Genomic DNA, 72,089 nt, shown 5'->3' with positions numbered 1-72,089 from the left:
TTTCCTCGACTTAACAAATATATATATTTTTCTTTCTTCCCAATACCTTCTTATCTGTCAGATACAACTTTGTTAACTTACCCCTTATAAAAGAAAAAGAGAGCGCTGTGGTCTCAAGATATATATCTTACCTGCATTATTGCAGATGCTTGGGCAAAAGAAAATGGCCAGGAATATTAGATTTTAGGACCAATTAATGTGGACGCAGAAGCTACCAGCGTGTTGAGTGACCTCGGGAAGCCTCGAAGTGAGGCAAGTGCACCAAGCGAAAGAGCTCGACGATTCTGTTATAATATGAGGTCGACGTAAGTTATGCTACATAATTTTGATGGAAGCTGGTCTGATGAAATAACTAGCCAGACAATTTGTCCAGCACGATGCCGGACGCGCAGGAGTGGGGAGAAGAAATAAGTTAACTGGTGCGCGGGTCAATACACAGTGTGTACCAGCTACCGTTATGCAAGCTGTTCAAAGAAAAATTATTTAAAAAAAAGCACGGTGCAAGATGTAATTATAAGACCTACGGTTATTGGTTGGCTAACTTTAGCTGGGACACATATACAATATTCCGTTGCTTCGGATGTCATCTGCGCTGCGTTCCTTTTTCTTTTTGATACGAAAGCGTCAAATGGCTCATTGAGCGAGAAAGCCGGCGTCCGGCGTTGGTAGTAGCGAAACGGCACCTAGATTCCCATTGGCTACGACGCCTTGGCACGAGCCCGCCTCGACATATACCAGAGCGGGCGAAAGGGGCCACCTGCTGCCGCAGTAGCGCGCCAGGTGTTGCGTGAGAGGAGAGGGCATCACAACGTCGCCAAATCACCCTCGCCCTCGCTCTTGGAATTCTGCGTTATAGACCGTTTTTTCATGGGCGCCACCATATTGCGTACGCAGTGGCGCCATCTATGGGCCGTCGCCATGCTGGCTTGGGCGAGGGCTCCGTCTTGTATGTCAGGTATACGCTCGGCGCTGGTTTTTGGTGTTTGTTTTCGCGCTGGCGCGGTCTATTTAGTGCGATGTGGCGTCTTCTACGTGGAAAACAGTTCTGTGAGACGTACTCAAGTGGTTAAAGTCAGTATGGCCGGACTTTCTGCTGGCGTTGAGGCGGGCGGAGCACGCACCACGATATGTGGAGAAGTGTTTGAGCCTACAACTAGCCTCGGAAATCAATCGTGTATTTCTGAAAGTTGCATTCGCTAAGTTTACCTTATAGCAGTACTCTCCTTTAGTTCTAAGCTGCAGTTTAGGAGCAATGAAACATATGCGACGATCGTAACAGCGTGGGTACCGTTCTGCTACGGTAGAAGTTGTGCTATTATACTTTGACAAGCGTTGAAACTGTTAGCTGTAGATTACATTGCATGACTACTTGGTTCAGTCGACGTGGTCTCCCCCCATGAATGAAATAGTTTTGGTTAGTAATAACAGCATACCTTACAGTATGAATTACACTTGTCCAGCAAAGCGACCGTTTACGAACTGCGCGAGCGCCCGAAGCAGTGGTAGATGCTTGATTAGAGATATCGTTGCTCTATATAGCGCATGACCCAAGCATGCGACATCCATGTTCATAGATCTATAAAAGTTGTGCGGCATGACCATGCGAGGTCTTATTGCGGTGTTAGCCCGTTTTCTCTATATTTTTTTTTCGAGAAAAAGGATGAAAACCGATTTTTTTTCGGTTTTGTTCGTCAAGTTCTCTACGACGCACTCACCCGTATTACAGAAATTTTGTCCTCACAAATAGCGGTCGCATTCTTTTTATGCGATCCTTCTCGGATATTACGGCTTTACGGGGCAAAGAAGGCAATGTCGAAGCACATAGCTCATATATGTATCATGCTGGTTCCCCAACCGAAGTGATCGCTGTGTTGAACAGCCCCATCGGCCTCATAGAGGAGGCTAGCGTAGACATACCATAGTGATTTCAAATCTACTAGACTGCGTGAGAACGATGCCGGTGTATCTCAAATATTTGATAGCGCCTGGCGCTTAGATGTTTCGGGGTTGCCTTAGGTTGGCCGTACAAGAGCAAGCACTCATATGTTTTAGTTCCTATGCCAAGCGATCAGTTTGTGAGCAGGGGCCGTATTCTGTAGCGGTTCCTTTGGGAACCGGTTCCTTTGGGCTGTTGCCATTGGTCGGCGTTTCGTTGTCGTCATCCCTGGTGGGCGGGACGACAAATTTTGATGACGTCACACAGGTTGCCAATCTTCTGGAAAGGAACCGGTTCCCTGCTAGGAGAGGAACCGCGGAGAAGTGGTTCTCTCGAGGGTCGCGCGCGGGGGCGAGCATGATGTCGAGGGTTGCTAGGGCAACCGTGGCTGCCGGCTAACCTCGCGCCAGCTGACGAGCCGGCACCTAGACGAGACGAGACAGAGACTGCAATGGCGGCTCCTTTGGTTGTGTTGCTGGGGAGTGCCGAAAGACGACGACGCGACGAGAGGCAACGACGCGACGCGTTCGGCATGGCCGAAGAAGAGTTTCGAAGGCATTTTAGGCCCTCCAAAGACATAGTGTGACGTCTTTGCGACGAGCTGGAAGGACATCTCGGACCTCAAAGATTTCGTGGTGTCGACACTACGATGAAAGTGCTGTGCGCGCTGCGGTTTTTTGCCACCGGGAGCTTTCAACAGTGCGTCGGGAATGAAGAAGCGATTGCACTGTCGCAGCCTTCGGTCAGCCGGATCATTACAGCCGTCGCCAAGGCCATCACGGTTGTGGGCAAAGAAAAAGGATGGGTTAGATTCCCATCCACGGCGCAACAGAAAGCCGCCGTCAAGGAAGGCTCAAGGAAGGCTTTCTTAGCCGTGGAAAAATTCCAGGAGTTCTAGGATGTGTGGACGGGAGTCTGATAGCCATCGTTCGCCCTAAGAAGCTCGGCCCCGGCGAAACGGAATCGTACTGGAGCCGTAAAGGGTATTACGCCCTCAACTGCATGGTCGTGAGTATTGTTCATTGACAAATATTTTCGATATGTGATTGCGCGAGTGCACGTTGTAAAAAACTTCGTTTCGTTATTTTTCATCAATTGCCGGTAATACTTGCGTTCCTATTCGAGAAAGTAGCGTTTGTGTTGTATGTGTAATGACGACTTTGATCTTGGCAATAGAACCCGGCCGCACTTTTTCAGTGCTCTCTAATCACAGTTGAATAGCCTTTTCGATGCTACAATGTAAACACATTACGCGCGACTTAAACCGGAATAGACGCCGTAGCAGTGAAGGGAGTCTTCGTCTGCGAGCGACCCTAACAGAAGACGAGCCCTTGTGATTCTTATTCGACGTAAAACTAAAGCATTGTGGCCAACAGACTGTAAACGTGAAAAGGAGCATCCCATCAATGAAAATGGTGTGAGGGAGAATGAGAATGTGTGGACACCCATTTGCTCTAGCTGTTAATACGGCACATGCTGCCACTTCCGCGTTCTTTCGCTTGTAATAGGCACTTTGTCTGGAAAAACAAGAAAAAAACACAGGTGGCACTCTCTAGCAGAATCTTGTACAATATGGACGGAAGAAACCAAAGGAATTATTTTGCACATTGTGTTGTGACCGCACGCCATACATGAGCACATGTACACATGCCAACATTGCATTTGTAGGTTAAGATGACATTGTTATCATGCTGATGATTAGTTCAACTGCCTACTGCGTATGTTGATATCTCCTTTTCTGTAATTGTGTTGGCTGACTGAACAGTAACTGATTGGCAAGTAGTGTTGTAAGCAAAAGTTTGTGCTAGATATTTGTTGCAGTGGCATTGACACCTTCTCTTTGCTTTCTCTTACGAGGTGTGTGATGCAAAGCTGAATATCCTGGCAATTGACCCACGGTTTCCGGGATCGTGCCACGATTATTTCGTTTGGAGGCATTCTGCATTTCGCCGCCGCCTCACTCGTGGCCTGTTACTTCATGGAGAAGTCTTGCTTGGTAAGTGCACCTAAAGTAGCAGTGCTTCTTCCACATGTAAAACATACACAGTCAAATAGTTTTGCATCCTAGCAAGCTTTAGAAAGCGTGATTTGCTAGAAATGTGTTGTGAATGCAGCAGTACCTAATGAACCTGCAGCGACTATCGAGAGAAACATGTCTCTTAGAAGGCAGATATTTTTACCAGCATGTATACAACAGCTGACATGTTATTCTGTTTATTTACTTATTAATTTCAATACACTGAATGCCACGTGGAGCGTTACAGGCAGGGGTGTAATTCTACAGAACACGTCGAAATGGCAGTTTTCAAGTATGATGGAAAAGGGTTGGTGACAATGGACTCGGGTAGCTGGTTCCTGGTCACTGTCCTTGGAACGAAGGAATAAGCGTGTGCGTGAAACTTTGGGCATCGACGTTAGTGATCGGTGTAGTATATATTGTAGAATAGTGCAAGTTGCGCTATTTTTCTTTGTGTCACAATGTCTGCAATTTTTTTTTGTTGCAGCGACATGTGGTGCTGGAGTGATTAGAAAGGATCAAACGGGTAGCTCGAGTTCGGGTACCTTCACGAGAAGAGGTACGAAAAGTAGAGTAAGGATCCCAGATACTGGCAGCATATTCGAGAGTAGGCCTTAGAAGTGTTTTATAAAATAACACTTCTGAAGAGAGAAGAGCTAATTAGTTTTAGTGGAGGATGTACATTTAGGGAGAAGCAAATGGGATGAGCGGAGCAGAAAACCACGAGTATGAAATAAATATTACATGTCCAACTTAACCCGAGAATGAGGTTTGCAGCCGAGACAACAGGTGAAATTGGGCTTTTCTTTAAAATGAGTCGAACTTTCTTTACAACTTTCTGTGAAGGTCAATGTTCGATAGATATTGCAAAAATAAATCCAAGACCCGCTGCTGTTGTAAAAGGGCCCTGGCGTAGACTGTGTTCTTGCATTGTGCCTTAATGTATCCACGTTCGTTCACTGACGTGCAACACTTTACAGGGGACTCTGGGTACCCGCTAGAGCCATGGATCATGACTCCTGTGCCTGGTCACCCAAATCGCCTCACGGCAGAGGGGCGCTATAATGAGGCACACGCATCAATGCGAAATGCCGTTGAGCGGTGCATAGGAGTCGTCAAGAGCCGCTTCCGATGCCTGCAGAGGTATCGGGTGCTCCACTACTCGCCTCAGAAAGCAGCCACTATTGTTGCAGCTTGTGCAGCGCTGCATAACCTCTGCCTTGCAGCAGGCGTGCCTCTGCCAGACGACCCAGGTGACGACGGTGCACATGACGAGAGCGCACAGGAGCCAGCCCAGGCACAAGTGCCGCTTCAAGTACAGGTGCCACCGCAGGCGCACCCTGTACAGCCTTCTCGAGCTTTGTTTCAAAGAGGCCGTGCGGTGCGTGAATCCATAGTTGGTGTGTTTCGGCTGCCCAGAAATTTGCGCATTGCCTACCTGCAAAGTGTGCGCCGGCGCATTCGCTGGCAAATGAGGTGGAGACATGTGCTGGTGTAACATGTTTTATTTTTATTTTCATAAAAGTAAATAGGCCGTGCACTTCAACATAACACATTGCGTGTGCTCACATGTGGCTAATCATAGTATGCTGCATACTGCAGTAGTGAAAAGCACATGATTTGTCTATGTTGAGCATGACAGATACACATGCAGTGACAAATAACCATGTGCCATTATGTTACTCCTTTGCTTTGTTCACTGTGCTTTTGAATATTGTCTCGCCAGGGAATTTTCTTTAAATAAAGGTTATTTCCAAGGTGAATGGCAACCAATCTTGCATTGTTGAATATTGCTTTGCAATGCCTATTTTACTGTGCAGTATGCATTGTTCCAAAGCTGAAGATGTCTGTTCATGTGTGACACGCAAGAGCAGCACGAGTTACACAGCAACTAAGATGTCGTCAGCAATCTGTATAGTACATATTGAAACGTATAGCAACAAACGAGACATGTCAAGCACTTATTGGAGCAGGATTTCTTTAAATAGCAGACACTCATGCTTACTACTGCTTTGTTTAAACTCACGAGTTGCTTCAACATTGCATTTCTTGCACACATGATTTCACATAATGCTCGTAATTGCTGCTTAACAAGGTGCAACAATGTAAACAAAATCATGACAATGAAACATTTATTTATTTATTCATTTTATTCATTGGGTACCTGCTTCGCCATTCAGGCATTACAGCAGGGAGGGTACAACTCATATAAATGAACACTCAGAATTACACTCATAAAGCATGGAAGAAATCATCATTTGAACAAATACAGACAGTGTCAGGGGGTAGAGTATTCCAGTCTCTTATAGTACGAACATAGAAGGAGTAGCAGAAAGCGTCGCTTTTAACCCTCTATTGCATGGCGTCCCATATTTGGCACATATCGGTTACCATTCTTTTTCGCGTGTGGGAGATTCCCAGTTGAGAATGTGATACCGTCAGAGTAAATCTCGTAGTTATGCGCACTTATTATGGGCAAGTGCTGCCATCTCTTGAGTGATACGCAAAACAGAGGTGAAGTAGATTTTGGGATGCGACGTGAAACTCGGAGGGGGCAAACACGAGCAATTGGTTTTTTTTTTCTCTGAAAAGTTCGACCGCAGAAACGTAGAAAAATTATTTTGGCATATTTTTTGGCCTCGCCAATTCAAGGCAGTTACTAGTTTTCTCAATTTTGCCTGCAACTACAGCAGAGAAACCGAAATCGGTGTGTCCCATATTTGGCACAGTATGAACTTGAAATACAAAATATGGTAACGTGCTGCCATCTGTTCAATAGCCCGAAGCTGCAGGTCACTCTATCACAAGATGTAATTTTGACGATCGGTACGGTGAGGGCGAATTGTCTACCAAACAGCTGCCTGAAAAGTGAAAAGGAACTGAAATGTAAAGGAAGTGGTGCTTCAGAGGCACTCACAAGCGTGATAGATGACGTAGAGTTATCGTGTGTGCGTTGATACGACAACCGCGCCGTGACATTTCTGTCGAGCTTTGTTGGGAGAGATCCAGTCCAAAAGACTCAGCGCTGGTTTACCTCCGCCAAGGTGTTTCGCGAAATTGATTGCCCCAGCGTAGTAAATGTCCATAACAGGCACATGGGTGGTGTCGACCTGCTGGACTCTCTGTTTGGACTTTACTGCATACATATCAGATGTCGAAGAAATGGCACTTTCGAATTTTTACGCCTATGCTGGACTTATCGGTACTAACAGCATGGGTATTGTACAGGAGGGTGCAGGAGCAGCTTAGGAGGAGACAAGTACTACCGCTGGCTCAATTAAAAGCAGAAATTGCAGAATGCCTTACCTCGCATAACAAGTGCCTACCCAACTAGCGACCAGGAAGGACTTCTAGTCAGGACATCGAATTCCATGTTCAAGTCAAAAAAGCACAGGGACCAGCGGCCGCAATGCCACCCAAAGACGACCGATCTGACCAAGTCAGCCACTGGCCAGAATTTGACGAGAAGAAACAAAGATGTAAGCGGCCACCTTGCACAAACAAGTCGTTGGTAAGATAGAAGAAGTGAAACATTCATCTGTGCCTGAACGCAGCAAACAACTGTTTCATTTCATTCCCCACATCACATTAAAAGGCCACCGTCCGCGAAGCTTTGTTTTCCGCCCATGGCAGCAAGAGCGCTCAGCCATCTTCATGGTGTGCCATATTTGGCACAAAGCTTTATCTTTATTATTACAGTCATGTTTGTTCATTCAATCAATAATGAAAGCTGAAAAAATGACTTTCATAATTCATGCAATAGAGGGTCAAAAGAAATCTCACATATTTTTAATTTGTGATCTCGTCTTTTAGAAACATATGTGGGCGGCTGAAAATACAATTACCTGGCTATCCCCGTATTAGAGTGGTATATGTTATGAAGAAATTTTAATCTGAGATTTCGGCGACGGTGTTCAAGAAGATGCCAATTTAATGCTTTTTTGCTTTCTGTCATGCTAAGCATCCTGTCATAATTGCCAAGGACAAACCGAGCTGCCCTGTTCTGCACTTTTTCTAGCTTATCTACAGGTTCTGTAGCATATGGATCCCAGCAAACACACGCATACTGCAGTGTACTGCGCACATGTGTGAAATACAGTTGCTCCCTAAGTTTCTGTGGCAAGCTACTAAAGTTACGTTTCAAAAAATCTAATGCTCCGACAGCCTTGTTCCTAACAGGAGTAAAGTGTCTGTTCCACCTTAGATCAGCAGAAAAAAATACATCTAAGTATTTATATTCTGACACTTGTTCAAGAGTAGCATTATTTATAGTGTTACGATTGCTGTCGTATGAGCTCTTCCAGGTAAAGGTGACGTGGACACTCTTTTTCTCATTCAGTGACATTTTCCATTTTTCACACCATATGGCAATCAAATCCAAATCGTGTTGTAGTGCTTGTTGGTCAGATTCGCTGTTGATGACCCTATATACTATACAGTCATCTGCAAACATTGTAAATATTTATTTATTTATTTACATGTACCTTACAGGCCTTCGAGAAGGTATAGTGTAAATGGGGAAATACGGTAATATATTAGTATGGAATCGGGAAAGAAATTAACTGCAGCATAATGAAAGGAGTACGCACAGAACATGGAAAATTATTACATTAGCAAATACAATATGTAGAGCAATAACAATAAATGGTAAACAACAACATAATAGCATAATAACATTGTAAACATTTTTGCATGTTATACAGTAGTAAGTATTGTAAAGAAATTGGGACCACTGAAATTCTTTAACTTGTAGAAAAAATGCAAGAAAATTACAAAAGACATGATGTGTTTAGACGGTTGAAACGGCATATTGATCGTTTAGCAGATTGCGAAATGCAGTGTGTTTATATTGGCATGCAATGGTATCTGGTAGTGCGTTCCATAAACGGACCGCACGGGGCAAAGTTGAAAAATTAAAAGCGTGTGTGTTGCCATAAATCGCGACAGCGCGTCGACTTGGCGTTGACCTATTGAAACCCATGCGCTGATGTTCACCTCTTCGTCGGGCTCGAAGAACGGCGGGCAGACTCCGATGGCGCTCGCCCTTCCAACTAGGGAGAGGACGCGCCCTCGCGGTCCGGGCAGGCTGCCTCCTCCGGTTCCTCTGTGATTAACACGTTTGTTAGAATATGGTGCGCAAAAGCTCCGTCAACGAGTGTGCTTACCTGCTTTGGGCGTGCAAGGCGGCTGCATCACGGCGGGCGTTATACACATCTTTCTTCCACACGCCGCGCCATTGGGCTGCAGTTTTCACTGCCGGGCCCTCAGCATTCAGCAAGGCAGTCACTGGCTGCCAGAGCTCCTCCTTGCGCGCCGCCGTCAGCTGTTGACCCAGCACACACGACGCCTTCGCAAGGTAGGGGTGCTCTTCAACAAATGACACGAGTATATCGCGCGGCCTCGCTCAAACATGAGGACCCAGTTTCGGATTCGGCGCGCTAACTGGCAAGTCCAAAACGTAAACAAAGCGAGGCAACTTGTTTGCATAACGTATGGCACACCACCTAGCGACTAAATAAGAAAACAACACAAATAAAATTACAACTACCAGTAGCGGTCTGCGCCGCAAGCTAGCATTTATTACTGAAAATATATTTGCAAGTGTTCTATACAAACCAATGTTTTTTTATCAAACCAGCAACATCCTTCAATTGCTATACCGTCCCCTAAGTACAAACAAAAATGATGACGTGATCTTCCGGCAGACCGCCGCTCGTTGATTGGTTCCCCTCACGCCGCCCCGTTCCACTCTTTCTCCGAGTGACGTAATCCAGACGTAACAGCCAAAGGGAACCGGTTCCCAAAGGAACCGCTACAGAATACGGCCCCAGATTTGCGCTTCCTGGCAATACACGGATGCCAGTTCTCTTCGTTGAATTAAAACCGATACATTCAAAATATTTCACAACACATGCACACACCGCGGCTGATGATGCGCGTCACATGTTTGCGCTTCCAAGAGCTATTTCCACATACTGTAGTTACCGATGTAGCCTTTGTACACACTGGTTCCCTGATAACCTTGTATGAACGGACACTGCGTAAATTTCACAAAGTACGAGCTAAAACATCTCCAAATTGTTCCGCGGCACGCGACAGCAATAGTATAGAGCTTTAGATTAGGGGACGCAAGCTGCATGTATACGCAATAACTAGGCGCGACGGTACTGCGCATGCGCAGACCCGGGCTTAGGAGTCTGCGCATGCGCAGTACGATCGCCCCTAGTTCTTGCGTACACAGGCAGCTTGCGTCCCCTAACCTAAAACCCTTTTCGAGCAGCGCCACGCCGGATCGCACAAGCCAGAGAGGAGGAAAGGCTCGCCGCGCGTCCATTCCTCCTCGCCCGATGAAAAGGTCTGTACGCGTATTCCTTGGCCCCAAACTCTTGCCTGCGTTCGGCAAGGCCAAATCAAAACGCGCCAAGCGTCTCATTACGCTTGTTCGGCCGCGAGAGGTTCATAACTCGAAGGACCGCTCAGCGGCATTCAACTGGACATTAATGCTTTTGCATTCACGACTCATAAGAAGCGCTTAGATTTCCTCTGATATTTTTTTTTTTTGTCACACCTTCCCGTAACTATTACCTGTTTTATCTTTTTCTTGTGATTCTACATGAATTCTGTTGCTTTTTTTTTTCTCTTTATTATTTGCAAATTTCCACCTTTGTTCCGAATCAACAATTTTACCTAATTAATAAATGTTTTCTCATTTGATAGTGATTCAATTCTTTTCTTATGGTCATTATTTGCAAGTTTTGCCGTTTGTTCACAGTCTTAATTTCTCGCTGTGTGTCGAATCCGCCTCGTGAGTATGTTGTGTTTTAAAAGGACACTATCGAGGAATGCTAAATAGGTTTAGGTAGGTGAAGTATTCTATAGAGAGAAACTCAGCATTTATTTGACGGGAAAAATGTTCATAACGCTAGTGAAGAAAAAAGTGCCCCTTTTGGAAATCCGCGCCCAAACCGCAGAGCCGGTACGTCACCATCGGACGTCACGGATTTGGAGATATTTTCGCGTGTTTGGTCTGTTTTTCTTCTCTAGGCAAGTCTTTGGTTCCTTTAGAAGGCAGTGTGGTTCTTGCTCATCGAAAATCAATTAGTTAGCCCAAATATGTTAAAATCTGTGACGTCATGAGGTACTCGTGCGGGAACTTGAAGGCAGCGTCGCCACGGTTATTGCGTCTTCTGTGGCTGACCAAGACTGATCACAGCAGGACTGACTTTTTTTTTTTTGATATTTCAGAAATGTAATTCACCAACCTAGCTTAACTTGGTCTCCCTTTAAGGGCTCACTCGCAGCATCTAGAGAAAGCAACGTAAATAGCTAACAGTTGTCTACTTCACTTTCATCATCATCATCATCATCATCATCATCATCATCATCGTCATCATCATTCAGCAGGAGCTGCAGCTATCTTACGTCTACTGTAGTACGAAGGCCTCTCCTAGCGACCTCTAGCGGCCTTCTATCAGCTGACTCCGAGCAAGTTCCTCATCTCATCCCGCCACTTAATCCTCTGTGGCTCTTGACTGCACTTCCTTTCCCTTGGCACCCCATTCTGTTACCGCAGTAAACTTCCGGTTACCGGTGCATCCACAAGCACAGGGAAATTATTACTCGTCCGAGAAAGCCTTCGGCAGACGTGGTCAGTGGCAATATATTCTCACTGATTAAGATGACTGCCAGCGCTGACGCGAGTCTAGTGGCATACTCAACCATGCTTACAGCGCATGGCTTCGCGTGGACGAAATGAGAGACGAGGGCAGCGCTGTCCTAGTCTCTCTATCGTCCACGTAAAGCACTGCGCTGTAAGCATATTTAAGGATGACCCACCAACAAGCGCAAAAATTTACATCGTCTAGTGGCATATTTCGACGTGCAGAAACGCTTTCGGGTTATTCAACGCCAAATGCACCAAGCGTGAAGTCGCCCATCGGCAATTTCTTGAAAACAAGATTGTTATAACTGGCATTGAGGCATTCAGGCATTTCCATAACATGTCCATTCGAAGAAAACTTTTTTTCGCGGCGTGTAAGCGGCAGTTTAATTTCTGATCAAAAGATGACACAACCGGAGAATCTGTAAAAAACTGGGATCGAATTCACAAAATCTTTCTTTCGTCAGTGGCGCTCGCCGTTGGGCAGCCGCCTTGGCTCGTGATGTGTGTGACGTTACGGTTGATTGGCAACAGCTGTTGTGAACAGTTCTAGCGAAAGAACTTCTTTCTTTTTTTAATGCGAATACGGGCCTTGATTTGTTACTGCGCGTGCACAGGATTTTGGTTGAATTATTCAAAAGGACCGCGTTGAGATGATGAGTGCCTATTTCAGAAATTTATTTAATTCCATTTTTACTGTCAATTATAATCGAGACAACAATTTCATTACGGATCATATTAATAATTTTCGAAATCGAAATATGCGGCCTCTTCCTCAGCTCTTTATAAACTGACCAGCTTCTAACTTGTTTAATGAGGTAAAATTGCGATGACCCAAAACGAGTCCTAAACGCACGAAGTAAACGTTCACGAATACGAAGAAAAAAATAATCAAATTTTGGTCGCATGTTTAGCCGTTATACAGTGTAATTGCGCGTCAAGTCGGTCCACACGGAAATATCTAGAGAGATATTATTGTGCTAGTAGAAGGCATTGGAAATGTTTATGGAAAAAATTTCGATTGAAGCCAAAAAGCATTTTAGAAATTTGGAAACCGTTCGATCCCACAAGGTTGGCATTTTTCTTCAAGTTATGAGGTTGCAAGTTGACGCGTCTCCTGCGGGATTGGACCGATGGGTACTATAAGGCGCTGTGGACGAGACCGCAACATAACGCGCAGCATAAATATTACTATAGGGGTGTGCGAATATTACAAATTGTCCAATAACGAATCGAATAGTGTCCTATTCCATTCATTCTTTCAATTGAACAGAGACTACTCGTAAATGCGAATATTTTTCGAGCACTTTTTCACTATTTCTATACGTCAACTGCACCCAAATAAACGTAATATTGGAGCACCCATGCCGGCATAGTATACACATAAAACATGAGAGCTTTCGTAGTAGGCCAGGCTACGTCATATAAAAAAAAATTATGGGGTTTTACGTGCCAAAACCACTTTCTGATTATGAGGCACGCCGTAGTGGGGGTCTCCGGAAATTTCGACCACCTGGGGTTCTTTAACGTGCACCTAAATATAAGTACACGGGTGTCTTCGCATTTCGCCCCCATCGCAATGCGGCCGCCGTGGCCGGGATTCGATCCCTCGACCTCGTGCTCAGCAGCCCAACACCATAGCCACTGAGCAACCACGGCGGGTGCTACGTCATTTAGGTTGCCACACTTTACAAGCTGTACAGCGATCATTCGCACTCACTGAAGAGCTCCGTGTATGCGAGGAAACTGCTTGTTCGCTCCTAATGCTCCATCTGTGCTTTTAACAAGCAACGCTACATCAAGTACTATGTAATGACAGAAACTTACTAGCTTTAAGGATACTGGAATATCAACCTCGTTCTATGTTAATTGTGGGCTATTGATTGTTCGAAAACTATTCCAAAAGTATTCTATATTCGATCCGATTCGATTCTCTTCTGGCACTATTCGATTCGGTCTCAAAAATCACTATTCTCGCACCACTAAAAAATTATGGTACGCGAGCGTTTTCGCATTTTGCAACCATCTGTACGCGCCCACTGCCAGGCCGCGAGTCGAACCTGCGACCTCGTTCTCAACGGCAGAACGCCACAGCCACTGACAAACAGCGGTGGATATGCCGTTTTACTTTACCGTCTCGCTTAATTCCCATGGATAGGTAGACAGCTCGACCTGCCTGCGTTCCTTCTTGTGTCTTCACCTCAAACACTACTACTACTACTACTGCTACTACTACTACTACTGTTGCTGCTACTGCTACTTGTACCTTCCGTAGATTTAATTATTCCGTGTCTCGGCAATTGTTCATTTTTAGCGTTACTCAATTTACCCTGCTCAATTCAATTTCTGCGTCGCGATCTCGGAGATGGTTGTGCTTATTTTAAATTGGTTTGCTTGTTGCCAAGGAGCATTCCGTACGCTACAGTGTGTCCCAACTAACGTTAGCCAAGCTGTTCAACCGAAATAGTTATTCAAGTGACGCGGTGCAAGACCGATGGTGTTCGGTTATGAGAATGCTGACAACCGAAGTCCATAAGCTTTATAATTGTGTCTTGTGCTGTGTTTGTTAGAATTTATTTATTTATTTTGTTTTTTGTTGAACAGTTGGCTAACGTAAGCTGGGACATGGTATACTTGCACCCCGCTAAAAAAAAATAATTAGGCGTGATAAAACATTCGACAGTCTCTTCGGTATTGTATAAGTCAATCTCCCTTTTATTTATTATACTTGAATATTCATGACTGAGTTTGGCTCACAACAGGTCAACGGACAGGGAACAAAACAAGATTGACGACATGGATGACCCGTTTGTTGTTTTATTGTGCGCTACAAGAGCCCAAACTCCTGCGTTGCTAAGTGTATTCGTGTCCGATTCCAAGATATTACTATGCGAACAACCGTAATAATAACACAATTCGTCTTTGAAAAAAAAATAATCAATACAACTAGTAGCAGATAGAACGTGTGCTTAGAGACGAATCCTTACATGGTTTCGAGCCGACGTAAGGAATACTATGAACGGATTAAAAAAGGAATATTAAATTGAGAGAACGGGAAGGTCCATTTCATAAAGCGTTTCTTTCATAAGAACGCTTTGTCACTGACCCGCCTTTTGCAATAATCTTATTAATCCTGACGATAGGCCGGAGCCCCTTCTTAATTAAGAACGATTCTAGAATACGAATGACGATTTGTGATTACGGCCGTGACGCGTTAGCAAAGTTGACTATCGAGCTTTTTTTTTTCTTGCCTTTTACCTTATTACTGATTCCAAGGTACCATCTCGAGCCCCAGAGTTCAAGCTTGTTTCTTTGTTCTTGAATTTAACCTTCCGCCTGAGTCCAAAGTGGCGCCGTACGGTCAGACTTGCTATATTAGAATGAGGACGCGTACCTGCCTACATTGCGCATGTGCGTTTGACCGCGCATTGTTCATGTTCTTGAACTGTTGTTTTCGTCATATTTGCATGTGTATCGGCAGAAATGTTGGAGCGCGCAAAGCCCGCCGCCTGGTCATTACGGTTTCCGCGCTAGACGGTGGAAGGAAGAGGGGTGCAGGAGGGGTGCGTGTGTTTTGCCCTTCTTGCCGGCCGAGAATCGCTCGCCTGCACCTGGGGGCTGGAGTCAGCGAGGAAAGGGCGTTTGTTTTTCGCCTCCCTTCGGGCGTCGAAGAAAGAAAAAGCGAGCGAGACGGCGGAGGGAATGAAGGGGAGTTTTGATGGTGCGTCGGCGCGCGCGCCGCTTGCATAAGCCACAGACGACACAAAAGTGTGGGTCGCAGACTGTCGTTGGCACGCAGGCTGCGCACGCAGCCGTTCGTTGGTCGTCTTCGGGAGAAAAGAACGAGGTCGTGGCGCGGCCATGCGCGGCTGCGGCAGCAAAAAGCAGCAGCGGCACAGCCGGCGAGCAGCCTTCCGGACGGACGCGAGCAGCAGCGAAAGCGGGCCGGCGTCGCCATGGCGACGCGACAGGCCCCCCACTCCCCTTCCCCCTACCCCAGACACTCGGCTAGCCTCGACCCAGACGGCGGCGGGGAACACCTTCCCCCTCGCCGCCGTCTGCAGGCTCCGTCGCGGCGCCGCCCCAGCAGCTCGGACCTGCGTGTGTGACGAAAGGGCCGCAACGGCGGGCTGGCCGACACGTATGCGGCGGCGGCCAGCTGCGATCGCGCGCGCAGCTTAATTGGGCTCGTCCAGACAGGCCTTCCCCGATCACGGCAGGCCAGCCCTCCCCTCGCAACCTCCGAGCCGCCCTATTCTGTTGTCTCGGTCCTAAGTTATTGTCCTTCCGGTCGTGCTGTCCAAACGGCCGCTAGCGGCGCGTTCGTGCCGCGAGCAGCAGCCGGTACGCATGGCAGACCCACGAGTTATGACTGCGGAAGCGATGTGCGTGTGCCCAAGGTAGCATATTCGCTGCGGCTCTACCCGCAGGCGCGAACGAGGTAGCCTCGCTTGTTTTACCACCCTGGTTCGTAGGCGATCGGCCGCGAACTGTGTGGATCTATTTTATTCACTTGGCACCCCCTGTCAACCTTATTCTTTGTTTTACTTCCGTTGTCCTAACGGCGAAAATACGTTCCGCGCCTGCGTTTTGTGTTTTTCCTCAAGCAATTCGAACGGCAAAGTTCTTCCGCTAGTACAGCGCCAGAAAGAAGAAAGGAAAAACACTCCGCATGTTCCTTGTATTTTAGCGCTGCGCCAGCGGAAAAAGGCGTTGCGCAGCGACAGGGAAAAGAAATGCTATACATTTCACGGAAGTGACCCAGACGTATAGTTGTACTGGTTGCACGCGCAGCGCTCGGTCTAAACTGCTGTCGGCAGCCTTCGCCTTTACTCAGCGGCTTCCTTTTTTTTTTTTTTTGTGTGTGTGTGTGTGTGTATTTTATTTCCGCTGTCAGTACACGGTTTGGTGCTTGTAAACCGTGGACTGTCAGCGAATCTATTAATTATTCTGTGAGCACTGGTGGCCTGCTAACTGTAAACCGTACGAACAGGCATGTGTTGCCGTCGCTGACCTTGAGGCGGCGCGCATTGTTCATCCTTCACTGAAGTGCGCACTTGGCACATGCTCCGCCGTCTGTATCCGCTTCATTTTCTTTTTAACTATTCTAATGGCGACAAGAGAGCGCATGGTAACGGCGAGGGCTGGGTTGCGCAAAGCGGTGGATCTTGCTTTACTATTAGAGTACTTCAGTGCATAAATGTTTAATTGGCCGATGCCCAGTCTGCTGACAAGGCGCAGGCCGTCTCCAGCCGCAACGTGGATGATGGTATATGTACCTATCCCGGTATTCAAATAAACGCTGTGTGGAGCTCTGTAACATTGAGAAAATGTCACATCTGAGTTTTAATATAGCGCGCAGTCACGATGACAGACACGGTGTATGCTGCTAACCTTGCTGATTCCTTCACGGACCAGGCGTGTAACTGCAACAGCGATCATGCTAAAAAGGTAGTAACGTGTGCCATCGACTTTTACCGCAGGTTGCAAGCTCATTCGCGCGCTACGAAACCCCGTGAGGCACCTTCTGCAGTAATAATGTGCGGCAAAATCGCGCTACACGTTGACTCACGCTGCCGTGCTAAAATTCTACCCTTTCCTTCCTCCAGGCCTGGATAATCCTGTTGGAAATGAATTACCATGCAACGCTAACAGGAGCTCCCTAAAAGCTCAGTTGCCATCTATTTGCGGCGAGAAATGGCTCCACATGGCTCCACATGGCTCGCTTTTCCCTGTGTCCAATATATGTAACGTGGTTACGTGCTCCCGACACAATGAGACCAGGGTGAGATCAAGGAGGAAGAAAGGGTCCTCGCCGGTTGACCTAGGAAGAACATTAGAAGTTCGCAGTTACGCCATCGGGACAGCTCTATCTTATCTAACAAGAACCCGCGATAATTCCAGCGTACAAACGCCGATTGTATGCGCTATCGTGTGCAATGATTCGTACGGTTTCGTGACTCATTAAAAAAGTTATAAAGCTCGCTCCGAGGCAGTGGCCAGAGTGCCTTTGGTATAGAGTGCCCATAATGCACGTTTATGTGCGTCACAGATTGACAAACGAGCAGCGTCACCACTCCTGCAAAAGGGCCCTGATTACGCGAGCAAGCGCAGATTTAAGATATTGAGCTAACTTTCGGTTTCGGTGCTTGGACATACAAGGGGCTTAGCGTTCGCATCCAGCGCGCGCGTATTATCAGGACTTACACCAGGGAGTCTTGAGGAGCCTGCGAGAAGAAACTGTCGGCTTGAACGAAGTTTGGATGCGTTACTGCGCGTACGCCGTCCGTAATAGTAAGGCTGTGCAGTTCGCATGAAGTCCTTCTTATAGCCAACAATCTGGGTTTGAGTTGCACCAAACGCTTTGATCACACTTCCTCCATGCACACGTGAATGTGCAACGTGGTTTAGTATTCAAGAAAGCTCACTCAAGTTTGACGAGGTGCATATAATATTTTAATGCAGCACTGTAATTATAGGAGCTGGCTTAATAGTTCACCGAATAGATATGCTACTCAGTGGGGCCTATTAAACCCCTACACCTTATGAGTTCCCGTCATTGTTTGCTCGAAGAAACACGTAGCTTGCAGAGAAGCCGGCTACGATGGTTTGGTCTTAGGATTTGGAAATGTGTAACACAAACGAGGGCAAGATTTTAAGGCTACTTTCTCCGTGCCATCTGCCATTTGCCGTCTGGCCATGTTGCTGCCACATTTCAAATCATGAGCGTAACCGACTGACCCATGCAGCTCGCGACAGTATTTTCGTGCGCTGATTGATGCCATACGTTTCTCCCCTTTATTTTTCTGCAAGCAGTCTGCGGAAGAACGCAGCGTAGTGTTCTTGCTATCATAACCAGTTCGTGGCAATTCTAGACAGAAAAAGAAATTGATATTAAAGACCGTGTTTGCGGCAGCAAGCTGGTTCTGGATTAGCAGGGTTGCGATCACAACGGCGAGCAATGTCCACGAGGCTTTGGCAATCTCCATAGGAAGGGATATTGTGGCGGATTGCGGAGAACATCGTATCTGAGGCAACAGGGAACACACAAGGCTGTTCGACGGGGGCCATTCGCCAGGCAGCGTGGTAACATTGTTGCATTATTATGGTCAACTTTGTGACTCCGCCTATATAGTGGGCCGGGAGGGGGAGAACCGCAGAGGCGACGACGCTTCACTTGGTTTTTGCTGTTGATCGATCTTTTTTTTTTTTCTGCCTATGTGCCCGTGTGCTTGGGTAAATTGCGCCATCGCTCTCACTCTGATGGAGCGGTACCAATTGAAGCTAGTTATGCAGAAATGTATCTAAGCTTCAATTGCGTTCTTTTCCCTCGAATTAACGTTACGCATGCAGCGTTTGCAGCCACTGACTACGGGCTACCATGCACAATCTGCCAATTAACGCACAATAACATGGTCTATTAGACGAGAAGAAAGGGGGTTAACCGAGGGGCCCGATTTTTATTAATCATATCATAAGAAGCCAACAAACAATGACACCAAGGACAACATAGGGGAAATTACTTGTACTTACTAATTGAATTAAAGAAATGATAAATTAACGGAAATGAAAGTGGATGAAAAAACAACTTGCCGCAGGTGTGGAACGATCTCACGTCTTCGCATTACGCGTTTATTACATAACGAGGGTCTCGAATCCGGCAACATTGATGCCTTCAGGTAGCATGTATGGGTTTATTGACCAGCTGCCTTCACTCAAGAAGATCATGTACTCGTGACGCCTGCGGCAGAAAGGATGTTCCACATCCGCCGCCAAGGTTCGCGACTGGTGGCACTGGCTAACATTCCCTGGGTTAGTTCTTGTAGTAAAACACAAATACCCAAGAAAGTGGATGGGAGAACGGTGCCGCGGTAGCCCAATTGGTAGAGCATCGCACGCGTAATGCAAAGACGTGGGATCGTTCCCCACCTGCGGCAAGTTGTTTCTTCATCCACTTTCATTTAGATTAATTACTAATTTCTTTAATTCATTTAGTAAGCACAAGTAATTTCTCCTATGTTGTCCGTGGTGTCATTGTTTGTTGGCTTCTTATGATATGGTCTGCTAGAAGAATTTATGTGGGTAAGTTTGAAGTGAGAGATGCCTCTCCTGTGCGACTACTGTATCGCGGGGGCAACTGATGGCGTCAAGGAGTGGCTGCATGTATATGTCACACGTAACTGAAAGACGGTTGTGGTGCATGCAAATGAATAAAGTAAAAGCTTCTAAAATGTCTGCACGCGATGGCTTCGATGTAAAAATAATGTTCAGACCGCACAATAATGAGTTGTCGGCCTCGCGCTTGCGTCGTGCATCACACAACGTTGTCGTATATTGAACGCCTGGCTTTGAGCAGAGGGCTGTCGGCATGAAGTGACACATGTCAAAGGGTAAACAGCGCGACACAGAAGCGGACAAGAACTAAGGAAGTGACGGGACAGGCGTTACTAGGAAGATCGATTTCTTGTCCTTGCATGTGTTGAACTGTTTACCCAAGATGAAGCTAAACCAACTCGGTCCAAGTGCCAGTTTAGTTAGGCGCTTTTTCGAAGCCTGACGCGTGTTCGGTGAATTAAAAAAAAGGAAAAAAAAACGCTTCATTAGTAAAGACGTTATAAAGTTAAGGTTTGTTTAGGTATATGTCGTTGAAGTTCAGGTATGTTCACTTGTTAACGTGCGCCAGAGTTAATGTCCTCTTCTTTATTATTTATCTCAGTTGAGTCTGTAAGAAATGTGAACGAAAAAAGATGTCCGACGATTGCGATTACGGTTAATGCGAAATTTGAGCGCAGCTCGATACGTGTTTTCATTTCGCGATATATTGAGTTTGAGAATGAAATCACCGCACCGACTGGCAGTGGGCCAGTGCTGTCAGCGCCTTCGCAGTGGGAGTGGCACTATGGGAACGCTGGTATGATGAGCGGCATCGGAGCCAGCTGTGGAAGAAGACGACGACGAAGGCGCGAGCAGTGGCATGAGCGCGTTCGCGCGGTTACGACGAGGTACGCCGACGCTCAACCCATGAATGGGCGCATAAGAGCTGCGCTCTAAAACGCATCCCTTCATTGTCAGTTGAGCGACGTGGACTGGAAAAATAAAGCCATATTGGGTTATGCTTTATTACTCTAGTTCGTATTGTAAGATAAATGCATCAATGACCCTCTTTTTTCTCCAAATACTCTATAAGAAGCCGCCCAGTAAAAGAGAAGAGGCGGAAACAACCGTACTCTCAACTGATTGCGCATTATATATTGGCGCACGAAATGCGTGTGGAAGTTGAAGCCGATGGAAACTGTCAAAATGAGAAATGGATTACTTTCATTTTCATTGAGTATTCGTTGAAATGTCTCAAACTTCTTGTGAATGACGGTTTCTTTTCTGCAACAATCGGACCACTGCAGTCACGCTTATTAAAAGCCACATCCGAAAAGCGGCCTATACTGTAACGGGGGTGAGGCCGTGCTTGCCGGGCTGTCGTCCAAACGCTGCTGGATTCTACGAAACGCGGCACAGTACATCCATTTGCTTTTGTGCCTGTCTCGCTGTCGTCATCGGCGAGTTCATCGAGTTTTTTTCAAGAGACGAAGCAACTTCCGGCTCTTTGAGAGGAGTTTGAACAGTGTATACAATTTTTTGCTTTCTTCTTTGAGCTCATGAAGTTCGATCTAGCGGAAGGAGTTGATTGTGCTCTGCCAAAGCTGCGCATATGTGGAGTGTAGCTTCAGCCTGAATGTCGCCATAAAATCTCCAGAATATTTCACTCATCTCTCAACGAATTGTATGCGAAAAATATAAGGCTGGTTGCTATTTTCAGTATTTTGATAATATGCGAGCTCGCGGCAATCATATATCATCTGCAAGGTGTAGGTGCAGGCAGAAAAAACATAAATGACCAGGAAATGGGGTGATTTGAACATTCAAGGCAGTAATAAAAGGCGCTGTTGAGCATGACTTGCGTCCCAAGTCGCCAAGAACGACGAAATATAGGCGCAACCACACGTACAAAGGAGAGTCATCTCAAGCGCTCGATTGCGCATTTCTCTTGCATCCCTAAATCTGTACCCCACTTATGGCCGTCATATGGGCTTTCCAGCTGAATTTGCGGTGTTATCGTCGCTGCAGCAGTAGTAGCGTTCCCATAAGGATCATCATCACGTCAATGAAAAAATAACTCCCATGCATATGAAAGGTTAGGCTCTACAGCCGGATTCGAATCTTGTGCCTTCTCTGCGGAAAAATGATGCTCGAATCATTTCCGCCACAAGCACTGGGAGAAGCAGTGCAGAGCATCGCAAGCCAGCTGTTGCGGTGCACACTACGGTGTACAAGACGGACAAACCGGCGCCGAGGTTAAGGAAGTTGGGGTGAAGCCGCGGCTGCACGAAGTGAAACATAACATAGGGAAGAGGAAGGAGCAAATCCGGTGGTTCTCCAGGATTTGAAAAGATAAAGTGGTTGCGTGGGCTTACAGCTTCGGGGCGAGGGGAAGTGCTAGACAGTATGCATGACGCCACATGTAGTTTTAGATTCCTTGTATTCACACCTCTTCGCTGGCTCTGGCGGACACAGAAGCCCGTGCCCGACTTGGTCTGTAGTCTGCGGCCTGGGTAGAGGTCGTGCGACTGTGCTTTGTCTCGGGCTTTGGACGGCCCCGGAGCAAATTACAGTAGCATTCCACTGACGGGCAATGTAAAATGCCTACCTTCAGACGGACAAAATAGGTGCAGAGTCTACTCGCCAATGCAAATGTTTGCTGCAGTGATACTGCGCGAAACACGTAGTCTCACTGCAGGCACTATTGCGCTCGCTATCGTGGTTGCTGCATTGGCATCTAGCGAGGAACACGCCTTTGTTCGGCCTCGGCTCGAGCCGTCGGTATTAGTGTCGTCGTACACATGAACGTGCGCCAGTGCGCGAGTGGGCTGATTCAGAAGTCGGGTTCAGATATATAGCCCAAACCAATGTCGCTTCAACTAGCTTCCGTCCGGTAGAGATCGCAATGACAGCGCATCGAGGAGAGATAATAAAGCGCCTCCGGTTATTTTTTACTGGCTGCGAACCAGTGATTCAGCCCGTCTGCCTTTACGCATCTGCAGTGTCTGACAAGGTGCCGCTTGCTGTTACATGCGTGGTCTGACTGTTGCAGTTTTTGTTCGATGCTCTTTTGATTACTGTAATTATGGGGTTATTTTTATTTAATGTGCATGTTCGCCAGCGTTGTTCCGAGAAATATAACTGTACTCAATTACTCATCGTGCATGAGCCGGAAAAAGGCTTACAGTATGTCTAAAAAAAAAAAAAAAAACACTTGCACCTTGCAAGTGGGTCGAACTGATTCAACCTATCCCACGAAGCTCTCTAGCGTTTGCATGAGCGCGACAGGAACTCTCATCCCGACAAGCCAACTCGACCCGCTCTTGCCGGGTTCTCTTACACGCCCCGAGTGAGAGCCTATCGAGCGCCGAGTCTCGTCTGGCAATGCGTCGTCGCGAAGCCTGGCCGCTGGCGCTCGAGGCCAGCCGCGCACCGAGGCGGCGCCCTTCCCGCGCACCTGCGGGCGCGCCCGTGCGCTCGTCGCGCCAGCCGCAGCTCGGAGCGGAAATGCCCCCGGCTGCTTGGCTGACCCCGTTTTATTTAGTCGGGCTCGACATGACGCGACGCACGGGCAATGCGCTCTGCAAAGGGAGGGCTCGCCACCTCGCAGCCGGCGAACGTCAGCGCTGGGCGAACGTCACTTGTGCAGCTGCGATGCCCGCAGGGAAAAAATAAATAAATAAAGATAGTGCTACATGCGCGGAACAGCAGTTGCCGCATGTTATAGTGTTTTATGGTGTTTATATATCTTGTGCCTGTTGTGGTGCGACGTTGTCTTCTTTGTTATTTCGTTTTTTTTTTTTAAATTTCTTTTTGCCTCGCTGAATTCCACCAGCATTAGCGGAACCCTTTTCCTAGTCTGCCCGCAAAGCATCGACGTCGCAGCGCTAGAGACTACAGAAACGCGCAGCCTAGAGCAGTAAACATTTTTAGGCTGTTATACTGACGACGACCGTTGGATTGGCTACCGCAATTCGCAGTAAGGACAACGTTGATTCAAATAGGTCGCGAAGCTTTGGGTGAAAAGCGATTGATAACCAAGTGTCACCGACATCAGCAATGGTAATTATGGGAGCAGCGATTGAAGCGCGACTATGTGAGGAGAGAACAAACATAGAGAAAGAAAAAGCGTTTTTAATCAGAACAAGACACAGTTTGATTCATTCAACGAAAATAACATTCATAGTAATTTTATATACGTGTGACGAGGAAAGAAAATGAACTCTATTTTACTTTATCATTAACAATAAATACTTCTTTTTCAACGCCCACTATAAGAGCGACGTTGACGCCTCTATCACATTCGATGACGCAGGTAATGAACTGTGCATAAAGGCGCGCTCGTAAAGTTCACCTGTTACAATGCGCCCCCCTGACACGGTGTGTTGTTTTGTTTGTCAACGTTTGTCTGAACATTCCGTCAAAAGTAGTGAGTTACGACCGCCAGATAATTGTATACTTTAGCTGTTTTCGTGCCGCTGCGCTGGATGACGGGCTCGGCGTCCGACGAAGTGACCAGCACTCTACACTCAAAGCGTTCGTCGGCCTGCAAGAAACTATGTTGTGCGCAGAGGTGCAATTTCGACACCCGGTACGGCTGGGATTTTGCTGAATCGCTTTCCGCGCTTCAAGCTCGAAACGCCCATCTAGTCGAATTGCAGGGCATTTGAAGATACAGCTCTAATGACCGGCCACCAAAACAAGTTTCGTGCCTTTGAGAGCAAAAATGATGTCACTTATGTTTCTAACGGATATGGCGTCACATTATTTGTTCTTCCGCCAGAAGTGTTCCCTCGCACACAGATGGCGCTAAGCCTCATGAACCGCCAATGAACCGCCATGTTTTGAACGTATGGGCTTTTATGGTAGTTCATATATGAGTTCGATGAAATCGCAGCACCCGCCGTGGTTGCTCAGTGGCTATGGTGTTAGGCTGCTGAGCACGAGGTCGCGGGATCGAATCCCGGCCACGGCGGCCGCATTTCGATGGGGGCGAAAATGCGAAAACACCCGTGTACTTAGATTTAGGTGCACGTTAAAGAACCCCAGGTGGTCGAAATTTCCGGAGTCCCCCACTACGGCATGCCTCATAATCAGAAAGTGGTTTTGGCACGTAAAACCCCATAATTTAATTTAATGAAATCGCACCTAAGACGCGGACACAGAATGGAAGCTTAGACAGGACAGCGCTTGACTCTCAATTGAATTTTTGTTTGACAGAAAAAGACTTACAAAGATGTTACAGTATTTTTGCGCATGCGCAGTAAAAGCAAGATGAGACATTCACGACAAGAGCGCCAACACAAAATTCTATCGCAATTGTTGCCTAACCCGCCGTAGTTGCTCAGTGGCTATGGTGTTAGGCTGCTGAGCACGAGGTCGCGGGATCGAATCCCGGCCACGGCGGCCGCATTTTGATGGGGGCGAAATGCGAAAACACCCGTGTACTTAGATTTAGGTGCACGTTAAAGAACCCCAGGTGGTCAAAATTTCCGGAGTCCTCCACTACGGCGTGCCTCATAATCAGAATGTGGTTTTGGCACGTAAAAACCCATAATTAATTAATTGTTGCCTATCTAGATACGCATACCCTCTATCGTGCAGCGTAATGGTTGTCTGACTGGCGCAATCGCTACCCCCTTTTCTAATATGTTATGTCGTGACTATTTCGCAAGTTACTTGATCTTTCTGTCGAAAAATAATCTGCGTGTCACTAAACTGTGGCTTACATCCACCGTTTCCACAGTTTCTGTAGTGCATGGCTAGATGAGTATGCCCCGGGGATCGGCAACAATTGCGATAGAATTTTGAGGTATCCTGGGTCTTGGCACTCCTGTCGTGAATGTCTAATCTTGCTTTGCTGCGCATGCGCGAAAATACTGTAACATCTCCATAAACGTTTTTCTGTCAAACAAAAAATCGGTTGAGAGTCAATCGCTGTCCTCTCTACTTCCTTCCTGTGTCCGCGTCTTAGGTGCGCGTCAATCTAACTCAAATATGAACGCCAACCAACTAGCCCAATTCGCCATTTTATTGCTTCTATGGAAGCGTCGCTGCCAGGTGAGGATGCACCAATGCAAACGGTGCGATAAGCATGTGTAAGAACGGTGAAACGCTTCAACAATTATATTTGTACTTTTTTGCTCACAAACAACGCAGGCGCTTTGCTTAAATGCTGTTAGAACGAGCAGACATTAAATATATAGCGTGAACATTTGAGCTTGTGCGTTTAACGTATTATGATTTTAACGCTTTTCATCCTCTTTCTGCTTGGTGCTGTCCAAATCAGAATATATTAAATATGACCAGTTTCATTCATTCACTCAAATGAATGAATGAATTCTGGGGTTTCACATGCCAAAACCCCGATTTGATTATGAGGCACGCCGTAGTGGGGCACTACGGATTAATTTTGACCACCTGGGATTCTTTAACGCGCCCCCAGTGCATAGAACACGGGAGTTCTTGCATTTCACCCCCATCGACATGCGCCCGCCGCGGCCGGGATTCGATCTTGCGACTTCGTGTTTAGCAGTGCAACACCAAAGCAGCTAAGCCACCAAGGCGGGTCATTCATTCATTCATTCATTCATTCATTCATTCATTCATTCATTCATTCATTCATTCATTCATTCATTCATTCATTACCTCAAGAGGTTATGCACGACTTGTTGCACGCCTGGGCATACAAATACTGCAAAACGGTATCAAACAACATCACTACGGACGTCTTCGAAGCCGGCCACGGTCTTCTCTGCTGAGGTTGCGGTCAAACATCGAGTGTTCTGATATTTTTATTTTGCTTGTTACTCTTTTCATTGGTGTTATATCTGTCTAGTAAGAGTGTTTTGAAGTAACTAAACCAGACTGATGTCAGCTTCTTCCTCAGGACAAGGGTCTTCCCCTGGTCTGCTTCTACTCCTCTTCAGGATTTACATGTAGAGATGTTCATACGCAATGGTATCAACTCAGACCCTGTGACTCTCGTGCCGACTAATGAGGGCAATATTCAGGTGAAGAACCCCAAAGCGATACAAGTGGAACTTCGATCGGCTACGGCCCATTTCTAGAAGATCACAGAGGTCCGGCAGTTTGGCAGAGGAGGCAGTAGCTGCTTTTTTTTTTCCAGACCAGGCCCGTGTATAAGACCTTATTAAGTCTCTGTGTTTTCTGCAAATCCGGTGAGCTCATTTATCCACGTCGATTGGCTTGCATGAAAGGCCTTGTCCGTGGCATGCGTGAACGTTATTCCTACTGAAATATTCGATATGTTTTCAGTGGCAGGCGCAGTCTCGTTTTCTCGATGTGAACGCATTGTAGACAACAAGAAAAGTCCTGCCGAGTCGGTCATAGTTACCTTCGCTGGGCTCAGCCCAACCATTAGACATTAAGGCACGGCCCCTGATCTAAAAAATTGAGCATTTGTCGCCGCGACTTCTTCAGTGCCTAAAGTGCTGGCGTCATGGGTATACAATAAGATGTTGTAGATCTCCTCCCCGAAGCCGCACTTGTGGTGAGGATCATAATTATGGCAAGTACAAAACTCAGGACGAGAGATGCTGTCTTACAAGAACTGACCACCTTCCTGTAATGTCTTGCGTCTAATGTCTAAAGCAACGAACGCAGACGTTGCTCGCATATCTATTGCAGGCCTGCAGGCAAGAACTAATGCATACGTTAGTGTGACAGCCTGCCAATCTGCAGCAATATACGCGTCACTTGCTCTATTCATTGCTGATGCGAACGAAAGGGCCAATGAAAAGGCTACGAAGAGTCTTCCTTCAAACCTTAGTGAGTCCCTGGCGCAAGTAATTTCCAATCAGATGGTGCAGGTTCCTCGCACACCTTGTTCTAACAGTGTTTCCTCCCAGAATTCTGAGCGTCCGCATCCATCAAATGAAAAAGTAGTACCTTTTCTACCCGCCGCAGTGGCTTAGCGGCTATGGCGTTGCGCTGCTAAGCACGAGGTCGCGGGATCGAATCCCGGCCGCGGCGGCCGCATTTCGACGGGGCCAAATCCAAAAACGCCCGTGTCCCGTGCATTAGGGCCACGTTAAAGAGCCCCTGGTGGTCAAAATTAATCAGCAGTGCCTCACTACGCCGTGCCTCGTAATCAAATCGTAGTTTTGGCGCGTAAGATCCCAGAATTCATTCATTCAGAACCCTTTCTCACGCCCGATGATGTTCAAATTGCAGGACTATCCATCCAACCAAATATCATTGCTTTACTTGAAGCCTGGATCTCATTCTAACCATAGTTTCATTTAAATAGCTACCGATGTTTCCGCTTGGACCACCCAGCGGGAAGTGAAGGCGTAGCATGCTTTATTTCTATAAAAAATAGACATAAGGCAAATGTAGGGTGCCCTAGCTAACGTTAGCCAGTTGTTCAAAGAAACTTATTTTCGACAAACACGATGCAAGATACGATTTTCAGACTTAGTGTTCAGTCGTCTGGTATCTGACGACCGAAAACCGTTGGTCTTAAAATCCTATCTTGAGCCATGTATTTTAAATATCATTTTTTCGTTAAACAGCTTGGCTAAGGTTAGCTGGGACCCACGGTATATCATATCAGTGTTTGTCTTCTAACTTCGAAATTTCTACTATGTATATAAGCTTATCATATCCGTTACTTCTTACAGCGAAGCTGCATATGGTTAGGTTCAGGAAAAAATTGCATGCGTCTATCGAGCCGTGTAGATCGAGAATTTCTCCCCATACGTGGGCCGATTCTGAAGATAGTGCAATACCAGGCCGATCCGAGGCGGAGGTGAAGCAGGCTTTAAGCCCTACGGCAACTTGCAAAAATAAGTTTAATATCTTACGTCTAAATACAACCCGTATCAGATATTAAGCTGATAAGAACAGGTACTACACTTTGACTCGCGTCGGTCATGTCTACGTTCGCACAGCCCTCTCGTTGTCGGCGTTCCAAGCACTTGCGTATCTCTTTTCCTTTCCTTCCGCTTCCCGTGGTGGCGGTCCCGTAAGTGTGCTGCCCGCCAGGACTGCGAGGCGGAAAGAAATGCGAACCGTCCATGTGATCTCAATCCCGCAAACTTGGAACGGTTCACTGGAGCAACAGCCAGGTTTCAGAGGGAGTTTTGGGGGAACCAATTTGGTGTAGCCTATGTTGTGCGTGACCGCTTGTGGTTTTGGAGTGACCTCACAACCATTACTACACTGCGGAACGTCGACCAACGCACGATCACCTTGGCTACGATGAAGCAGTGTGTGTGCCCTCGGAATGCGGTGAGGTGCCCGCCTGTTCTACGCCCCAGGGTTCGTTAGTAAAAGGTGCGGTGTCGCGTTGTGCAACAATACATAGGTATGTGTAACCCCCGGTGCCTCATCATCTTCCGAGGCTCAACATCGTGGAGGAGCGACTAGTCGCGCCTCGCCTTCCATTTATGATCATACGGCGTTTGACGCACGACAATGGACAGTTAGCCATTAAGGCACTCGCATACACAGCTTCGCTGGTCAGACATAGTGAAATGACACTATGACACTGAATTTTTTTTTATTCAGTTAACGCATACTTCCCTGCGTGCGTACTGGATACTGGATATTTTGACTCAGCTATACCTTCGTGCAGGTAAGATAATATTCCTATTGGGGACTTTGGTTCGCATAATTCGTGCTGGGGCTTTAAGACTGACCCATGCGGGAAACGTTTGTGAGACTGGATAATGAATAATAATATTTCGTGCCTTAACTATAGGATTGCCACTTCTGTTGGTTATCAATATCGCTCAGTTTTAAACCTAACTTTTTAGAGCTCATCTCTTTCTATTTCATCCTGGTGTGCTTTGGACTGTGCTACTAACAACGACCACCTTTCTATAATGGTTGAGAGGAATCGCCCGATGATATCATTAGACTCTTGTGTCTGGGTTTTTGTGAACTATAATAAATTTGAACACGACTTACAATCAACTCTGCCTGCTCATTACGAAGAGCGAGACAATACAAAAGCGACGAGACTCTCTGCATTATGAAAATGTTCCTTAACAGGAGCTTAACTTTACGTAAAATTTGGCAAGACTGGTTCTTTCAGTCCACGGTGACGACGGAAGGTCACTTGGAAGCAACTTCTATATAACCAGTCCTTTCAAAATTCGTTGGACTATAAATTTCACTCTGCTCTATTCAAGCGCACCGTTGCTAAATCTATACTCAATACTTCAGCTTTCTTTCTAAACCTCTCCGAAAAGCCCTCCTTAGGTACATGTGATCTCCAAAAATTCTATCATCACCAGCAAATATAGATTGAGTAGTTCTGTCGCCAAGTGAGACTTCGGAATCACTAGAACACATCGCTAATGGCCTGGAGTGCCGATTCACATCGGATATGTCTTATATTGTACAAAAACCGGTTCGTGTGGGTGACTTTTTACAAATTTAACGATGTCAAAGCTGTCGCGTGTAGTTCTTTCTTTGCCTCCTTCATCACCTGATTCTGATGGAATTATGGATCCAATGATAAAAATTTTATACAAATTATTGACTTGCAACCTTCTAGACACCATCTACTCCCTAAACAATGCCTGCATTCCTTATGATTGGAAAATTGCTAAAATAATTCTCATACCTAAAAAGGAGGGATCAGGCTTCAATCTTGACAATATAAAACAAATTGTTCTTGTGTCTAATGTTGTCAAACTCGTAGAAGGGTCTTACATTACAGAATTACAATCTGAATGTCTGAACATTTTATACTAAGTCCAACCCAGATAGGCTTCAAACCAAGGTGATCAATTGGTGCGCTCATGCGGACCTTGAGAGCCGCATTCCCCTCGCTCGACAAAGGAGGCAGTATGGAGCTATAGTTACTCTAGACATAGCTAGAGCGTACGACAGTGTTGAACACTCTATATCACTGAGTAATCTGCAGAATCACAACTTTCCAAAATACATCATTCCATGGATAGCAGAATTTTTTTAGATGAAGGTAATTTTATTGCTTTCAAGATGCTTCGTTTAACTTACAAGCAGACTGGCGAGGTTCTCTAAAGAGCAGTGACCCTATCTCAACCCTAATTGATATAGTGAGCACGATTCAAATTTGTCAGGATATACAAGTTTATGTATACGCAAATGGCATTCCACTTTTTTGCACCTGCCAGTGGCATACACACACTCTACCAGACTTTGCAGACGTATGTACATGAGTATTGACACGTACACCTATTTTCTCTGGTGACCGCTTCTCACCGGGTAACAAATGTTAAACGTCGTCGTTCGGCAGAGGACGCGCCTGCAAGTATCAGGCGTTTCTTGCGTGTTATCGATGGTTCTATCCGTTGTCTGTCGTCACCGAACCTTGCGTAATCTGATTGTGTGCGCGACGCGAATTGTGTAGTACTTTCTGGAAGGCACGTGGCAAGGTGTCATCACACGGTCGCGAAAGCGGGGCTGAAATGCGGTTCTAAACCAATGAGCAGCGACATCAATTACGGTCGTGCGATTGAAGAGCGACTACATCTCGCAGGGCAAAACACTAGTTGATGAAAATTATGCATCCATCACCAATGAAAACATTTGAAAAATTACAGACAATGTAACTAGAATAAAAAAAATACGTGAAGTCACAGGCTATTTTCTTCCATTGACGAATAATTATGAGTACTAAACTGTGCAGGCTTGCTTAAGCTTGCTCGTGGCTAGAGGTGTGCGCCCTGTCGGCTTTGACCGGCGGCGGCGTGGTGGACGTTTCTAGACGGCATCATCGGCGCGGCGCCGGTTTATTCATCGGTGGCGGCACACGGCCATTTTTCCTTTAAATTATGGAGGTTTACGTGCCAAGACCACTTTCTGACTATGAAGCACACCGTAGTGGGGGGCTCCGGAAATTTCGATCACCTGGGGTTCTTTAACGTGCCCCTAAATCTAAGTACACGGGTGCTTTCGCATTTCGTCCCCAACGAAATGCGGCCGCCGTGGCCGGGATTCGATCCCGCAACCTCGTGTTTAGCAGCCCAACACCATAGCCGGCCATTTTTCGTTGACGGTGGCGGCGCCGGCGGCGGGCAAACCGAAATCACAAATTGAAAAAGCCGTTTGGCTACATCGTTCTTCGCTAAACTGGTTGAAATGCTGGCCTTTTCATACTAAGGGCTGAGAGGACCGAATACAGAGGTGTTTGAAGTGAGAGAAATACAAAACGTTTTGTAATTCTTCTGCGCTTCAGCCGATATATTTAAAGAAGAAATTGGGCACATACCTTAAAGCGTCTATGTTGAGCGTGTTTGTATATTCCTGTCACCACGAATATGCAGAGCCTTGCTGTTGCGTCGTAGTCGCAATTGTTTTCTTTTTTGCTATGCCTCGGTTATACGAGACATTCTTCAATTGAGCAAGGAGTCAGGGCATTCGTCTAGAATTCCCTGACTCCTTGCTCTAGAATGTGTCACGGGCGTCTAGAATGTGTCACGGGCGTCCAGCACCGACGCCCGTGACACATTCTAGACATGTTAAGCTTGCTTCCACTTGTTCTGAATGAGATTGTGTTTATGCAATTAACTTTGCGTTAAAAAAAACGAACAGATCTTTTCTATGAACAACTTTTGCTGGGTTCAGCCCTTAAGCTGTCAACCAATCAGCAGATGTTATAACGCACCTTCCCTACTGGACAATAAGTGAAATCACTTGTTCTGAATATTAATCACCATTTGCATATGTAACTTTTCTTATAACGTCCTTTTTCCCTGAAGATCACAGAATCAAAATACCTTTTGTTGCAGCAGGTGAAAACGTTTTTTTTTTCAGCTGAAACACGTCATGACGCAGTAGGAAACAAATTTACTCAATTTGTTAACTCGTCATCACCAGGTTGAATGAAAGAAGTGCGGATTAGTAGAAATGCACGCATTGCTTGGATGCACAATTATTTCCGGAAAAGAAACAGTTCTTTTTTAACCCGTAGTCGAAACATTTAAAATTCATTGCTTCTGTCAGCGTCAGTTGCGTTCAATTTGTTATATGAATGCTACAAAGAAACAGCACCATGCAGTAGACATGTTAAAATATTTTTTTTTTGCATGTAGAAATGTAGAAAAACTCCTTCGAATGTAACGGCCGGAATAATGCGAAAACTTCCAACCAGCATCTTAAACACATCGGTGCCAGAAATTTCTATCTTGCTACAAGTTGCATCTCTCGCGTTGATGCCGCTATCAGACATATCGCCGATCCTACCCGCAACTACAGTGCCTGCGACCCTTGTTGCGTACTCCAGGGTAGCGTATCGTACTGCTGCCGAGTTGTAGCGGCGCCTGCCTATCGAAGCTCGACCGACGTTACTTATTGGGTAGCGTGGCGTTGTCGGCGGGCTGCAGGAATCCGGTAGACCATGGCGACCAAGCAAGGGCGAGACGATTTCTAGTGCGAAACTTGCACGGGTTATTAAAAGGTTGATGAAAAATGAAGAGAAGAGAATGAAGTGATCAAAAGTACATTTCGGAGCCCCTTAAATAGGCTCTCTACAATCGTGGGAGGGATCGTGCTTCCGTCGACGTCACGTGACCGGCACAGAAACCCTGCTGCAAGGAGGAGGGCTCTTGCTTCCGTCGACGTCACGTGACCGGCACAGAAAGCCTGCTGCAAGAAAGAGGCCGTCCCGCCTCCTGGAATCGTAGACGCTTGTCCGACTCTTTTGCGCGTTGCTGGTTCGTGGAAGTTCTCCTGCAAACTTCGGCCGTTCGAGGAAAGGGTCCCTCTAAAGTCACGCACGCACGCACGCACGCACGCACGCACGCACACACACACACACACACACACACACACACACACACGCACGCACGCACACACGCACGCACGCACGCACGCACGCACGCACGCACGCACGCACGCACGCACGCACGCACGCACGCACGCACGCACGCATACACACACACAAAAGAGGCCTGCAAACACTGCGGGGCTGCCGTCAGACCGGCAGACACTCGAAATGGTCATGGCGAATTAGGAAGTCACGCTTCATTTCGACGAGGCAAGGTGTGTGAAGGTCGGGCGAGAGAAATTTCTTTCTGCACGTGGTGCGGGACGCCAACCATAGCAGGATCAGTCACGCCTCATTTCGACGAGGCATGGTGAGAGAAGGTCGGGTGAAATCCCTTTCTGCACGTGGTGCCAGACGCCAGCCCTAACACCCTCAAGCTGTGATTCCGAAGTTCCTAGGCCGCTGTTTCTTCTCGTTGCGCCATATTACGCTTTTGGAGGAGAAGTTTCGGAATCCCAAGTTTCGCTGACTTGTGACGACACGCATGCGCAGACGCGTGGAGAGCAGGCTTACTTTTGTTTGTATTGCGTTGCTTCATTGCTCCCCTGCTTGACATGATTCTATGCTTGAGGCAGACAATAGAATTAAACGAGAGAACACAAAATCTCAAATGAAGCTTCATTGACTTAATAAAGAAATCTTTATACCTATTTAAATGGCGCATCGATCTCGCCGACAAGAAACGAGGTGCGCGCCGACGTCTCGGCGCACAGCTCTATAGCTATGGCTCGTGGCGGTGCGTGCTGAGATGTGCCGATATTGTATTACCGTATTTAGCACTGCAACGTCGTCAAACCTCTCTTATGCGTAGCCGCAAAAGGTAATGGCAATATATATGGTAAAACCTTACAAGATTTGATCAGTAACTTCATTTTGTAACTGCCTTTTCACTATGAGGTTTTTGTATGCATTCAGTAATATAAAGAAGCTACAGGTGGCACCCGTGCTGTGTTAGTGAATATTAAAGTGTGGTTCTTGTGAGTTATTTCAATGTAATGTTCACTTTATCTCAACACCAAAACAACAGATGTGTGTTGGTACTACGGGCATATGCATGTGGTACTTGGTTATAGATCTGGGTGAACCCATTCCTAGGAATTAATAGAAAACTCTCAAGGCTCACCAGTGTAATGCGTGCCGTTATAGAATGACGTCTATATGTACAGATGGGGTGCATCCGGGTTACATTGTGACGCTATGTAGCGGCGAATATTCTCACTTACGCTTTATTTGTACTGTTGTGTGCTTTGTATATGCGATGTGATGTTAGTTGGCGCAATAGACGACTTGGCGCAACAAGTCTCGAACGGCAAATTGTTTTTTTTTTCTTTTCCTCCATTGGCCTCGCGAAATGTAGATGGCGCTGCCATGCCTCCACAAGTAGTGTTCCTGTATATGCTCCCACAGGGAGCAGAGTTGCGCATAGCTTTTCCGGCGCCGCTCGCACCGCTATTCGCCGAGCGCGATCACGTGGTGCAGAAATGACGTCAAATGATCAAATGCCCGCTCCGAAGCCAACTTTACGGAAACGGCGCCGACACGTTTCTGTCAGTGTCATCGAAATTGCTATCAGCGGGCCGTCGAGCATGCGTAGCAACGATCGGCTCCGGGTTGCAGGCAGGGTATTCGAGGATATTAAGTTAATGACTTTGGTGAAGTGCTACGAAGCACATCATTTTGACACTTGTATTGCAGCATGACGGGTTGCAGCGCACCAAACTGAGCAAATCGCAAGGAAGGTGTCAAAGCCTTTAACGCGGTGCCATGCGGACGGACGAGACCGGCCGGCTCCGAAAGGGACCTGGATATGCTATGTCCGTTAGCCTTGTTTACAGAGGTGAGTTCGGCTTGTTTACGCTAAAGCGGCATTTATCTCGAGTAACACTCCTGTACAGGCTGAAATGCGTACGCCTGGCATGAGAGGTTGTTCACTTGTGCAATTTTTGGTGTATATGGGCAGCGCGACACGGACGCGGTACAAAGAAAGGACGACACGTCTGTGTCGCGCTGCACAAACAAGCCAAGAATGTTAACTTACCAACTCGCTCAATTCGCTTTCTTGCTTGTACGATTGTTCTGACTATGCGGCTCTAGAAAAGTGTGTTCAAAACAGTAAATACTACTAGCAGGTGCAATTTGTCCGCTGCACCCTGCTTTTCTCTGCTCCGTTTTCTTATTTTTTGTTGGCGTTCTGATTTTTCACGTAAAGTCGATTGATGTGCTGCTGTTCGTTGTTTTGTAGTAAGCGAAAATACCGTGCGCTTCCACTTATGAGACAGCTGCGATAGCTTCAGCATTTACCGTGCTCAATATGTTGCTTGTTCGATCAGCCTTAGTCGACGTGAGGAATGTGAAATTATTTTTGTACGTTTAATAAGCGCTGTGTTATAGTAAATTAACCTGAGTAGTATGAAGAGATAAAGAAAAATGTGTTGTCATATTACAGTCTGCAATGTGTGAATAATTACTTTGCCAGTTTGTCATCTTATGTGATTAGTCGAATAAAGATAACCTGTTGTTAATCTTAATAACTTGTTGCCTTTCCAGTGGCTTTGAATTCTGCCCTCCAAGGCTCCAAGAACCAGTACTCATCCCCTTCTGCCACCAGCCATTGCCCATCCATTCCCTCGTACGAAATAAATTTGATCTAGAAGCTCGTGCACCTCGAACCTTTTTTCCACTTGCAGATTTGCTGCTACTAAGCAGCTGTTGAGTTTGTGGTATGAATCGCAAAGATAAGCTTTGCACAAGATGTGCGCATGTGAACATACGAAATGCGTTTAAATTTACGTGTCTCCACCGCGTATATCGAAAACGTGCAGCTGCTGTGAAAGACGTTAATGATGAATGATGGTCAACGGTCACTGACATAATTGCAGGCACGATAGTTCTGTTGGTGACATTCATTATTCGTCTCGTTTCGGCATACAAATGTGCTCACAAAATTGTCTACCACACGTGTGTGAAGTTTTCTTTAAACACCCTTTGAAACATTTTGTTTTCACTCTACCCATCGCCGATTCCACGTCTTCGTAGAAGCTTTCGACTTCCTGGTCATCATGACTGGATGTAGGGGCGTAGACCTGTACAACCTTCATTTTGTACCTCTTATTAAGTTTCACAACAAGACATGCCACCCTCTCGTTAATGCTATAGAATTCCTGTATGTTACCAGCTATATTCTTATTAATCAGGAATCCGACTCCTAGTTCTCGTCTCTCCGCTAAGCCCCGGTAGCACAGGACGTGCCCGCTCCTTAACACTGTATATGCTTCTTTTGGCCTCCTAACTTCACTGAGCCCTATTATATCCCATTTACTGCCCTCTAATTCTTCCAATAGCACTGCTAGACTCGCCTCACTAGATAATGTTCTTGCGTTAAACGTTGCCAGGTTCAGATTCCAATGGCGGCCTGTCCGGCTAAAGTAATGTTTAACAGTCTCGGAAGGGAACAGCAGTTTACGATAGGTAGCGAGGCGCTGGAAGTGGTAAGAGAATACATCTACTTAGGACAGGTAGTGACTGCTGATCCAGATCATGAGAGTGAAATAATCAGAAGAATAAGAATGGGCTGGGGTGCGTTTGGCAGGCATTCGCAGATCATGAACAGCAGGTTGCCATTATCCCTCAAGAGAAAAGTGTATAACAGCTGTGTCTTACCAGTACTCACGTACGGGGCAGAAACCTGGAGGCTTACGAAAAGGGTTCTACTTAAATTGAGGACGACGCAACGAGCTATGGAAAGAAAAATGATAGGTGTAACGTTAAGGGATAAGAAAAGAGCAGATTGGGTGAGGGAACAAACGCGCGTTAATGACATCTTAGTTGAAATCAAGAAAAAGAAATGGGCATGGGCAGGACATGTAATGAGGAGGGAAGATAACCGATGGTCATTAAGGGTTACGGACTGGATTCCGAGGGAAGGGAAGCGTAGCAGGGGGCGACAGAAAGTTAGGTGGGCAGATGAGATTAGGAAGTTTGGAGGGTCAACATGGCCACAATTAGTACATGACCGGGGTAGTTGGAGAAGTATGGGAGAGGCCTTTGCCCTGCAGTGGGCGTAATCAGGCTGATGATGATGATGATGAAACATTTCTTGCCTTCCGCCTCCGCGAGAAAACTTCATATGCATGCTGAACAACATTGCACCGCTTTTTGTTGCAAGGTAATGCGCGTTTACACGCGAACTTTTGAGCTGTTCTAGCCACGGGCCTAGTCAGGATTTTATTTCGAGGGATCGAGGGGGTCCTATCCTTTATATGTACATTCGTGCGTGTGTTTGTATATGTGCGTGTATATATGTACACATAAGCTAAAGATTTCGGGCGGTTGGCACGTCTTCGGCTACGCCAATCGTTTGAGCTTAGCCTGCATTAAAAAGTGTCATCTTGCTCAGCGCTTGCGTACAGTTGCCGCATGTAGCTCGCGAACAGCAGACGAAAAAGCAAATGGAACACCGCGCGGCATTTGCCTCCTGTGCGCGCGAGGAGTGGCTCCACTGCAGAGCTGGATCATAAACCGGACCTATGCGCAACTCTGCACCCTGCGGGCGCATATACAGGAACACTATCCACAAGTAAAACCCCCTAAATTTCGTAAAGTGACGACACTCTCCTCCTCCGCCTTCACTCCTCCTCGTTTCTCCTCTCTTTCACTCTCCCTCCTCTAGCGTGGCGCCGCCTACACTGCTCAAGCGTAGCAACGGCGCCAACATGCGCTCCTCGCCCCTCCGTAGACGCTTCTCGAGCAAAAATGGCGCTGATGCACGGGGCGAGGGCCCACGTGATGCTATTAGGCCAATAGCGACGCGGCTTCGGCCTCGACCAGAGCGCGCGAGGAGGAGGCGGCATTCTTCAAAGCAGACTGTGGCCGTATTCTGTAGCGGTTCGCTTTGGAACCGGTTCCTTTTGGCTGTTGCCATTGGTCGGCGCTTCGCTGTCGTCATCCCTGGTGGGCGGGACGACAAATTTTGTTGACGTCACACAAGTTGTCAATCATCTGGAAAGGAACCGGTTCCCTGCTACGAGAGGAACCGCGGAGAAGTGGTTCGCTCGAGGTTCGCACGCGGTGGCGAGCATGATGTCGAGGGTTGCTAGGGCAACCGTGGCTGCCGGCTAGACTCGCGCCAGCTGACGAGCCGGCACCTAGACGAGACGAGACAGAGACGGCAATGGCGGCTCCTTTGGTTGTGCTGCTGGCGAGCGCCGAAAGACAACGACGCGACGAGAGTCAACGACGCGACGCGTTCGGCATGGCCGAAGAAGAGTTTCGAAGGCATTTTAGGCTCTCCAAAGACATAGTGCGACGTCTTTGCGATGAGGTGGAAGAACATCTCGGACCTTAAAGATTTCGTGGTGTCGACACTACGATGAAAGTGCTGTGCGCGCTGCGGTTTTTTGCCACCGGGAGCTTTCAACAGTGCGTCGGGAATGAAGAAGCGATTGCACTGTAGCAGCCTTCGGTCAGCCGGATCATTACAGCCGTCGCCAAGGCCATTACGGTTGTGGGCAAAGAAAAAGGATGGGTTAGATTCCCATCCACGACGCAACAGAAAACCGCCGTCAGCTGCTGGCCCAACACATACGACGCCTTTGCTAGGTAGGGGTGCTCCTCGATAAATGAAACGAGTATTTCGCGCTGCCTCGCTCAAATGTGAGGACCCAGCCGCCTGTTTTTGCGCGACGACATCGTTTCGGTTTCGGCGCGCGAACAAGTCCAAAACGTAAACAAAGCGAGGCAAGTTGTTTGCATAACGTATGGCACACCACCTAGCGACTAAATAAGAAAACAATACAAATAAAATTACAACTCCCAGTAGCCGTCTGCGCCGCAAGCTCACATTTATTACTGAAAATATATTTCCAAGTGTTCTATACAAACCAATGTTTTTTTATCAAACCAGCAACATCCTTCAATTGCTATACCGTCCCCCAAGTACAAACAAAAATGATGACGTGATCTTCCGGCGGAATGCCGCTCGTTGATTGGTTCCCCTCACGCCGCCCCGTTCCACTCTTTCTCCGAGTGACGTAATCCAGACGTAACAGCCAAAAGGAACCGGTTCCAAAGCGAACCGCTACAGAATACGGCCCCAGGGCACTACTTTACGAAGTTTAAGGGGCTTTATCCACAAGCCGCCATAGCAGGACGTATGGGCTTCTATGGCACCTTCGTACTATGTGTACATATACCTTGACGTGGTCACCAGCGATTACTCTGGAACCGTCCACGAGTCGTGTATAAACGCCGACGGGCTTGACCCGCTCATCAGATTTCGGCGATCGCCGATTGAGCTCACCGCTATCGTTGTGCTTCGAGTGTTCTGTGGCCACAGGTTCACCCAACAAAAAAGCTAGTTTCGCGATTAGCACTTTTTGCTATACTGTGTTCTTCACCGTCACTACAACGTGACAGTGTGATTGAATTATGGCTTTAGAATATTTACGTGACATTAAATGTCAGTAAAAGTGCAATCCTGGTATGTACAGTGACACATCCGCCGTTTATTCCATTATCCTGCAATCAATTATCCATTCTCCAAGTTGTATCCCTTAAACATCTGCGTGTCACATAACATTGGAAGCTCAAGTGTAGTGCTCAAATGAAATTATGAAGCTTATTGCTAATATGAGCAGTAAACGTGCAATCCTTGCGTTTTCAGTAACACATCCGGCGTTTATTCCATTATCCTCCAATCAATGATCCGTTCCTCAAATTGTATCCCCTAAAATCATGGCATATATATATATATATATATATATATATATATATATTGTAGCGTAGATTGAAGATGAGTCTTACAAAATATACGCTTCTCTTTAATGGCGGGCCGGAAGAAGAGCGTGAAGCGTACGCGCTTCGTCGTCTTCCATGGCGCCGGCCGTTGCGCGCGCCATCCCGCGGTGCGGGAGCCCCACATCATTGTGTCAATTGCCCCTCATGCGAAAAGCGGCCGTCTCAGTCGCGTGAAAAGTTCTTTCAGCGACGACAACAAATGGAGCTCCTCAGATGCAGCTCGGCGTTCACGTACGCGCATAGTAGGGTTTCATGCGCACTACCTGAACAACTTCAGCGCGAGGACGACGACGGGGCGAACCGGGGTCAGAACTGCAGGGGACGACTTCGTAGGTAACGTCACTGAGGCGGCGTGTAACCTTGTAGGGACCAAAATACCGGCGGAGCAACTTTTCCGAGAGTCCACGGCGACGGATGGGCGTCCAGACCCACACGAAGGCGCCGGTATTGTAATGGACGTCGCGTCGACCCTGATTGTACCGAAGGGTGTCGGCATGCGGTTGGCTCCGGATACGATGCCGAGCAAGCTGGCGGGCTTCTTCAGCTCTTTGTACGAACTATTCTACGTGTTCACTGCTCGGGCTATTATCAGCCAGAGGTAGCATGGCGTCAAGTGTGGACGTGACGTGACGGCCGTATACAAGCTCGAACGGCGTATACTGCGTAGTCTCCTGTACAGCAGTGTTATACGCGAAGGTCACATAGGGTAAAACCTCGTCCCACGTCTTGTGCTCTACGTCGATATACATGGAGAGCATATCAGCCAGCGTTCTGTTCAGACGTTCAGTTAACCGATTGGTCTGAGGGTAATACGCAGTGCTCTTGCGGTGAGAGCAATGCGTCAGCTGGAGAACGTCCTGCATAAGTTCGGCTGTAAATGCTGTACCGCGGTCGGTGATGACAACAGACGGTGCACCATGTCGTAGGACGATGTGGCATACAAAGAACTTGGCCATTTCATACGAGTTTGCTTGCGGAATAGCTTCGGTTTCGGCGTACCGAGTTAAGTAGTCCGTAGCGACGACTATCCATTTGTTGTGCGAAGAGGTCACTGGGAATGGCCCAAGTAGATCCATTCCTATTTGTTGGAACGGCGCTTGAGGAGGGTCCACAGGGTGGAGAAAGCCAGCTGGTTTAACTGGTGGTTTCTTGCGGCGCTGACAATCGCGGCAGGTCTTGACGTACCGTTTCACAGAAGAATAAAGCCGGGGCCAGTAATACTTCTGTCGTATTCTTGCTAATGTTTTAGCGAATCCCAGGTGTCCCCCGCATGGCTCATCATGGCAGGCTTGCAAAATGTCTTGGCGCAGCGCCGACGGCACGACAAGGAGGTACGTATTGGGACCGCTTCCGCAGTTTTTCCTGTAAAGGACGCTGTTGTGTAAGCGGTACGATGATAAGCCGCGCACGAGCGAGCGGTGTAAAACACCTGCAACTCCTTGAAGGTGCTCGATCAACGGCAGCAGCTCAGGGTCAACGCACTGCTGTTCAGCCATTTTTATGGCGTCAATAACGCCGACAAATGACAAGTCATGGTCAGGATCCGATGACGTCGTAGGGAGTGGTGCAGGTGACAAACAGTCAGCGTCGCTGTGCTTCCTCCCAGATCGGTAGATAACTGTTATGTCGCACTCTTGTAAGCGCAGGCTCCAACGGGCTAGTCTGCCTGAAGGATCCTTGAGGTTGGCAAGCCAGCACAGGGCGTGGTGAACGCTGACAGCCTTAAAGGGTCTACCGTACATGTAGGGTCTGAATTTACCAATGGCCAACACAACCGCTAAGCATTCTTTTTCAGTGGTTGAGTAGTTCTTCTCAGCCTTGGTGAGACTGCGGCTTGCATAAGCAATGGGGCGTTCCGCACCAGCTTGCCACTGCACAAGAACTGCACCGAGACCCGTATTACTGGCGTCAGTATGGATTTCAGTGTCAGCGTCTTCGTCGAAATGAGCAAGTATCGGGGCCGCTTGCAAACGCTGGCGCAATTCATTGAACGACTGCTGCTGCTCGTCCGCCCAAATGAAAGGCACATCGTCGCGTGTAAGCCGTGTCAGAGGCTCAGCGATTCTCGAGAGTCCCTCGACAAAGCGCCTATAATATGCGCACAAACCAAGGGAGCGTTGGACAGCCTTCTTGCTGTGGGTGGCGAAAACTCGGCGACGGCAGCTAACTTGTTGGGGTCTGGTAGGACGCCTTTAGGACCAACGACATGGCCAAGAAATTTGAGCTCTTAGAACCCGAAGTAGCACTTTTCAGGCTTGATGGTGAGGCCGGCAGTACGGATCGCAGCGAGGACACTCTCGAGTCGTGCGAGATGTTCGTCAAACGTGCTCGAGAACACGACGACGTCGTCCAAGTATACGAGGCAGGTTTGCCATTTGAGTTCAGCAAGCACGGTATCCATCATCCGCTGAAAAGTGGCAGGTGCGGAACAGAGACCGAAGGGGAGAACTTCGAACTCATAAAGCCCGTCAGGTGTCACAAACGCTGTTTTTTCACGATCCTGTTCATCAACTTCGATTTGCCAGTACCCTGATTTAAGGTCCAACGAAGAAAAAAACTTGGCATGTTGTAGACGATCTAATGCGTCGTCGATGCGGGGCAATGGATAAACATCGCGCTTGGTGACACTGTTCAATTTCCTGTAATCTACACATAACCGTAGTGTGTTATCTTTCTTTCTGACTAACACTACAGGGGAGGCCCACGGGCTTGTGGATGGCTGGATCACGTCGTCTTGGAGCATCTCTTTCACCTGATGCTTGATCGCTTCCCTTTCCATTGGAGACACTCTGTAAGGATGCTGACGAACAGGATGTGCAGACTCGTCCGTAATAATGCAGTGCTTTGTGATGGACGTGCGCCGTACTTTGGACGACATTGAAAAACAGTCCGCAAATTCATTCACGAGATTCAGTAGATGGTCTTTCTGATGGTCTGGCAGAGCAGCGTTAACGTGAATCCGTTCTTTTAGGCTGGGTAACTCAGATTGCTGAGACGATTCGATTTCCAATGTCGGTCGCAATGTCAATGACATCAAGGATTTCGCGAAGAAATGTGATTGTCGTTCCTCGCGGTACATGCCGATACTCGTTGCTAAAGTTTGTTAGCAAAACGACTGAACATTTGTTTCGCACCTGAAGAAGCCCTCTGGCTATGCGAATGTGGCGCTCAAGAAGCAGGGGGATGTTGGTCAGCAATTCCTTCGGCGTCGTCTTCCATGTCGCATCGCACAAGGGTAAACACGCTGCTCTTGGGTGGCAACGTGACGTGATCGTCAGCTACGCGAAGCGCGATGTCACTGTCGTTGTCATTACTGTTCGCTATGGCTTGCGTAGTAGCGAAGCTAACTCTGGCCTCTTGCAGGTCGATGATGGCACCGTTCGCCTGAAGGAAATCCATGCCGAGTATAAGGTCCTTTGAACATTCAGGAAGAATGACGAAGTCGCCGATGTACGTGAAGCCCCGAATGTTGACTCGTGCTGTGCACCGGCCCATTGGAGTTATGAGGTGCCCTCCTGCAGTACGAATTTGAGTAGCGGTCCATTGCGTCGAAACTTTGTTCAGTGTGCGCGCGAGATTCTGGCTCATAACAGACGTGTCCGCACCCGTGTCGATTAGCGCCGTGACTTCGTGGTCATCTATGGTAACTGGTACGTCGCAAGATACTGACACCGAACTACACTGCTTTCTCTGCGTCTCAATTACGTCATTTCGCGGTCGTCGTAATGGAGGATCTTCAGCGTTCGCAACGTCAGCGACCTCACCTCCGCAGGTCGCTGGACTCAGTTTTCCCGGGAGGCAAGGCTGGGTGAGCGACGCCTTGTTGCGCTCGGCGTGAAGACGGGGCTGGAAGACCTGTATCGGGCAGGTGACGGTGGCCGGGGGTCACAGAATCGTGGGCCAAACGAGCTCCTGGTGTCGGCGAGGTAGGCTTCAATGTTGAGGGGGCGTTCGCCATTGCGTGGACAAGGCACATTCAGTGAAAATCCACGGAGCCCAGCTCGGCGGTAAGGACAGGCCCTGTAGAGGTGATCGGCTTCACCGCAATGAAAACACAAGGGTCTCCGGTCTGCAGTACGCCATACGTCGCTCTTGCAGGGTGGTCGTGTTTCAGCCATGAATGGCGTGCGGCGAGTCCTGAAGTCGGCAGTTGCTTTTTCAACGGCGCGCACACCATGAAAGTCCGGGACATCGCGCGCATCGTGAAAAGTCGGAGACAACGAACTTCGCGCAGCTTCCGCATACGACATGCGAGGCCGTGGCTGCCGTACCTCGTGCTGTGGTGCCTCGCTTCGCTGCGGGACTTGTACTGCCTGCCTGATTTCTTCCCGGACGACCTCAGCCAGAGCGAGTCGCAGTACCGATACCGGAGCCACCTGAAGCTTTTGGAGCTCCTCTCGGACAACAAGCCTAATGAGTCCATGAATACTTTGTTTAGCGCAAAACAACAGACACAAGAAAGACGACAGGACAAGGCGCTACTCTCAACTGACATCATTTTATTGCGTCACTCCTTTATAGACCGCTCAAACTAGAGGAACATGCGCAGTGAGCACCATGCGGTGGAGCCACCAACATCCGATCCCAAGAGCGCACTCATGCGACAGAATCTAAAAAACCAAATTCAGAGCTGTACAAGGTTAAGGAAGGCACACTAATGCACTGTGACCCCAATGGTTGAATGAAAAATGCTTCCGATAACTCTCGGGCGGTGGTGTCACGGCTCTTTTTCAAAATCGTGGTATCACGAAACATGGGTTTGCCCTTGCATGTTTTACAATGCTGAGCCAAATGGGAACCTGTGCCTGTTGGTATGGATCGCTCATGTTCTCTAAGGCGCTCGTTAACGCAGCGGCCTGACTGCCCTACATACACTTTGCCTAATGACAAGGGAATCTTATAAACCACACCGACGCTGCATTCTACAAACTTCACGTGGTTCTTTTCACAATCAGGTTTTTTACTTGTTTTAGAAATACGGCTGCACAACATTCACAGCTTCTGAGGAGCGGAAAACACTACCGGAATTTGGTATCTAGTGGCGACATTCTTTAGATTGTGAGCCACTCTGTGGCAATACGGCACAACTTCAGGCCTCTTCTTTTGTGTGATGCAGTTACTTTTGTGCCGCTTCCCGTTGCTTTGGCGTTTCTTAATCAGATCCTTCGTCACCTCCGATAGCTTACTGGTATCCTGTCTGACGAAGTTATCACCGAATTCTATTGCGCACTCGTTAATGATGCCCATAAGATTGTCGTTCACCATTGCTTCAACACTAAGGTCCTCTTCCTCAGTTAAAGCCGAATACCTGTTCTGTAGCTTGATCTGGAATTCCTCTATTTTCCCTCTTACCGCTAACTCATTGATCGGCTTCTTATGTACCAGTTTCTTCAGTCCTCTCCTCAAGTCTAGGATAATTCAAGATCTTACCATCCTATGACCACTGCAGCGCACCTTGCCGAGCACGTCCACATCGTGTATGATGCCAGGGTTAGCGTAGAGTATGATGTCTATTTCATTTCTAGTCTCGCCGTTCAGGCTCCTTCACGTCCACTTTCGGTTATCCCGCTTGTGGAAGAAGGTATTCATTATCCGCAAATTATTCCGTTCTGCAAACTCTACTAATAACTCTCCCCTGCTATTCCTATAACCTATGCCATATTCTCCCACTGACTTGTCTCCAGCCTGCTTCTTGCCTACCCTGGCATTGTAGTCGCCCATCAGTATAGTGTATTTTGTTTTGACGTTACCCATCGCCGATTCCACGTCTTCATAGAAGCTTTTGACTTGCTGGTCATCATGACTGGATGTACGCGCGTAGGCCTCTCTGACCTTCAATCTGTACCTCTTATTAAGTTTCACAACAAGACCTGCCACCCTCTCGTTAATGCTATAGAATTCCTGTATGTTTCACAATAAATTTACATTTTTACAGAAAATCTCAGATGTGTCTCACTGAAATATTTCAATATTTGGTTGCACGTTTATCTTGCTCATGTACAAACTAGTAACATAATAGGCACGGATGCTTCAATGTGTGAGGAGAAGGCTGGGGTGAGTATTTTCTTCTTTTCACTTGGATGGCCATTTCTTTACGAGTTCGAAATATCACTCCTGTTTTTGAAGTTGAGCTTCTGGCTATGGTTTTTGCGCTGCGCGAGCTCCATTTGAATGCAGCCACTGCGGTTATTAGAACGCGTTCGATTTCAGTTTGTTTTTCGCTTACTTCCTCATCAAATGCATCAGTATCAAAAGTGTTCCTGTCATTATTATCGTTGAAAACTTAAGACTTATCAGGTTACTATGGGTACCGGGTCATAGTGGGTTATGCTTAAAATGAGATGGCTGATTCGCTGGTGCAACCATCTCTGAATGGATTGATATGTTCTACTCTCCCAGTACTGGCTTACATTACGGCAGTAAGATACCGGAAGTTTTCAATACACGGAGACGCCACCAAAATATCAATCACATCCTCGCCAGCCTTTCATCATTTTCCTTGGAGAAATGAAGTGCTCATCACGACAATTAGAAGTGTTAATAACAAGATTATGTTGTACGTATCCACCCGCCCCATAAACTGATATTTACCCAGGTCTGGTCCGGTAATCTCTCCGATGTGCCATTTTGCAAGGAATTTGAATCTATATATAACTATTTTTATTCTACCGCCCAATCACACACACACACACACACACACGCACACGCACACGCACACGCACACGCACACGCACACGCACACGCACACGCACACGCACACACACGCACGCACGCACACACACGCACGCACGCACACACACGCACGCACGCACACACACGCACGCACGCACGCACGCACGCACGCACGCACACTTGTGGTTTTAGCCACAAGGATGTGTTTGATGCTCTTCATGATTACATTCGAGCTACAAAATCGTTACGACGTTGATAACAGTTTTCCTTAAATGCCTATTGTACTTCTACATTCCTGCAACGCTAGACCAACAAGACCTGTAACGTGCTGTAACGATGTAACGTGCTGCCAATGCACGGGACACGGGCGTTTTTACATTTCGCCCTCATCGAAATGCGGCCGCCGCGGCAGGGTTTTGATCCCGCGACCTCGTGCTTAGCAGCGCAACACTATAGTCTAATAAATAATCATTCCTTCCCCAAATTTTCACACTGCCTAGTTATCCATTCATTTCTATAAATATAAATGCGCTCGGATACCTCGATTCTTGGCCGTCCCCCTCTGTGGGCAAGTGCCAATCTGGAATCACCACTACCACCACCACCACCACCACCACCACCACCACCACCACCACCACCACCATCATCATCATCATCACAATTCTCTATAGGAAAATTCGCAGCATTTAGACAGCATCTATACTGTCTTCAACTGCACGCAGTCGTACTTGGAGACTCCAAGTCTAGGCTGGTTATCTAATCGCCCTTCCTTCCATGATTCGGCTAGACCAAGGCACACGTGCCATGAGTCAAAATAAGCGCAGAGCCTCGTTGACGTGCTTTCACATCCAAGCATGAGCTCACCAGAGCCTCGTAATAATGGAATTACAAAAGAGAACGAAGGGCCAGCTTGACCCGACAAACTTCGGCGCTCCACATGCCACGCATCGCCCTTTCAAACCACGTCCACAGGGAGCATTCGCGAACACATCTCTGGTCTATGTTGTGTTGCTGCGGGCTTACATTTGTACCGCTGTAAAGCTGTTCTTTCACGGAAAAAAATAAAAGCAGAGGAGGGGTTGATAGAACCGGAGTCGTTACAGGCATAGGTATATTGTGCAATATAGAGATACAGTATTTAATGAAGAAAGAAAAGCTCGCGGATACATAAACAAAATGCTAGAATGCTGTGTTGTACGTAATATCTGATTAGCTCAAGCAGGCTAGATGGCTCTATGTTGCCGCCCCGTTTGGAAGGAAATGCCAATAATAATAATAATAATAATAATAATAATAATAATAATATTTATTGCCACAAAATATACAAAATAACACAAGCAGGCCGGTCTAAGCCTCAGTTGGCTTGTAGGACCGTGCCTAACTCAAGCCTAACTCAATGCCTAACTCAATCAGTGCCTAATTCAATAATAATAATAATAATAATAATAATAATAATAATAAAAATAAAAATAATAATTCAAGACATTTCTAATCTCGCAATCGTTATCTGCGTGTGTAGGTGTGTGTGTGTGTGAGAGAGAGAAGAAGGTGACCGAGGTGCTCGACTTTTGATAGTCGCAACTGCTGAAGCCAACAGTAAACGAAGCCAATTAGGAAAACACAGCGCAAATTATTTGTCGTTTTTCATTGAAGTGTAGAAATGAATGCAAATTAGTTCGGTGGTTTCATATTGAAAATATAAATCTGAATAAGAAAATTGGAATTGCATTCAAGCACAAACTTCTTAAATGGACATTATGTTGCAAGACTAAATCAGCAAAAATGGTACAGTATTCTTTCTAAGCACTTTTTCCATTAATTTGCAGACAGAAGATTGGTTGCTGATCGAGAAAGCGAAGGCGAAGCTTTCCTCCTTCAATTTTGTGTTCTAACCTTCATGCCGGTGGCGTCAGTGTGATGTCACAAATTTCAGAGCATTTTTTCGTACTATTTGGGTTGTTTTCCTAATAGATGTTCGCGAATGGTCAACTTTTACCTTCTACTGATGCAATTTAATACGTCTTGATTTTTTTTTGTGCTGAAAAACATTTAACTAGCCCGAAGAAGACGCTGTCAAAATCGATGATGCCGTGGTGCGGGACAAAAAATGGTGTCGTGCTCCGTCCATGGTTATTACGTTCTTTTTTTGGCCTGCCGAGACCCACTTCAAAGTACCAGTGGCCTATCGGTATCTTAAAAGTGGAGAGCCTAATAATAATGGCTTAACTTAGTATTTATATTCAATACCTGATTAACACAGGCTTGGCGGTTAGCCCCAGTTCCGAACCGCCGTTAAGCGTACCATATCTTTTTTTCTCTCTCTTTGTTGCAGGAAAACGTGAGAGCAACAGAGTTTGTGGAAATTGGGCTTTCTCAGTGTGGCGACGTCATCTCGAAGACTACAGCGGACACTTTTTTTTATTTCGTGATTCATCATTAGTACAGAAGGAGGTCCCGGAGTTACAAGAACTGTCAGGGGGACCTCCTATTAGTAATTTAACATTGCATGAATTAATACATTTTGGCAACATAGCAGCGACAGACATCAGAAAACGCGAAGTTAATGAAAAAATAAACTATTACAAAAGGTTGCTTACAATAACTGAAGTTCAAAACAAGCAAATGAAAACGATACAGCGTATGAATAAATAAATATGTAGTATTTGACACGTTATGGAACATAGGAATGACACATGTCAAAGAACACGGGGTTAATGTAACAGATAATTAGAAATAAATATATGCTTACAATACGCAAAGTACAAATGTTATATAGACTATGCGACAAAAAATTTGAAATGACTAAGAAAGGAGAAAAAAGAAGACAAAGGAACATATAGAATAACCAATAAATAAAGGCTGTCGATACAATAGGTAAGTACAGAACCATTGAAAACTGGGAAATAGATTTGTACACAATATATACTTATAGTAATGAATCAGTAGCCAGTAGTGTCGTTAGTAAATATTTCTTCGTCTCTCTCCTGAATGTTAATGTTGTGCGGCAGGCTTTAATATGGGGTGGTAGATTGTTCCAGTATTTAATGGCCGTAAAAAGGGAAGTGAACATTCCATAATTAGTGTTTATTCGAGGAAGTAAAAAATTGTTGTTAGAGGAAAATCTCGTATTGTTAGTGTTGGTGAGAGCAGAGTTATTAAATGCATCTAAAATTATTTCATGATTTAGTGTGCGGTATATTAGTAAAACCAATTTGAGCTGGAGCATGTAACGTAATGGTAGTATATTTAAGGAACTGAAAATTGGTACAGCATGTGACATGTAACTAGAGAAATTAATGATCCTCAAGGCTTGATTTTGTAAATGTTGTAGATGTATTATGTGCGAGCAATATGTGTTTCCCCAAACTGAGATGCAGTATTGTAAGTGACAGTGAATAAATGCGTGATAAAGTGAAGTTCTGACGTTTTGTGGAAAATACGAGCGCGTTAGGATTAGTACTCTTATTCCAAAGGCAATTTTTTTTGAAACCATGTCAGCATGCAAGTTAAATTTAAGTTGGGGGTCAAGTTTGACGCCAAGGAAGACAACTTCATGTGCAGGTGAGAGAACGTGAGTTTGTAAGACGAGCGGTGGCGCGGGAGCGATGACGCGTTTATGTGTATGAAAAAGCATAAACTGAGTTTTCGAAGGGTTGATCTGAAGTTTGTTACTTGTGCACCACGCAGATAAGTTGCTTAGGTCAGAATTTAGTCGTTTTATTACAGTATTTATGCATTTGCTATTAGTAAATATAGTCGTGTCGTCAGCATATAGAATAGATGAAGTACTGGTTAAACAGTGAGGAAGATCATTAATGTACACTAGGAAGAGTAAAGGGCCTAAAAGTGAGCCTTGTGGGACACCCTTAGTGACTGGTTTAGTACGTGAAAGTGAACCTCCGAAATTCACAACTTGAGTTCTGTTAGTCAAATAACTGCGGATGAGCGTAAGAGCTGGGCCACGAATGCCCAGAGCTTCTAACTTGTAAGAAAGGATGTTATGACAGATGGTGTCAAATGCTTTACTGAAGTCAATGAAAATTGAACCAACAATATGGGAGTTGTCAAGGGCATGTTTTATTTTGTCAGTGAATGATGTTATAGCTGTTTCAGTCGAATAACCTTTACGAAACCCGTGTTGTTCAGGCGAGAGAAGATTAAATTTGTGAAAGTAGTTTGTTAAGCGGGTTACAAGTAGTTTCTCAATGACTTTGCTAAAAAAAGATAGCATGCAGATAGGACGGTAGTTTGAAATTAATTCTTTGTTACCTTTTTTTAATATAGGAGTTATTTTACCGTGTTTTAATTCATCGGGGAAAACGCCTGTTATGAACATGCAGTTAACAATGTGCGCGAGTACATCGGCGATATGAGATGATACTAATTTGATTTTAGAAGGTTGTAAATTATCAAGGCCAGGACCTGTAGTTCGTAAACTAGCGATTGAATCGGATACTTCTTTGGGTGATGTAGGGAACAAGTAAAATGAATAAGGGGTTTGCCTGAGCACTGGCTGTGGTATACTGTCTAGTGAATGATCATGTGTAGGACAGAAAAAAGTATTGAATTCATTTGCGATATCAGTGGCTTCCGTTACTACCCTTGTTCCTGTATTAAGTTGGCTCAGTGCGTGGTTTGGTGAAGACAGATGAAGAAAGGACCTAATGGTATCCCAGGTTTTGCGGGTGTTATTTGTGTGTTTAACAATCGTTTTCTCAAAGTAGGAACGCTTGGCTTCTTTCAAGAGTCTGGTAAGTGTGTTAGAATAAGTTATGTACCGCGACTTTAAAGTTACATTAAAAGGTTGGCGTTTTAATTTTTTATGGAGGTTATCACGTTTTTTAATACTTTTTAAGAGGGATCCTGTTATCCATGGGTTTCTAGGGGCGGAGAACCAGTGAGTATTTTGTGTTAGGCTAGTACATTGCGAGTACACGCTTTTAACTTTGTTGTTAAATTGTTCGAATGCCAGGATTGGGTCTGTTATAGAAAGAATCGGGTTCCAGTCGATTTCAGCAATTTGACTAATGAACTTAGTGGTGTGAAAGTTTGCCGTTTTTATGTTTCGTTGGTACGGTGTGTTAATAGACTTTAATAGAACGAATATGGGATAGTGATCTGTTATGGGAACAGTGACTACGCCAGCACAGTGCTCTAGGTGTAAGTTTGATAATACATGATCTATTAAAGAGTGAGATCCGGACGGAGGGCATCTTGTGGGTACGGTTATTAATGAATCTAGGCCATATCCCGCATAGCAGTTGGTATAATTAGAGCAGTGACTATCATTGGGGTTAGTAATATCTATGTTTATGTCACCGAGGATGACAACATTCTTGTTTTCGTCTGTAATGATGTTCAAGATAGCATCTAGTTGAGAACAAAAGTTTGCAGAGCAAGATGATGGGGAACGGTATACTGATCCAATTATTGTGTTTCTACTGTTAGCTGAAAGAAAAGTTTTATCGAATTCCAAAAATACAGATTCAACGTTAGGGCAAGAGAAAGATAGATCATGGCGACGGTGATATGGATGGTTATCTTGGACAAGAATTGCTGAACCACCATACCGAACATCCTTACGGACACATACTTCCATTGTGTATCCGGGTATACCAAATAGCTTGCTATCAGCGTTTGTCAACCATACTTCTGAGAGGCAAATGATAGTGAAAGGGTTATTTAGATTAGAAAAGAAATCTATCATGTTATCATAGTTCTTTGAGAGGCTACGTATGTTGAAGTGTATCAGGGATTTATGGGTGAGCCTGTTGTTATTTAGTGAACGTTTTAGTTCTTCTGAAGAAAAATACATTGTTTAGAATATTTATTTGATTAGATGTAAAAACGGAAGGCTTGGACAGCTACGAGGCGATTAGCGAAAGGTCGCGTGTGCTAGAAATAACGTACACGCGGCCTCCTTCTGTCTTTCGTGCTTTGATGCGGCAGTTGTCCGTCCATAGAAATTTCCAGTTGTGCTGCTTTTTTAGTTCGAGGGCTTGAGCAAACAGACGTTTGTTGTCTTGTGTTAAGTGGTCGTTAATAAAGACCTTCGCCTCTGCAGATGGAGGGAAGCCGAGAGTAGTAGTGTTTAGTCGTGCTTTTCGGGCCTTATTTATGAAATCAGTCTTCTTAGTGCGGGAACTGAAGCGTGCAATTATATGTTTATCTTTCTTCGCAGGGACGCGGTGAACAATGTCTATGTCAGATGGTGCCACAGGGCAGCCAATCTTGTCGCCGATTTTTTGGAGAACAGCGACACAACTCTCGCCCTGTGTGGACGGCACGCCCCGGATCTCGACATTTTTTGTACGAGAATACTGCTCGAGGTCCGCTACCCTTCTAGCCAGCTTTTCGTTTTCCTTTGCGAGTGTTTTGTTCTCTGCATTCACAGCGTCACATTTTCCCCTCGATTCTTCGTACAGGTGGTTCATCATGCGCAAACTTTCACGCATTTCTGCGATTTCTTTTCGAAGGGCGTCAATATCGCGAGCAAGTTCTGCATTACTGGGCATTGCTAAAAAACCGCGGGAGTAACCTTGGCAGCAGCAGGCGCGACAAAAGTTAAGAACAAAATTGTAAATGCCGTATAAAACAGAAGACTAACCTGCGTAACCAAAAAAGTACTGCTCAGTGGTGTGTCCTTGTTGCCACGGCTGCTGCTGCCAAGTGAAGCGCAGGACCAAACGGATCCCTTTTTTGTAGTGCTGGCGGCGCCACGGAGCGGTCCAGTTCAGTGGTAGCGTTGCGAGATGTCACCAGGTGGCCACGGTGATATCGACTGGCGGGGATGGTGGGCGTGAAGTCCACGTGCCAAGATAGCCGTATGCTTGTCAGCACAACGGCGGTGGAAATCAACGCTTGCCGATTACTGTGCTCCGATCTGCGTAACCAAAAAAGTACTGCTCAGTGGTGTGTCCTTGTTGCCACGGCTGCTGCTGCCAAGTGAAGCGCAGGACCAAACGGATCCCTTTTTTGTAGTGCTGGCGGCGCCACGGAGCGGTCCAGTTCAGTGGTAGCGTTGCGAGATGTCACCAGGTGGCCACGGTGATATCGACTGGCGGGGATGGTGGGCGTGAAGTCCACGTGCCAAGATAGCCGTATGCTTGTCAGCACAACGGCGGTGGAAATCAACGCTTGCCGATTACTGTGCTCCGATCTGCGTAACCAAAAAAGTACTGCTCAGTGGTGTGTCCTTGTTGCCACGGCTGCTGCTGCCAAGTGCCAAGGACGAGGGCGCAGCAGGGTGTAACCAACACAAGCGTCTTCCTTAATTCTTTACGTTGCTAGATCATCAGACCGCGTTCGGCCCACAAGAAGATAATTTTGTGAATTGGTACCTCATTGATTGCCCATTATGTGGTCATCTTGAAAAGACACAATCACCATGGAGCTAGCGTTTAGAACATATGTTCGGGTTTGAGTTCGAACGCTGCATTGTCGAGATTCGTTATTATTATTACCATTCATTAAAGTCTTTTTTTTTTCATATGGCACATTTCGTTACGACGCGAAAGTAGAAATTGAGTGAACGCGCACTCTGCTTATGTAGCGGCATATGACACAATACAAATGGTGCGTCTAATAGTGCGGAGGGGAACAAAAAAAGTGCCGTCGATATTTCGCAATACACATATTCGCGAGAGAGCGGAGCTTCGCTGTATAATAGAACGGGAAGGCATGGTTCACAGACCATCTAACCGACAATCAAGCTTCATCTGGGATCTTCCGTTTTCTCTAGCTATGACGAGATCAGATGTCCCCACTCAGCTTACGGTCAGTCAGCTTAACGCTTGTGATGCAGCGGTGGCTATTAAAGTCAAGCAGGTAAATGTTTAACAAGCTCAAACTCGACTGCGTACCTGCCCTGCTTTCGGGCGTTCGCTGCTGGGCTGTGGATTGGAGGCTAGAACAATCTAAACCTGACACAAATTTAAAATCCCGCCACCCCTGCGCTCTGCAAAGAGAGAAAGAGGTGCAAAAACCGAACCCACATGCCGGCAACGAGTTTCGTTTCGTACGCGAAGAAGACATGCAATCATGTCTCGCGTGACCCAGAAGCATGAGGCGTCGGCGGCATATTTATCTTCGGGCTATTATGGACATTTCGAGGGTGTTCGATCGTTAGTGTGTAACGACGAAGAGACGCACTTAACGAGTTGTGCAAGTGTGTCCCAAGCTATAATGGCGCCCGGCTTGTATACGCGCGTCCGGCGAATGCATTGTGTCTGCGGGTTCGCTTGAAAAATGACAGTGGGTGTTGCGACACGCCAAACTTGGGGAGATTCGCGGCCGATTCTGCAAAAAGCGAGAGTGGGCCCGCCGCCGCTGCACCGTACACGCGCGCGCCCCTGTACGTGGTCGGTCGCGCAACGTCTGGAAAGTCCCTGGGTTGTTGTCTCCCCCTTGCGGGCCATTAGTAATGCGTCGCGTCGCCAGACTGCGCCATGCAAAATGGAGCCCCTGCACTGCCACCGCCCGAACATCATTTCCGACCTCCAAAACGGCTGCGCGTGCGTGACTTCGCTGCATGTTTTATTCACAAAAAGAAGGGAAACAAACGAGAAAAAAAAAAAAAAACGGAATGCGCAAGCATGAACGAGGCGTCATATTAAGTAAAACAAAGCGAAACTATCTTCATTTAAAAGCAACTAAGTAAGCATACTATTTTGGTGGCAGGCAAACAGAGGCAGAGAAAGAGAAAGAGAGAGACAGAAAGAGAGAGACAGAAAGAGGGAATGAGAACTTCAGTTCATGCTCAGCCGTGAGGAAAAGAGGAAGGCAGTTATTTACCTTATACCGCAGGGGCGTCCAGACGCATTGCCTCGTTCAAAGACTCAGCCACTTTATAACGCCTGGTTGGCTAAACATGGAAAGCCGCAGTCATGGCCCCTTTTGATCATTCCGGTTCGGTTCTCTGTCGCTCTGCCCGCCATATTATAGCAACCCTTTTTCACGGCTCAAAGCTCCCGATGTGCCAGACGTGTGTGATGATGCAAGATAGAAAAAAAATAAAGAAAAGAAAAAGGTAAAAGTGAGTTGGTAGGCTGAGGTACCAAATGTTCGATGTTCGAAAGTATCAGCATAATAAAATAAACATGTATATACTATATTGAAATGTGCAGTTGCCAAAACTCAAACGAATATTCCGCATTTTCATTTCTGTGCAATAAACACTCATAAAGATTGCCTACAGAGCCACTGAGGCTGCAGAAGTGCAATACACTGAATTTCTCAAGGTCATCGTTTTGAAAGTGAACGCTGCTTCGAGAGTACTATACATTAAAAAATATGAATGATTTATGCCCAAATATGATTTGACAAATTAACACTTAGCCACGTTTTTCACAAGATTCTTGTGACATTCCCATAAATCAAAATCAAATGCTCGGCTAAGGCGCATATACAAAGGAGAAAAATTAACAAAGGATAAGAGGAAATAAATGATCAATTATTTGCATTTTTTGGTACAACAATCGTGGAGCGTAAAATGTGCCTGACTCATGTCTGTAGAAGCTCTATAATATTAAAATACAATAAAATTGGTGTGTATGGTAGACTAGGTATTCGTAAACATCTTGTGTGACAAGAGATTTATTGGCCACTAAAAAAATCTGAGATGAAAAGGCATTCTACACTTATAAACAAGGATTTCAAATGTACATAATTTTAAGTTTTGCAGTGCCGGACGTAGTATTACAATTTGTATTGCAGATAAAATCTCACTACACTGCTCGCATATTGACTGCGTTCTAATAAGATTTAGCCGTGGCTGAGCCTGCTGTGGCTAGTCATGGATTGACGGAGAATAATAGTCTCATGAAGTGTCACTGTGGTGATTATGACACGAAACGTACTTTCCCGCTGGTTTCACAGCTCCTGTCAGTGCTTTGAAGCTGCAATTTTTTGAGACCTCTTATAATATTGTTAGGGTAAGATTATAAGTTGAGGCACACACGCAAGCACGCACGCACGCACGCACACACGCACGCACGTACACACACACACACGACATAAATTGGGGCTTTCGCTATCCGTTTTCTTCTGACCTCATTTTTACGTGTCAGCGACCAAGACAAACACAAGTGAAATAACACGCTTAGCGACTGCAAGAAAGAGCGAAAGTTCAGGGCATAAACGATGAATTACCGTAATGTATATGGACGCGTTCCTGTGTGCTTGCACGGAATCGTGAAATTTGTTCACGAGAGCCGATGAACGGCCAGCGAAAATAAATATAGGCGAAAACTGACGAATATATAGAGCTTTTCGTGCTCCAGGTGACGGTCGTTTCTTTTTTTACATTACTTTTACGACAAAGGTGCTTTAAATGAAATTTGGCGTCTCTGTTCTCGCTGTATATTTTGTCCACGGTGCCTTTTTAATTTGAGCGTGAAATATATACCCCGAAAGTTGTCAGGCTTGGTATTTGCTTAATTTAGAACGCAATGTAATTGTTATTTATTCATAAGTTACACACCGAAGCCCGATGAGACGCTGTCAAAATTATGACGTCACGCGGAACTGGTGGGAAAAGTTCAAAGTGGCACCGCTACCTGTTATCCGTGTTTTGTCTTCGTTCTTGCGAGGTAAGCCCCTGCTCACAATAAGGAGGCCGCGTTTTTTCGCTACCAGAAAGTGGAACCTAAATCAATTTAACTTAAGTGTATCTCTTCAAGTCGCCTAAAGAAATAACTTATGTTTGAGAAGTCAGATTTTACGTCGGGCATCGTACCACAAGACTGCCGCGGCACTTCCGTCTTTAAAGGGTTGTGTCTGAAAAGGAGGACTGGAGGAGAGAGTGGCCTGGAAAGAAGCGCATCTGCGGCATTCCTTGCTATCGAACAGTCTTTGCATGTCCTGAACGTTTGTAACGTAACTGCCATTGGTTAAGCAGTCCCAGTGCCACTGCTCTTTTTGCAGAAATAACAGCTTCTACGTGGATTTGTTTCCTTCACTGGGACCGAAATCGCAGCGTTACAACACGCCCATTAGTGGAGTACGTTTGAAGCTCGAAATTAGACCTACAAAAATAAAAATGTTGTGTATTACGCCATCAAGAGACTGGCGTCTCTCGGTGGTGTAATTGTCCTGCACTTTGCCATTACTAAAGGTTATATATATATATATATATATATATATATATATATATATATATATATATATATATATATATATATATATATATATATATATATATATATATACATATTGTTTGGTGCACTGATACGTGCAATGATACATCCTTGATACCCTATACCGAGTGTTTCAGTGAATACTTTCAAAATTGTTTAAAGGTTGCCTGTGGCAGAGAGCACAATTTTAGTTCATGAGCTGGTCTACTCGAAGAGGCGGGCATTATTTTCACAAAATAATTGAAACGCATAATCAACTAATTAACAAAAATTCATTACTTAAGTTTTTAACAAACTACCTTATGGCCCATATTGCAATTTACAAATTCTAACCGTGGAGTTCGCAAGGCGGATTCACTTGGAACGAATTCTCAGGATGACACCAGTTTTGAGATATTCATTCTCGAACTTTGCGGAGAAATGCATTGGCGATCCAGTTACTTTCTAAACAAAACATCGTTTTATGCATTCAAGCACAAAAGTAACTGGAACGCCAATGCATCACCGGAAGAGGCTCTGCTGGTGCTAGTTTGTTGGTACTAGCACCTCCACATCTGGTGGAGGTGCTAGTTTGTTCACGTACCCGATGCCCCCGACAAGCCGTGATCCAAGCCCGGACCTCAATGACAAAACGAACGTCGTACCGTATCATCGAGCAAGCCGCCGACTGCAACAGCTGCCCCAGGAGCACGGTCTTCTACCTGAGACGACCAAGAAGATCGTGACCAAAACAACCCCAATGCCCCAGCGTCCACCATTCTGCTGCAACAACCTCGGGACCCACCAACCTGCCATGGATCATCGACTGAAGACCCGGAATCCTGGTTGGAGACCTACGAATGAATCGCGACTTTAAACAACTGGGACTCCGACGACAAGCTGAGGCATGTATACTTCGCATTAGAAGACGCCGACAGAATGTGGTTTGAGAACCGGGAGTCGCCTTTGACAACATGGGTCCTGTTCCGTAGCGGCTTCTTGCGGATCTTTACGAGCGTCGTGCGCAAGGAAAGGGCCGGAGCTATGCTAGAAGCCTGCGTACAACCACCCAACGATAACATTGCCATCTTCGCCAATGATATGAGGCGCCTGTTCCGTTACGCCGATCCCGATATGCCTGAGGAGAAGAAAATTCGGTTCCTGATGCGTGGGGTAAAACAGGAGCTCTCCGCCGGATTGATACGCAACCCACCCAGGACTCTTGCTGAATTTGTTTCTCAAGCCACGACTATTGAGAAGACGCACGGTATGCCGGACAAGGCAATATAAACGCCGAAATACTCCGATGTTCAAGCACTCGGCAATGACGACATGCGAGAGACCATCAGAGCGGTCGTTCGCGAGGAACTGCAGAAGCTCTTCCCAAGGTTGCAGCCTCAAGTGGTTTCAATTGTTGACATCGTCAAAGAAGAGGTTCAGCGATCACTTGGGGTTCATCATCATCATCAGCCTGGTTACGCCCACTGCAGGGCAAAGGCCTCTCCCATACTTTTCCAACTACCGCGGTCATGTACAAATTGTGGCCATGTTTTGTCCCTGCAAACTTCTTAATCTCATCCGCCAACCTAACTTTCTGCCATCCCCTGCTACGCTTCCCTTTTCTTGGAATCCCCTCCGTAACCCTTAATGGCCATCGGTTATCTTCGCTCATCATTACATGTCCTGCCCTTGCCCATTTCTTTTTCATGATTTCAACTAAGATGTCATTAACTCGCGTTTGTTCCCTCACCCAATATGCTCTTTTCTTATCCCTTAACGTTACACCCATCATTCTTCTTTCCATAGCTCGTTGCGTCGTCCTCAATTTAAGTAGAGCCCTTTTTGTAAGCCTCCAGGTTTCGGCCCCGTACGCGAGTACTGGTAAGACATAGCTCTTATACACTTTTGTCTTGAGGGACAATGACAACCTGCTGTTCCTGATCTGAGTATGCCTGCCAAACGCACCCCAGCCCATTCTTATTCTTCTGATTATTTCAGTCTCATGATCCGGATCCGCGGTCACTACCTGCCATAAGTAGATGTATTCCCTTACCACTTCCAGGGCCTCGCTACCTATCGTAAACTGCTGTTCTCTTCCGAGACTGTTAAACATTACTTCAGTTTTCTGCAGATTAATTTTTAGACCCACCCTTCTGCATTACCTGTCCAGATCAGTGAGCATGCATTGCAATTGGTCCCCTTAGTTACTAAGCAATACAATATCATCAGCGAATCGCAAGTTACTAAGGTATTCTCCCTTAACTGTTATCCCCAATTCTTTTCAATCCAGGTCTCTGAATACCTCCTGTAGACACGCTGTGAATAGCATTTGAGAAATCGTATCTCCCTGCCTGACACCTTTCTTTATTGGGATTTTGTTGCTTTCTTTATGGAGGACTACGGAGGCTGTGGAGCCGCTATAGATATCTTTCAGTATTTTTACATACGGCTCGTCTACACCCTGATTCCGTAATGTATTCATGACTGCTGAGGTTTCGACTGAATCAAACGCTTTCTCGTAATCAATGAAAGCTATATATAAGGGTTGGTTGTATTCCGCACATTTCTCTAGCACCTGATTGATAGTGTGAATGTGGTCTATTGTTGAGCAGCCTTTACGGAATCCTGCCTGGTCCTTTGATTGACAGAAGTCTAAGGTGTTTTTGATTCTATTTGCGATTACCTTAGTAAATACTTTGTAGGCAACGGACAGTAAGGTGATCGGTCCATAATTTTTCAAGTCTTTGGCTTTCTTATGGATTATGATTATGTTAGCGTTCTTCCAAGATTCCGGTACGCTCGAGATCATGAGGCATTGCGTATACAGGGTGGCCAGTTTCTCTAGAACAATCTGCCCACCATCCTTCAACAAATCTGCTGTTACCTGATCCTCCCCAGCTGCCTTCCCCCTTTGCATAGCTCCCAAGGCTTTCTTTACTTCTTGCGTTACTTGTGGGATTTCAAATTTCTCTAGACTATTCTCTCTTCCATTATCGTCGTGGGTGCCACTGGTACTGTATAAATCTCTATAGAACTCCTCAGCCATTTGAACTATCTCATCCATCCACTTGGGGTTACTGAAGCGTAACCGCCATCGCCACAGCCCCAGCCGGGAGCGATGACATACGCCGCCGTTGGCCGCCGCCAGATTCCCCCTCCGCGCCCGCGCCAGGGCCCCATGACGCCGCGATTCCGTCGCCAGACACCGCAGCCGCCGCCGCCACCCCGCCCACCTGTCGGCCAGCGAAACGCCCCGAGGACGACAGATATTTGGCGCGCCCCCGACCACCGCCCGCTTTGCAACCACTGCAGGGAAGCCGGCCATGTGTATCGACATGCCCATACCGCGACTTGGGATTGCAAGGGTTCGCCGTCAGCGCGCCGCGTCCACAGCTTGGTGATTGCCCTCGTGACATCGCCGATTACCTCGCCGCCACTCAGTGGAGCTCTCGACGACCGTCCCGTTCGCCGTCACTAGGCCGCTGTCACCGCAACGACGACCATACACTGACCCAGCCCGGGGCAAGTGTACGAGCCCATATCCGGAAAAGTAAATGTAGCAACCGATGGAGGTGCAGATAGCTGTTCGTCGAACTGACGAAGATCCTCCGCCGCCGACGACGACGCTTCAAGATTTAGTTCGACGACGTAGCAACGACACGCCGCCTTCCCGACAAAGACTAGACGCAGAGAATGTGCCGACAAAAGATGGCCTGACGGCGCGACGTACCAGCCACAGGTCGACGCGACGCAGCCGGGATCCCACGTGAAGACCTAATTGCAACGAACGACAAAGAACCACCGACCTCCGCATGCTTCTCGACGGCCACGCAGTCACCGCTTTAGGGGACACATGAGCCGACTACTCCGTCATGGGACCCTTCGCCGCCCAGCTGAAGAAAGTCAAGACTGCATAGGAAGGCCCTCAAATTCGTACCGCTGGAGGACACCTAATAACGCCAACTGGAATGTGCACGGCAAGAATTACCGTTCATGACCGGACCCACCATGCCAATTTCGTTATCCTCCAAGAGTGTTCACGAGACGTCATTCTCGGCGTGGACTTCCTAAACCAACACGGCGCAATCATCGACCTGAAGTCAAAGTCAATAACGCTATCCGACGATCCAGCGATACCGCCGGAGAGTGCTCGTAGTCACCATGCCGTGTGTGTACTTGAGGACCAAATCAGCATCCCGCCTCGCTCCAGCCATTGTCATCTCCGTCAGCAGCGAAACACCCGCAGACGTAGATGGTGTCATCGAGGGCGACCAACGTCTACTGCTGCACCGTGAAATTTGCGTCACAAGAGGGATTGCTGGACTGCACGGAGGGGAAGCGAAAGTGATGTTGACAAACTTCAGCCAGCAGTTCAAGCACATCAACGAGAGCACGACGATTGCATACATCGAAGAAATTGTGGAAACCAGCAATGCGTTTGTCCTCTCGAATCCTGCCGCATCTACCCCGACGACTAGTTTCCAAACCAGACTTCGACATAAATCCAAGTCTCCCCCTAAGTAAGCAGCAACAGCTCAGAATTCTTCTCCGACTATACAACGACTACTTTTCAACGTCATCGAGGATTCGATACACACCAATTGCAAAGCATCGCATAATAACCGAAGTGTGCGCTCGACCACTCCGCCAGAGGCCTTACCGAGTTTCTACACGAGAACGTGAAGCTATAAGGCAACAAGTCCGTCGAAAGCACGTGGGCATCTCCTGTGGTCTTGGTGAAGAAAAGAACGGAACCCTACGTTTCGGCGTTGACTATCGTCAACTGAACAAGATCACGAAGAAGGACGTATACCCCCTTCTACGAATAGACGACGCACTGGATCGGCTCTGCAACGCTAAATACTTCTCGTCGATGGATCTCACGACTGGCTACTGGCAAATAGAAGTCGACGAGAGGGATCGAGAAAAAATCGCCTTCATCGCGCCTGATGGGCTCTACGAGTTCAAGGTCATGCCATTCGGTCTGTGCTCGGCGCCTGCAACGTTCCAGCGCGTCATGGACATGGTGTTAGCAGGATTGAAGTGGCAGACCTGCCTTGTCTACTTGTATGACGTCGTCGTCTTCGCCGGGAATGTCGACGATCATTTTAGGCGGCTTGCGACAGTACTAGAGGTCATCAAGTCATCAGGGCTCCCTAAGAAGCCAGATAAGTACCGCTTCGCTTACGATGAGCATCTGTTCTTGGGCCACGTCATCAGCAAGTCTGGAGTCCGCCCCGACCCGCAGAAGACAGCTGCCATCGCAAAGTTCCAGCAGTCCATCGACATAAAGCCAGTGCGTAGATTCCTTGGCATGTGTGCCTACTACAGACGCTTTGTCAAGGACTTTTCACGCATCGCTGAGCCCCTGACACATCTAACTAAATGTGATGTCGAGTTCAGTGGGAAACGCCGCAGGCCGACGCATTTCAAGAACTCAAACGACGCATGCAGTCGCCACTGGTACTTGCGTACTTCGACGAGGACGCCGATACAGAAATCCATACTGACGCCAGTCTCGGTACCGACCCAGTCCAGAGGAAAAACGGACTTGAATGGGTGATAGCTTACGCTAGTCGGTCGCTGTCAAGAAGCAATTATTTCACGACCGAAAAGAAATGCCTCGCCATCATTTGGGCTACAGCAAAATTACGCCCTTACTTATATGGCAGGCCATTCAAAGTCGTCAGCTACCATCACGCGTTGTGTTGGCTAGCGAATTTAAAGCACCCTTCAGGACGCCTGGCGCGGTGGTACCTCAGACTGCAAGAATATGGCATCACTGTAATCTACAAGTCCGGGCGAAAACACTTTGATGCCGACTGCCTATCACGCGCCCCCATTGACCCGCCGCCGCAAGACGACGAGGATGACGACACCTTTCTTAGAATAATAAGCGCGGAAGACTTCGCTGAACAGCAACGAGCAGACCCAGAGCTAAAAGCACTCGTCGAGTATTTGGAAGGGAACATCGACATTGTCCCTAGGGCATTTAAGCGAGGATTGTCTTCGTTTTCGCTTCAAAACAACCTACTCGTAAAGAAGAGCTTCTTACCAGTCCGCGCCAACTACCTCCTTCTTGTTCCCTCAACAGAAGTCTCGCACGCCTTACATGACGATCCGGCCGCTGGGCACCTCGGATTCTCCCGAACGCTATCGAGGATACAGGAAAGGTATTACTGGCCGCGCCTGACCGCCGACGTCGCACGTTACGTCAAGACAAGCCGAGAGTGTCAGCGACGCAAGACACCACCGACAAGGCCAGCGGGATTACTACAGCCAATCAAGCCTCCTTGCCGACCATTTCAGGAGCTCGGGATGGATTTGTTGGGACCCTTTACGACGTCAACATTCAATAATAAGTGGATCGTCGTAGCGACGAACTACCTCACCCGCTTCGCTGATCTCACCGAAGCCATTCTGCAATACAGCCAGGCAAGCCACAGGAGGACAACTGCCTACCACCCACAGACGAATGGTCTTACGGAGCGCCTGAACAAGACCCTCGCCGACATGCTAGCAATGTACGTCCACGTCGAGCACAAGACGTGGGATGCAGTCCTGCCGTACGCAACCTTTGCTTACAACACGGCGGTGCAAGAATAAACACAGATCACGTCATTCAAGCTGGTTTATGGCAGGAACCCTACGACGACTCTCGACGCCATGTTGCCGCATGTCACCGACGAAGAAAATGTCAACGTCGCCGCCTATCTCCAGCGCGCCGAAGAAGCCCGACAGTTCGACCGCCTGCGCATCAAGAACCAGCAGAGGACCGACAGCCGGTACTACAATCTTCGACAACGCTACGTGGAATACCAACCCGGCGACCGTGTTTGGGTTTGGATCACGATACTCCGACGAAGACTTAGCGAGAATCTTTTACGCCGCTATTTCGGACCCTACAAGATCATCCGACGAATTTGCACACTCAACTATGAGGTCGTGCCAGACGTCATTTCGCTATCACAGCACCGCCGCTCACGACCTGAAATAGTCCATGTTGCGAGACTTAAGCCATTCTATCAGCGCTAACGAACTTTGGCACTTTGCACAGCTGAACTTTGGACTTCCTTTGGACTTTGTTACTTTGGACTTTGTTTCTTTGTTGTTTTGTTACTTCTTCTTAGTAAGTGTGCTTTTGTTTTTCGCTCTCCTTTTTTTATTTATAGCACCGGGATGATGCTTTTTAAGAGGGGGGTATTGACACGTGTACTTGTTTATCGGATAACCGCGTTTCATCGTCTAACAAATGTTATCGCTCAGCGCAGGACGCGCCTGCATGTGTCAGAACTTTCCGGAAGGTTATCAATGGTTATATCCGCTGTCTGTTGTCACCGCACCTTGTTTAATCTGATTGCATGTATGCGCGACGAGAATGGCGTAGAAATTTCTGGAACACACGCAGGCACCAGCGATTACTCTGGAAGGTTCGATAGCTCATGTATAAAAGCCGACGCGCTTGAACCAGTGATCATATTTTTGACGATTGCCGACTGTTTTCGCCGCTCTTGTTGTGCTTTGAGTGCAGCCTGTTTTTGAGGGCCCAGGTTCGCCCAATAAAACAGTAGTTTCGCCATTCACAGTTTTTCTGCTTTCTTCACCGTAACTACGTGACAATATCGAGTATCTTTGTCGGAACGCCAGGTAATTCTTTCTTTCTTTCTTTCTTTCTTTCTTTCTTTATTAGAACATAAAACATACAGTCAAATATTTTGTCAGCCCGCCAAAGTAATCATGCTCTTGAGCGGGACTGTGCAGTGCTCTGGCCCGAATGACACAGTCTTGAGCTCTAAGAACAAAGGAAACAATAGCAAGAGAAAAAAAAATAAAAAGTACAATAGCAAAATTAAATTTCTTGTATGTGCCATAAACAGTAACCTGTTGTCCGCGAAAGCACCGATGCTTTTATGCGGATCGCTGTGTATTTGCCTTCAACAAGGCATAATCCAAGTACACCATTTCAATCCCTCCTCCCTTCCGTTACCTCACCCTTTTCCTCCATCGCTCGGCTAAGTTCTAGTATTTGTTTCTGCACGAGCAATAGTTTAAGCAAAGACATATTACAGCAGCCAAGTATATGTACAGCACAACCCTCTATTTCATCATATACAGTTGTCAATGTTTTGGAAAAGTAGCAGTCATCAATGACTATTAGTACCCGCCGTGGTTGCTCAGTGGCTATGGTGTTGGGCTGCTGAGCACGAGGTCGCGGGATCGAATCCCGGCCACGGCGGCCGCATTTCGATGGGGGCGAAATGCGAAAACACCCGTGCACTGAGATTTAGGTGCACGTTAAAGAACCCCAGGTGGTCGAAATTTTCGAAGTCCTCCACTACGGCGTGCCTCATAATCATAAAGTGGTTTTGGCACGTAAAAGCCCATAGTTTTAATTTTTCAATCACTATTAGTAAGTAAAAAGAACACAATACACATCAAAAGAACACGATACTCTAGTCTGTTTTATACAATTGTTAGCGAAAGTTCATCAGAAAAAGTCCTGCCTCATGGTTTGCTTCTGCTATTCCCAGCTACTTGTCAGAACCGTGTGACGTACAAAACCTTTTATTTTCCTGAATGATGATAGTTTGGGAACATTAATTAAAGTAGAACGGTACATAATATGATCTCGTTCTTTTACCATAGTTCGTGAATGCTTTAGCCCGAACGAATATCTCAGTCTTGCGCAGATCACGAGTTTTTACGTTTTTTTGTTTTGAAGGATTCATCAAAATAATGCTTCGTAATTATCATGGAGAGAAAAAGGTTAAAACTGAGGTTAACAAGATTATCAATAAAAACATAATTGAGCCCTCTTCGAGTCCGTGGGCGCCACCGGTAGTGTTGGTTAAGAAGGACTGGACATGGTGCTTCTGTGTGGATTACCGCCATCTGAGCAAAGTGACTAAGAAAGACGTGTACCCGTTGCCGCGAATCGACGACACTCTTGACTGCCTCTACGGTGACAGCTACTCCTCCTCTATTGACCTTCGATCTGGATACTGGCATATCGCCGTCAACGATATGGACAGAGAAAAGACCGCATTTATAACACCCGAGGGTTTTTTTCAGTTCAAATTTATGCCCTTTGGGTTATGTAACGCGCCCGCCACTTTTGAGCGTATGATGTACTCCCTGCTTCAGAGTTTCAAACGGTCCACATGCCTTTGTTGCCTTGACGACGTTATTGTCTTTTCACCAACATCTAACACACATGTCTCTCTACCATACTTGCCATTTTCGTAAGGCCAGGCTGCAACTTAACTAATCGAAATGCCGTTTCGGCCGCGGCCAAATTATGGTTTTGGGCCATCTAGTCGGCGCTTCAGGAGTACAGCTTGACCCAGACGAAATCGTGCCCTCCGAGATTTTCCGTTTCTGAAGTCGACCACAGACTTTCGCAGTTGGGTTGGGATGTGTTCTTACTGCCGCCTCGTTGTGCGAGATACTGCCGCGATTGCTCGACCTCTCAGTGACCTTTTAAAGAAAGGCGTACCCTTCTCACGGGAACCTCTACAGCCAGCCGCCTGCTCTCGTCTCATCACGTATTTTATCTCACCATCCGATACTCGCCCACTTCAACCTTAATGCCCCAACAAATTTGCGCACGGATGCCAGTGGTCATGGTATCGGCGCTGTCCTAGCCCAGCGTCAGTGTGGCCAAAAGCGCGTTATCGCTTATATGCTAACCGCCTCCTCTCACTACAAGAGCACAACTAGTCTATTACGGAATGGGAATGCCTTTCTGTTGTCTGAGCGATTGCCAAGTTCCATCCTTAACTTTACGGCGGCCATTTTTTCATAGTAACCGACCACCATGCTCTCTGCTGGATTTCCTCCCTCAAGGATCCAACGGGCCTTGGTCGTTGGATATTGAGGTTTCAAGAGTTCTCATACTCTATGATTTACAATTGTCCGGACGCCTGCATCAAGACGCAGATGGTTTGTCGTGTTACCCGGTCGACAGCTCTGACGTACCTGGCATTTAGACTGCCGCTTGTGTTTTCTCCGTTTCACAGCTACTCCGTATCGCCGACGAGCAACGTCGTGATGCCACACCCAAACTACTCATCGATTGGTTTGAGTCCGCGCCCGACGACGCTTCGTTATATCTCTTCGTTCGCCGGGATGGTACTTTGTACCATCGTAATGTTCTTCCCAAGGGTCTCGATCTCCTCCTTGTCATCTCAAAGCACCTCCGTGTGCGACCGTTCTTCAAGAACTTCACGATGCGCCCACGGCTTACATATCGGCGTGTCTCGAACTTACGACAGAGTACGCCGCGTGCCGCTTCTTCTGGCCCGGTCTTGCACGTTCTGCGAGACGCTACGTCGCAGCTTGTGAGCCATGTTAACGGTGCGAGAAGCCATCCTCGCTTCCCGCTGGGTACCTGCAGCCACTTGAAATCTCGGTAGTGCCATTCGGTCGTGTCGGCTTGGACCTCCTCGGCTCTTTTCCGGCATCTGCGTCGGGGAACAAGTGGGTTGCTGTCGCTGTTGACTACGCGACCAGATACGTCTTTACGCGCTCTCTCCCAATCAGCTGCGCTACGGATGGGGCAGATTTCCTTCTACACGACGTCATTTTGATGCATGGAGCTCCACGTGAAATGCTGACAGACCGAGGCCGTACCTTCTTGTCCAAGGTCATTGATGGCGTCTGGCGCATTTGCTCTATCCAGCATTAGCTTACCAACTCCTACCATCCACAAACCAACGGTCTGATCAAGCAATTGAACCGGACCCTTACAGATATGCTGGCGAAATACGTTTCAGCCGATGACCGCAACTGCATGGGGCCTCACTCTACCGTACATCCCGTTAGCCTATAATACTTCTCGCCTGGGCACTGCCGTCTATTCCCCGTTCTACCTCTTGTATGGCTGTTAGCACACGCTTCCAGTCGACACCTTGCTACCATCGATAGCGACCTCGACAAGTAAATATGTGCGTGATGCCATCGCTTGCGCTGACCAAGCTCGACAATTTGCACGCGCTCGCCTATCAGTGTCGCAAGCGAACCAGAAGCGTTCCTGCGACCTCTGTCACCGTGAAGTGCACTTTTCACCGGGCGCCACAGTGCTCCTTTGGACGCCTTACCGTTGAGTAGGCCTTCGCGAGATACTTCTGTCTTGTTGCAAAGGCCCATATCGCGTCGTTCGCCAAGTAACTGATGTCACCTACGAAATCGTTGCCGTCAGCCTCGCAATATCCTCCGCTCCAACCACCAGTGATATTGTCCACGTCGCCAACCTCAAGCCCTACAACTCTCTGCTTGCCACAGATATCTGACGGCACCGGAACGGTGCTTCTGCCGCCGGGGGTTGGGTTGCGACACAACAGGCGCTTATGAGACATAGCGCAAAGGAAGATGAAGACGGGCATCTGGGCTTGGCACGGGCTGCTTGCCATCTTGGTCTCTGGCTGCGCTGCTTTTGTAAATACAGTGTAAATAGTTTATTTTGTCTGTGTCTTCCTGCACTCAACAATAGGGTAACTTAATCATCGCCTCAAATTTCGTCAATCGCTTTTATTTTGGAAACTTTACCTTGACAAGTTCGCTGCGCGCTGCGCGAGATTATGTAGTGGCTCTAAGCTCCTGACCGCGTTGACGCGTTAAAGGCTGAGTCACCAGAGCGCCAAGAGTATTACCGAAAGGTTCAAGGTATGATTTTCGTGCAAGATTTTTCTTTGTTCTTCTCTCTGACCTGATGATCGGTGACCAGAGCGCTGTGCAATATAGGCGAGACTTTTGGAGAGCTTCGTTGAAACTGGTTGACGCTTGTCTGAAAGTATTCAATCCTTCGAACATATCCGTATAAAGTGTCACTTCTTTGCTGGAAAGATGCCACACGCTAATAATGACAATGAAACTGACAGTAGGATGGAACAGATAGGCGATATGCCTGAGCTAAGGAAGCCATGTCAGAATCGAGGGTGGAGCGCAAAAGGATGAAAAATGCGGTAGGGAGCAACCAAAACTGCATCCCTTGGATGTTTCTTACGTTCTGTCGGTAATCACAGCGAAATGTGTGCCGAACACCTCAATGACTATGAATTCCCGAGTGGTTTAGGGTTTAGAAAGAACAGTTTAGTGAAGTACGGTTCAGGAGAAAAAGTCACTTTTTCAATTATTGAGTTCGTGGGGCTTACCGCGTCCCAAAGCTACGCACGAGTTATGAGAGACGCCATATGGAGGGGACTTCGGATTAAGGTGCTGCCAAAACGCGGAGCACGAGTGTTTTAGCACACACCAAAATCAGCGCAGACCACACAGTGCTCCGATATACGGGCGCCGCAGAATACGGGTGCCGCAGAATACGCTCACAGCAGATATCAGCGCAATCAAGACCTCGAAGCCGTCGTCATCGGGACAATCAAAACGAAATGACCAGGAGTAGGCGAAGAGTCAGCGATCGCACTAGCCATCATCAACAACGAGCCACACAATAAATCATACTGGACTTTCAAGGAACGGGCCGAGCTTACCCGACGGGCTAGGTATTCAAACCGGCCCACGACCTACTCACGTAGCAAAAAGCTAAGCTCTATCGATGAAATTATTCTGGACTCCTGAACACAAGTCTGCACCCGGCAACCAGCGGGCCCACGCTGTCGCTCGAGTAAGCACCCTCCGAGCACCGGATTGTGGACAAATAGAACAAACCAAGAATGACGGACACCCACTTACTCAGTACGAGGAAATGACACAGTACTAGCGACTCAAAAGGTCAAAGCTCCCCTCGCCGCATAAGAAGCTCCTCTTAGAGGAGGTTGTTGTCTGGCGGCAACTACAAACCAACACTTATCGACACCTTAATCTGCTTCACCACTGGTGCCCCGAACAATGCACTAAAAGGATCGCCATTCTGTGGCAATTACGCCAACCTATACCACACTATAGGGGAATACCAACGAAACCCCACGATACACCCTATCCTACAGCCTACCCCATCCCAACGGCAGGCCGTGCTGCTCAGCTCCAGCGATGACCAGTGCCAGCTGGTGAACTGCAGGCCCGTTTGGCAGCCAGTACCACAGGAGCCCTGGAGGGCCCCTCCCGTCTCAAAACGCTGATTCAATAAAGTTTATTCTCTCTCTCTGCCTGCATCTATCGGAATCCACGACCTCGTGCGCAGCAGTAAACAGAACGCCGTTTAGCCGCCGCGGTGCCTATAGCTTGTCACTATATAACGTTCATTTAATATGAAAGTCGCGTGGACGGGAGCGATACGAAGTTTGTAACTTCAAGCGGCTCAAGACGATATATGCGCGATTGCGGTCAGTCAGAAGTCAGATGCGGTTTACATAGTATTACCTTTGGAAGCAGAAACGCTTTATAGCTTAATTTCCGACCGACTTCACGAAATGCATGTGAAACATTAATGATATCACCGCTTTCGCTGCGTGGGGAGGTTCGCGCATAAGAGTATATGTATATGTGTACGCAATTCTCAAAAGTGCGGTGTTTCGTACAACGCCATACGCACCGCCACTCGTCAGCGGCAAGCCGATATTCAGCAAGGTCTGAAAATAAGTCATAAGAAACTACAAACGCGAATGACATGGCGCAGTAAAAGAAGGAAACTAAGGAAATAAGAAATGGCGTGTACGCAAGTTGTAGACGTACTGCCTGCATATGATTCGCATACATCCGGAAGGACACTTTTCGCTAGTGGAAACGGAAAAATTGATACTCAGCAGCATGCTGTTGGCGTTTACCCTGCTTTTGCCGTTATGGCGCATTCTGTTTTTCACTCGCGCTATGCAGGCAGCTGCATGTTTCTGTACCCAGAGTGACGCACCATGGTTCGTAGCTACGAGCAAAGACCTATAGAAAAGCGGTTGTGCTGTATGCAAGCGCTTTTCTGCCCATAGATTTAACCCCATCAAAAAAAGAAAAAAAAAGAAAGAAGAAGAGGAAGAAGAAAACGCCAACTGTGGCACATGGACAAGCAACGACGACCCACACGCCAACTCACCACTAATAAGGCTTTAACAATTGTGCATAAACTG

At 47.0% G+C, this 72,089-nt stretch overlaps 1 protein-coding gene and 1 pseudogene across 2 annotated transcripts; one reads left to right on the top strand and one right to left on the bottom strand.

The window, feature by feature from the left end:
• The first annotated feature begins 2,429 nt into the window (after positions 1 to 2,429).
• Positions 2,430 to 5,716, top strand: LOC140215563 (putative nuclease HARBI1). Of its 2 annotated transcripts, XM_072286095.1 has the most exons (4): positions 2,430 to 2,944; positions 3,794 to 3,932; positions 4,441 to 4,512; positions 4,934 to 5,716. In XM_072286095.1, the coding sequence occupies exons 1-4, from the start codon at positions 2,939 to 2,941 to the stop codon at positions 5,449 to 5,451; spliced, it is 735 nt and encodes a 244-aa protein (XP_072142196.1). In that variant the 5' UTR covers positions 2,430 to 2,938; the 3' UTR covers positions 5,452 to 5,716. The 2 variants fall into 2 exon arrangements, 1 of the variants encoding a protein (XP_072142196.1); XR_011892453.1 differs by lacking the exon at positions 4,441 to 4,512 and having other exon boundaries at positions 2,532 to 2,944.
• A 22,710-nt stretch (positions 5,717 to 28,426) lies between these two features.
• LOC126546486 (U2 spliceosomal RNA) lies at positions 28,427 to 28,606 on the bottom strand (annotated as a pseudogene).
• Positions 28,607 to 72,089: the final 43,483 nt, after the last annotated feature.

The sequence above is a fragment of the Dermacentor andersoni genome, chromosome 1, assembly GCF_023375885.2.
Source record: "Dermacentor andersoni chromosome 1, qqDerAnde1_hic_scaffold, whole genome shotgun sequence".
Classification (NCBI taxonomy): domain Eukaryota; kingdom Metazoa; phylum Arthropoda; class Arachnida; order Ixodida; family Ixodidae; genus Dermacentor; species Dermacentor andersoni.
Note: the sequence above shows the minus strand (reverse complement) of the source record. Positions and strands in the feature narration are given on the sequence as shown.

Excerpts from the sequence above, each read along its gene's own strand:
- LOC140215563 (XM_072286095.1), top strand. Across the intron at positions 3,933-4,440 it reads TCATGGAGAAGTCTTGCTTG|CGACATGTGGTGCTGGAGTG; the intron begins GTAAGTGCACCT and ends TTTTTGTTGCAG. Across the intron at positions 4,513-4,933 it reads GGGTACCTTCACGAGAAGAG|GGGACTCTGGGTACCCGCTA; the intron begins GTACGAAAAGTA and ends AACACTTTACAG.